Raw genomic sequence first — 70366 nt, forward strand, 5'->3', positions numbered from 1 at the left:
TTTGCCTCTTTCCCATGTGGCCAGGCAACCTGGCTTGGACCAGCAGTGGTGTGGCCAGCAGGACCAGGATGAGGATCATCACCTGGTAGTGGGCACTGGAGAGACCATGCCTTGAGTACTGGTTTCAGTTTTGAGTCACTCCAAGAAAGATGCTGTTGTCTTTCTCTGGATATGCTCTAGCACTTCAAAGCTATGAGCAGGTCTGGTGAGGTGTAGCTGAGGGCACTGGAGTGGTTTAGCCTTGAGAAAAGGAGGCTCAGGACAGACTTGGTTACACTCTGCAGCTTCCTGAAAGGAGGTTGGAGTGAGGTGGAGGTTAGTTTCTTCTCTCTGGTAATGAGCAAATGGCCTCAGGGTTGTGCCAGAGGTTTAGGTTGGACAAGAGGAGCAATTTCTTCCCCAAAAGGGTTGTCAAGCCCTGGAACAGGCTGTCCAGGGTAGTGGGGGAGTACTCACCTCTGGAGGCATTGAAGTGCTGTGTAGATGTGGTACTGAGGAATATGGTTTAGTGGTGACCTGGTGGTTGTGGGTTAACAATTGGACCTAATGGTTTTCTCCAACCAGAGTCATTCCATGATTTTAAGTCTGCCTGACTTTAGACTGTGATTGTTTTCATAAGACTGCAGCCTTGAGTGATACCTTAACCTGGGAATCAAAAAGAGGGCCAGTGGGAGGGGTGGAGATGCTTTGCAGTGGATTAGGACCTTCCCCCTCTGCCCCAGTACTGAAATTTACCAGACAGCTTGGAAGTGAGCTGAAGCTCCATTTACAGCAAAGCAAAATTGACAAGCATACATACACAATGTATTTGCAGAGAGTTAGAATTATATACAAATTAGATCTAATGCAGAAAGCCAAACTCCCTCTTGCACAAAGAAAACTGCCCAGAAGGGCTCAAAGCTACCCTCTCTCCCTCTGCTTTCCCAGACTAAACATCCAGCAAGGCATAGATCGTTATGTGCTAGCCAGGATTAGAGGAGAGATATTAGAGCAGGTCAGAGGGAGCAGCTTTCCAGAGTGGAGTGGCACAAACTGATGTTGGTATTTTGGCTTTTAATCCCTCTCAGCAAACCAAAGAATAATAAAGAATTCATCATTCTTTTCTTTTTATGACCTAACAAAATATTCCACTTAGCCTCAAACCAGCACATGCTTCCACAGCTTGTCTGCTGGTGTGGTTTGGTGGGTCCTTTGCATGCTGCTGACAGGGATAAGCACTGGCTGTTTAGCCTTTCCTTTCTCTGGGAATCCTTTCAGTAATGAAAGGAACATATGGGTGTCTAAAGGCTTTCCACAGTTAAGGAATGAATGAATGAGCTGATTTATTCTCTGATGTTGATAGATATCAACAATCTGTAGGAGCAAAATGCATGTTTAGGTTGTATAAATATATTTTGGTGTATATATGTGTACAAGCTGTAGCTCAAGACTCTTGTGGCTGTATATTGAGCTCTGAAAAGCTTCCATCTCCCATCCCAGAGCATGGTTTTTTTTCTTTCTCAAGGCCCTTTTTATTAATCAGGAGTTTTTGTAGCCTTCTTTACTCCTCACACTGATGTTTCACATAATGGTCTCAGACTGCCTTGAAATGTTGAACAGTCTATCAAAAGAGCTTTTTTTTTCCCTCTGTAAGACTTGATTCAAAGATTTATCCTCTTGCAGCTCTCTTCCATGTATCCAAATATGGTCTCATGAATTTCAATAGATCAACGACAGCTGATGTCTCTTCTTGATCTATTTGAATTGCTTCTGAAGCTTTTTGTCTCCAAGCTGGTGGTGCAGCTGTTGGCTCATTCAAGGCCCACATTTTGAGGTTCTGGGATTAGTCATAGAATTATTTTGGTTGGAAGAAACCTTTAAGACCATTGACTCCAGCTTAAGACCACCATTGCCATTAAATCATAGAATCAACCAGGTTGGAAGAGACCTCCAAGATCATCCAGGCCAACCTAGCACCCAGCCCTAGCCAGTCAACCAGACCATGGCACTAAGTGCCCCATCCAGGCTTTGCTTATGCACCTCCAGGGATGGCAACTCCACCTCCCTGGGCAGCCCATTTCAATGGCAAATCAAAATGCCATGTCCACATGTTTCTTGAACTCTTCAGAGATGGCAACTCCATCACCTTCTTGGGCAGTGTATTCCTGGTTGGAGGCCTGTAACTAATGGGGTCCTACAGTAGTCAGTACTGGGACCAGTTCTGCTCAATAATGACTTGGATGAAGGCACAGACACCAAACTGAGTGGAGTAGCTGCCACACCAGAAGGCTGTGTTGCCATTCAGCCAGACTTGGACAGGCTGGAGGGTTGGGCAGGGAGAAATTGAATGAAATTCAACAAGGGCATGTGTAGAGTCTTGCACTGGGATCAGTATAGGTTGGGGACTGACCTGTTGGAAGGCAGCAAAGGGGAGAAGGATTTGGGGGCCCTGGCTGATGAGAGCCAGCAATGTGCTCTCATGACCAGCAGGGCCAGTGCCATTCTGGGGTGTGTTAGAAGGGCTGTGGCTAGTAGATTGAGAGAGATTCTTCTGCCCCTTTACACTGCCCTGGTGAGGCTGCATCTGGAGTACTGTGCCCAGTTCTGGATCCCCCATTTCAAGAGAGACATAGAACTGCTTGAGAGAGTCCAGTGCAGAGCTACAAAGATGATGAAGGGAATGGAACATCTCCCTTATGAGAAGAGACTGAGGGAGCTGGGACTGTGCTGCTTGGAGGAGGCTGAGAGATGATCTCCTCAATGTTTATAAATATGTAAAGGGTGAGTGCCAGGAGGCTGGAGCCGGACTCTGCTGGGTGATGCCCAGTGCCAGGACATGGAGCAATGGGTGGAAGCTGAGGCTTAGGAAGTTGCACAGAAATATGAGGAGAAATTTTTTCACAGTAAGGGTGACAGAACACTGGAACAGGCTGCCCAGGGGGGTTGTGGAGTCTCCCTCTTTGCAGATACTACAAACCCACCAGAATGTATTCCTGTGTGATCTGGTCTGGGTGATCCTGCTCTGGCAGTGGGGTTGGACTGGATGAGCTTTTGAGGTCCCTTCCAGCCCCTGACACTCTGTGGTTCTATGACTCCAATGCCTCTAAAGTGGCTGTAAGGCTGCTAGTTACAAGTAATCAGTGCTGGCTCATTCTTCCATGGATATAATCTGCACCAGGATTTTGGGAGAAAGATTAATTTACTGTTTGCTTTTGTGTGTGCCTTAAATTCGATTATCATAGTAGCTGTGGAATCTCCTTCTCTGGACAGATTCCAAACCCATGTGGCTATTGTGATCCTGGTCAGCCTCTTGTGGGTGACCCTGGTTTAGCAGGGAGGGTTGAACTGGGTGGTCTCCAGAGGTCACTTCCAACCCCCACCAGTCTAGGGGTTTTGTCAGAAGCCTATGGAATGAAGGAGCTGGGACACTTACCATAACACTGATTGATCTTGTGCCTTACTCAGCAATTAATTAGATGCATAGCTTATGTATCTTCTCTTGTGCCTCCTTCCCACAGAAAGGTGACTTGATGCTTCCTAAAATAATCCAAAATCCATAGTGAAGACAAAACAACTCCTGTAAATAACTCTTTCTATCCTTCATTTGAGCAGTTAATTAAGCATTTAGTGTTGCTTTTTTCTTCTGGTGACAGAATACAACTCAAAGCAACTACTGAAGAAAGCTTGAGCCTATACAACACATGCTGAACCTGTGCTCCAGAAATAGAGAGCAATTGCTTATCTTGTAGCATTGGGTAATATTTTTCCTCTCCTGTGGATGCTTCTGAGTAATAGCCTTGTTAGAACTCCAGAAACAAGCTTGCAGTTTCCAAAGTTCCCATTTCTTAGCTCCCCAGAGGTTCTCATCCAATTGGTTCTGTAACTTCCTTTATGTTTTTTTAGTTCTGCTCCTGTTTCAATTCCTTGGTTGCATATATGCAGCATCACAGGTGAGGTGGGGATGGTTGGCCCATAGAAGAGCCTTCTCTTCTCTGAGTACCTGACCTACTTTCAGGAGAACTTCAGAAAATGAGAGAAGGAGTTGGAATATTTAGAATCACCAAATCTTGCAATGTAATGGGTTAAAGGCACCTTTAAAGGGCATCTGGTCCAAACCTCCTGCAATCAATCATGAACACCAAATGAAGCACCCCCAAGCTGTTTGTCTGGTTAGTTTGTTTGATTGAGAGCATACTAAGTACCTACAATAACTGCTGCACGAGTCATAGTGTGCAAAGTTTGTTTGCATGCTGCTTATCCAGAGCTGTTATTCTTCCCTGAGAGCATCTCCTATCAAAAAGATTTCATTTGTGGAGAATTCTACCTTGCCTTTGTTCTTTGAATGCTCAACCATAATCACAAAACACAGGAGGAAAAGGACCTGGAGGTATTGGTAGATAGTAGCTGAAAATGAGCCAGTATGCCCAGGTGGCCAAGAGAGCCAGTGGCATCCTGGCCTGGCTCAGGAACAGTGTGGCCAGCAGGACAAGGGAGGTTTTTCTGCCCCTGTACTCAGCACTGGTCAGGCCACATCTTGAGTGCTGTGTCCAGTTCTGGGCTCCTCAATTCCAGAGAGATGTTGAGGCACTGTCTGTGCTTTCACTTTGCTCCAACTTATTGCTACTACTTCCGGCTTCAATGCCAGATTGGACAAGGAAAACATTGATTTGCAGGGCCAAGTGCAGAGAAGGGTAGCAAAGCTACTGGAGAGTCTGGGAAACAGGTTTTATGAGAAGCAACTGAGGGAGCTGGAATGGTTTAGCTTGCAGGAGAGGTGGCTGAGGAGAGACATCATTGCTCTCTGCAATTACCTGGAAGGAGGCTGGAGTGAGGGGGTGTGAGTTTGGTGTCTTCCACTCGTGTCAGGTGATAGAATAAGCAGAAATGGTTTGGAACTGTGGCAGGGCAGGTTTAGGTTGGGTGTTAGGAAAAGTCTCTTTTCTGAAGGAGTGGTCAGGCATTGGAACTGGCTGCCCAGGGAAGGTGGTGCAGTCTCCATCCCTGGAGATGTTCAAAAGATGTGTGGCCATGGGACATGGCTTAGTGGCCCTGGCAGGGTTGGGTTGATGGTTGGCCTCTAAGATGAGAGGCCTTTGCCAGCAGAAGTGGAGGATCCTATGAGGAGTTCATCCTTACACAGTGGTTGAGGAGCAATGCATTGTGTAATTTCACTGTGGTGCAGCTTTCTGTCTCTAATACAAGCTGCAGGGTGGTTATGCTGTATGGGGCTGTGTCTATAACAGCATGTGCTGCTTTGGAGGAGGGGGAAACAAGCCCTCTTCTGGTACTGGAGTGTTGGATGGAGCCTTTGTGTCTAAATGTAGTGAGCATATGAATGTGAAATCCGAGAGGAGATTTGCCAACTGCTGCTATCTCCTTATTCCTCTACCTCCATCTGCCTGTCCGCTGGCTGCCTCTTACGTCACAGCTTCCATCCCCCCTGCTCAGATGCTGTTCTGTCATCTGGGGAAGGAGTATCTCTGTTCCAGCTTCCATCCCCCCTGCTCAGATGCTGTTCTGTCATCTGGGGAAGGAGTATCTCTGTTCCTCTCGCATTAGGCATCGCCTTCTGCTAGCTACTTGGTGAAACAGAAGCATATTTTCTTGCACTGTACAGAGACATTGATTGCTTTTATTGAGCTCTCCTTTTGAGTGTGCAGGTAGGGAGGGTGAGGTGTGGGGTGTGGAAGAAGCATCTCTTTGATATCTGAAGAGCTCTGCAGTCCCTCAGCACAGGCTGAGCCGTAACAGGAGCGTGACTCTGCAGAAGCAATGCTTTACATGGCAGAAAAAATCATCCCAGTTGTGACTCAGTGTTTTACATATGCTGCTACCCAAGGTTGTGGTTACTTAAGCATGCCTTAAACCCACCCCAAATGAATGTCCCCGAGGAGGTAAAATACATATTTTTAAATCTCATTGGGAAATGTTTAGGTTTGCAGGTCAATGTGATTGCACTTCTTCCAGATGAGGAATGGAAATACTGTTTCAGCAGCACTGGGGGTAAGGGCCTGGGAGTCTGGTGGGCAACAGGATGACCGTGAGCCAGGACATCTGCCCTTGTGGCTAAAATGGCCAATGGCATCCTAGGGTGCATCAGTGGGAGTGTGGCAAGTATGTTATGGGAAAAGCATCACTCTTGCCTTCTACTTGGCCACATTCCAGATGTGATCATCACTTGGAGTTCTGGTGGACAGCAGGTTCTACATGGGCCAGCAATGTGACCAAGAGAGCCAGTGGCATCCTAGGGTGCATCATGAAAAGGGTGATCAGCAGGGCTAGGGAGGTTCTTCTCCCCCTCTACTCTGGTGAGACCACACCTGCAGTGCTATGTCCAGTTTTGGGCTCCCCAGTTCAAGAGAAACAGGGACCTGCTGGAAAGAGTCTGGTGGAGAGATGCAAAGGTGACTGGGGGACTTGAGCATCTCCTCTACGAAGAGACTGAGAGCCCTGGGGCTGTTTACTCTGGAGAAGAGAAGACAGAGAGGAGATCTCATCAATGTGTACAAATATCTGAGGGGTGGGTGTCAAGTGGCTGGGGCCAATGTCTTTTGGGTGGTCAGCAGCAATAAGACAAGGAGCAACAGCTACAAACTGGAACAGAAGGCTTCAGCTCGACATGAGTAGAAACTTCTTTACAGTGAGGGTGACAGAGCACTGGAGCAGGCTGCCCAGAGAAGTTGTTCAGTCTTTCTCTGGAGACTTTCCAAACCTGCCTGGATGTGTTCCTGTGTGGACTACCCTAGGGGATCCTGCTTTGGCAGGGGATTTGGACTTCATCTCTGGAGGTCCCTTTCAACCTCTAAAGTTCATGGAGGTGTTGGGTAGAACGTTGGACTTGATGATCTTAGGGGTCTTTTCCAATCTTACAGCTTCTAGGACCCTGTTAAGGGACTTGAGGATAAAAAAGAAACCTGTTCTTTATTTAAAGAAGAGTGTTCTTTTTCTCAGGGGTTGTTGTACAGTGGGAGCAGTTCTGTTTCCCTGAAATCATCTCCATCCACCTTGCAATTAAAAAGGAATTAGGTGATTCTTTTTTTCTTACTGTTGCCTTGTGAGATGCTTTCTCTAGTCCCTCATCTATGCTGCTCTGGAGAGCAACATGCTGAGTCTTTCTCTGGAGAGCTTCAAAACCTGCCTGGACATGGTTTAGCAGGGAGCTGGACTACATGATCCCTAGAGGTCCCTCCCAATCCTCCATCCTACTGGGATTTTATGATCTCCAGGAGTGTAGTAGTACCTGCATCTCAGACTGCTGGGGCTGAAATGGGCTGGATGCTATAGGATGGTGAGATGTTCTCCTGCAGCTCTTGTTGCAAAGCTGCCCTCACTGCTCTATGCTCTGTTGAAAATTACTCTCCCAATGAAAATGATTCTTTCAGATCATGAAGTCCAACCATTAATTCATCACTGCCATGTCACTCAGCACCACATCTATATGGGTTTTAAATCTGTTGAGGGATGGGAGTTCCACCATTGCCCTAGACAGCCTGTTCCAGGGCATGGCAACCTTCTGGGGAAAGATATTGCTCCTCATGCAACCTAAACCTCCCCTGGTGCAACCTGAGGCTGCTTTGTTTTCATATTATCCCTTTTACATAAGAGACTCTCCTCCACCTGGCTCCCACCTCATTTCAGGGAGTTGTGAGGAGGTCTCCTTTCAGCCTCCTTTTATCCAGGCTAAACAACTTCTCAGCTGCTCCTCGCAAGACTTGTGTTCTAGAGACTTCATCAGCTTTGTTTCCCTTCTCTGGACATGCTCCAGCAATTTAATGCCCTTCTTGGAATGAGGGATTCACTTCTAGGGGAAATAATGTGTTGTCCTGAGTCCTTTCACACTTCTTGCCTGCATAGTGCAGGGTTTGGAAACATGCATAAAGCCTGTAGTAAAAGCTGAGCTGTTCAGGTATGGTGGTGTTATTTTCTCTCTCCAAGGCTGGGTACTCAGTCACTTCAAATGGAGACTTCCAGATATGCTTGTGTACTGGGAGAATAATTTGTTTCAAAGGAGCAAATAATCTCTATTTGCTTTTCCAAGTGGTTATGAGATGCTTAATAAGAGCCATTAGTTTGCTGAGCAAATCCTTTAGGCTGCAGGCAATCACCATGGCTAGAGATTGCTGGAGTCCATCAAAAGCAGAAGCTGTGAGGTGATAGAATGCACTGTAGTTCTGAGTAAAGATTATCTCCTTAATTGATAGCTGGAAAGCAGACCCTTGAAGTGTTCTGACTTGTGAAATAGTGCTGAGAAAATGGAACATGCAGAAGGGTGACAAGAAACTGCCCATGATGGAGTAAGGAGGCCTCTGGTGAGGCAACGCCTGGAGTTTTGTGTTCAGTTTTGGGCAACTCATCACTAGGAGGATGTGGAGGTGCTGGAGTGAGTGCAGAGGTCAGTAGAGCTGGGAAAGGGCCTGGGGAATCAATCCTATGATGGAGCTGGGGCTGGTTAGTTTGAGGAAGAAGAGGCTGAGGGGAGACCTTACGGCTGTCTACAGCTACCTGAAGGGACATTGTGGAGAGGTTGCTGTTGGTCTCTTCTCTCAGGTGGGTTGAGACAGAACAAGTTGTGACTGGGTGGGTTTAGACTGGACACTAGGAAACATTTTACCCCAGCGAGAGTGGTCAGGCATTGGAATGGGCTGCCCAGGGAGGTGGTTGAGTCACCAACAACCCTGGATGTGTTTAGAAGCCATTTGGATATGGTGCTTGGGGATGTGGTTTAGATTGGTAGAGCAGGGGTATTGGTTGGACTGGATGATTCTGAGGGCCTTTCCCAGCTGTTTGTGTGATTCTGTGGAGGAGGTAGTAGGTGGCCTGTATGCTCTCAAATGTGTGGATGTAGGCTTTGGTGTCAAGCTGACAGCTTTAAAGCTTGCTTTGAAATGAAGAGAAAAGCACTTAAGAGGGATCCATTCTACATACAATTAGCTTGGTTTGTGAGTGCTTCAGTGTCCTGGTGCCAAAGGGTGATAGCTGTGTCACCTCTGGCTGGACTGGTGGTAGCTAGGGGGGTGTCCAGGTGTGGAGAAAACTTTGTACCAGAGCAGGGGTTTCCCAAATCAGCTGAGGTTTTAGCCTTCCCACCCTTTCTTTGGTCAAAGCTTAGGTGCCACCTTTGTGAAGGTGTAGGAAAGGCAGGAAATCCCTACAAGATATGATGGTGAGCAACCTTCTGTTGTGTGCAACCTCATCCTTTTTAACTATTGCTTTAGTCCTAGTTTTTGTATGGAGCCACAGACTGGTTTGGGTTGGAAGGGACCTTTAAAGGTCATCTAGTCCAACCTTCTGCACTGAACACAAACATCTGCAACTAGAACAGGTTGCTCAGAGCCCCAAGCAGCCTAGGCTGGAGTCATTCCAGTGATAAGGCATCTACTATCTCTTTGGGCAACCTGGGCCAAGGTCTCACCATCCTCATTTTAAACAACTTGGGTGTTCTGTCTAAATATCTCTTTTAAACCCATCACACCTTGTCCTGTCACATGTCCTCCTAGAATGATTGCCCTCCTCTTTTTCTCCTAGGACCCCTTTAACTACTGAAGGATTCTAGTGTATCAGAATTGATTGAATCTTACCTTGCCAAGGAATGTTTGCTCACATAAATAATACATAACCAAAGTGATCTCTAGTATGTGCTGATTATCTCCTGCAATTTATCTGAAGTTTATCTTGTTTCATTGGAGACATCATAAAGATGTGCTTTGAAGTGCAGACTGATGTGGTTGAATGGATTGCACCTTAACTGAGATGGAGATAGTCATGGACAGCTTTGTATGGGGCTCTGAGCAACCTGATCTAGTTGCAGATGTCCTTGTTGACTGCAGTGGTGTTGGACTAGATAAACATTTAAAGATCCTTTCTAACCCAAATCACTCTGTGAACTTTGCTTCACTAAGAGCAGGGCTGCAGTGAGTATGGCAACATAAACCAGCTGAGAAAGTTCAGAATATCTGCCTCTGATCCCTAAAAGTTCAGCAAGTCACCAAAGGTAACCACTGCTTAGTGGCTGCTTGGAGATCTTCAATCAGGTCAAGTGTTGGTGACTACAGCTGGGCCACAAGCCCACATGATATAGGCTTGGAGCAGAGCAGCTGGAGAGTTGTTTGGTGGAGAAGGACCTGGGGATGTTGGTTGATGGCTCATGATGAGCTGGCCAACAGGGTGCTCAGGTGGCCAAGAAGGCCAATGACATCCTGGCTTGGATCAGGAATAGTGTGGTCAGCAAGTCTAGGGATGTCATTGTCCCCCTCTACTAGGCACTGATGTGGCCACACCTAGAACACTGTGTTTAGTTTTAGTGGCCCCTCAATGCAAGAAAGATGTTGAGGCATTGGACAAGGTACAGAGGAGAGCAATGAAGCTGGTTAAAGGTTTTGAACAAGTCCTATGTGGAAAGGCTGCAGGAGCTGGGATGGCTTAGCCTTCAGAAGAGGAGGCTGAGGGGACATCTCATTGCCTTCTAAAACTACCTCAAAGGAGATTGGAGCCAGGTGGGGGTTGGTTTCTTATGTGCAACAAGTGACAGGACAAGAGGAAATGGCCTCAAGATCTGCCAAGGGAGGTTTATGTTGGAGGAGGACTTCTCCCAGGCAACCACCAATAGAACAAGGGGACACAGCCTCAAGCTGTGCCAGGGGAAGTCTAGGCTGGCTGTTAGGAGGAAGTTGTTGGCAGAGAGAGTGATTGGCATTGGAATGGGCTGCCCAGGGAGGTGGTGGAGTCCCTGTGCCTGGAGGTGTTGAAGAAAAGCCTGGCTGAGGCACTTAGTGCCATGGTGTAGTTGACTGGCTAGGGCTGGGTGCTAGGTTGGCCTGGATGATGTTGGAGGTCTCTTCCAACCTGTTTGATTCTATGAAAAGGTTGTCATACATTGGCACAGGCTGCCCAGGGCAGTGGGAAAGTCACCATCCCTGGAGGGATTTAAGACTGGTGCTGAGGAGTGTGGCTCAGTGGTAGTGACTCAGCACTAGTGGTAGGTTTGTGAGCTCTAGGTGAGTGGCTGGACTTGATCTGAAAGGTCTCTTCCAACCTCACCAGATCTATGGATCTATGATGATGTGATGACTGGGATGCATCTTATGGGCACACCAGGTTTTAGTGCAAGGTAAATGTGGCAAAATATCTACACTGATGGAACTCCTACAACAAAGAAAGTTCTACAAACCCATCCTGAACACTGATCACTAATGCTCCCAGGGGACAATGCAGGGTTTGAGGGAGGATGGTTTATCCTGCATATCTAATGTTACTTCTCATTACAGAGCTTTAAACCACAGCTAATAAAGCAAGCTTCACAACCCTGTTTAAAAGCTACTAACATCATCCCACTTGCCTTTTCCACCAGGTAGTGGTGGCCTTTGACACCATGGTTCTTGTTCCACCCATTCTGCATGCTAAATGCTGAGGCTCAACCCACATACAGATATGTTAATGGTGGATCATTACACAGCAGTCAAACCTTCCTTAGCTTTCATCTGTGCTGGGGGAACAATCCATTCAGTGTGGTCTGGCCATGTGTTGAATCCTAATGAGCCATGAAGGAAAAAGTACCTTTTGCAGAGGATATTTTGCCTCTGAAGGGTGGGTGTAGCTGTCTTTCCATCAAACATAAATAGTCTTAGAACTGTGGAATCCTAGTGTGGTGGGGGTTGGAAGGGACCTCTGGGGATCATTTAATCCAATCTCCCCTGCAAAAGCAGCATCAGCCACAGCAGGTTGTGCAGCATCACAATATCCATGTGTGTTTGGAGTCTTTCCAGAGAAGGAGACTCTACAAGCTCTCTGGGCAGCCTGCTCCAGAGTTCCAGCACCCTTCAAGTGACATTTTCCCCTCATGGTGAGTGGGAACCTCCTGTTTATATACTTGGTGCCTATTGCTCCTTGTCCTACCCCTGGGCACCACTGAGGAGAATCTGGCCCTGTCCTCTTGATGCTATCTCTTTAGCTATTGGTCAGGATGGATCAGATCACCTCTCAGGCTGCTCTTTAGGCTAAACTGGCCCAAGTCTTTCAATCTTCCCTTCTCAGAGAGATGTTCCAGACACCTCATAGCTTCTTTGTCAATAAAGCAGTGGCTTGATTTGGGATAGCACTGAGGTGCCAGGAAGCCTTTCAGATCTTGGGTAACTTACTCTGGACAGGTGCATCTGTTTGACCAGGACTTGAGTCCATCTCCCTGTTAACTCCAGTGGTCTAAGCATCCTCTCTGAACTTGAGGTGACAACTCTGAGCTGTATCTCTGTTGCTCTCTTGTAACTGACTAGTGGAGGAGATGACTTCAGATAGTGGGTGTTCCATCCCTGAAGACATTGAAGGTCAGGCTTGATGGGGCTCTGACCAGCCTTACCTAGCTGGGGATAGCCCTGCTGGCTGCAGGGGGGTTGGGTCTTTAGAGGTCCCTTCCAACCCAATGCATTCTGTCACCCAGTGACAGAACAAGAGGACAGAGTCTCAAGCTGTGCCAGGGCAGGTTTAGGCTGGATGTTAGGAAGAAGGTTTTTCACAGAAAGAGGCATTGGAATGGACTGCCTGGGGAGGTGGTGGAGTTGCCATCCCTGGAGGTGTTCAAAAGGAGGCTGGATGAGGCACTTGATGCCATGGTTTAGTTCATTAGAAGGTGTTGGGTGATAGGTTGGACTCCACCTTGGAGGTCTTTCCCAACCTGGGGAACCATAACTACACATCTTTTGGGCTTCCCAGACCAGTGCCAGCAAACTTGCATGTCACTCTCATGACACCAAGGAGTTTTCTGACCTATCTGATGGAGCAGAACTGTACAGAAACTGTTGTCACAGCTTATTTTCTGCTCAGAGAGGCTGTAGCAGATTTCAACATAATGATGGTGAGCTACCAAAGTGGTGTTATGCAGTCAGCAGTTTCTCTGAAGTGTCAAAATAGTTTGTGTGTAGAAGCAAGCAGTGCCTGGCTTCCAGGCACTGTTGTGGTGTGATGGTTTGACATAGATGGTTCTGTTACTGCCATCTTCATGGGACCTTTGATTCCTGTAACATGTGAGGTGGGGTGAGAAGCAGCAGAGGGTAGACTGAGGTCTTTGGCTGAATGCTGTCCACAAGGACAGGATCAACTTTTCTGGATGTTTCTGAACCCTTCCAGTCAAGAGTGAAGCACAAGTAGCTGTTTCCAACAGTTGGTATGGGATCAAGGGTGGGGAGATCCTCCCTTTTGGAGCTTGTGTGCTTGCTGTTTGAGAGCTGCTGATGGGATGTATGTAGGCATTGGCACTAGCTCTGGCCACCAAAAGGCTGCAAATGGAACAAAGAACTGATTTGAGGAGTTCTGGAACCATGGGGTCATTTTGGTTGCAGGAGATGTCTAAGATTGAGTCCAAGCATTGACCTAACACTGCCATGGCCATTAATCCATGTCTTGAAGTGCTGTGTCCACACATTTCTTGAACTGCTTCAGGGATGGTGGCTCTACCACCACTGTTCCAGTGCCTGATCACTTTTTCAGTAGAGGATTTTAATGATCTTATAGCTTTTGTGTGTGTGGGGTGGGTGGGTAGTATCCTTAAATGCTACAGAGTCAGGAAGCTTTCTTATTGGTGTAAACTCACTCTTGGCTGCCGGCCTTGCCCTGGAACTTGTTGAGGGTGTATAATTATTTGGTGGTGTTACCTGGGCTCTCCAAGGCTTGGCCAAGTTTAGTCTGGGGGAAGCTTGGAGCAATCTGGGATGCTGGTAGCACTTGGGATTTCCATTTGCCTTTTCTCTTCCACAGGTGCTGAATTGTTTGAAGACTCAGGATGCTACCAGCTCATCAACATCCAAACAGTTCAGGTTGTACTAAGTAGAGGCAGAAAAACCCACAGTACTTAGTTCTTGGTTTGACAGCTGCACAGTGGCTATCAGAACTTGCAAATAGGGCTGCAACTGTACCTAGTCATCACCACACTAAATCATCTTAGGTGCTGGGGTTGTCACCAGAAAATGTTGTGGTAGAAATGTGCATATGAAACGATACAGATCTGTGTCCACCTGTGGACTCATCAGCACATGAGATATGGAACTGTTGGAGTGGGCCAGAGGAGGCCACAGCAATGATGCAAGGGCTGAAACTCCTCTGCTGTGAGGACAGGCTGAGAGAACTGGGATTGTCTTACTTGATGAAGAGAAGGTTCCAGGGAGACCTTCTGGTGACATTCTGAGAGTTAAAGGGTGCCCAGAAGCAAAGTGGGACAATATTTTAGGCAGAGCCTATTGTGACAGGCCAAGGGATGTGGGGCTTAAAATTAGAGATAGAGACTGGAGAGAAGGAAGGAATCTTTTTATGCTGAAGGTGAGACCCTGGCCCAACTTGCCCATGGGAGGTGATGGAAGCCCCCATTCTTGGAACCATTCTGGATCAGGTTGTTGGGGCTCTGAGTGACCTGCTCTAGCTGCAGATATCCCTGCTGAGTGCAGGGGGTAGGAGTAGATGCCAGTTAAAGGTGCCTCCCAAACTAGTCCATGACATTATGGAAAGCACATGTTCTACAGTAATTACATGATGGGAGATGACAATGTTTTCCTTCCTTTCCAGCTTCTCTCTTGGACAGTGAAGATGAGACAGTGATGGCAGAGCTGCCTTTTGTCACAGCTGATGCCAGAGAGATATTTGAAAGTAAGTCTGAGTCAGTTTCAGAATGAGCTACCCTTCTGGCATATCCCAAATTAAACTCTCTTCCAGAAGGACAGAGCCTTCTGTTGGAGCCCAGGTGACAATACCATGGGTAATAGCTGAATGTATAATTAGTTTATGACCAGAGGGCTTCATCTCCAGAGGTAGGATCTATTTCCAAGCATTTTGAGAGAAAATCATTAGTCTTTCTTTGCAGAATCCTAACCTGGCCAGGATTGGAAGGGATCTCTAGAGATCACTTATTCCAGCACACACACACTCTAAAGCAGAGTCATCTACACAAAATTAGAGAGTTAGGGGTTGGAAGTGATGTCAAAAGATCATCTAGTCCAACTCCTCCTGCCAGATCAGGATCACCTAGAGTAGGTCACACAGAAACATATCCAGGTGGGTTTTAAATGTTTCCAGAAAGGAGACTCCAACCTCTCTGGGCAGCCTGCTCCAGTGCTCTGTCGCCCTCAGTGTCAGCTGCCCCTTGTGTTCATGTGGAACCTCCTGTGCTCCAGCTTGCACCCATTGCCACTTGTCCTATCCTTGGGCACCCCTGAAAAGAGCCTGGCTCTGTCCTGACACTCACCCTTCACATCTTCATAAGCATGCATGAGGTCACCTCTCAGTCTCCTCCTCTGCTGCCTCTTGTGTTTTTTAAAGAGAGCTGACACAAATGAAGCTCTCAGATGGGATTAAAACCCCACACATACTTACCTTTGGAGAGGTACAGAAAAGAAATTACAAAGCAGATACAACAGCCATGGTGAGCCCTCTTGAATTTTCCCCCAGCCCAAAAGTAAATCTCTAAGCCCCAGTCTCCAATCCTCCTCTCTCCATCCCTCTGCCATCCACTGGCCTCTGGAGGCCCCAGAATGGGTCTACTCCTGACATGCTTGTCTGATAAGGTGGCTCCTGCTCAACACGGGGCAGGAGAGGGAGGGAAGGAGAGCAAGCTGGCTTGGCTGTGAGGTTATAAAGAGGTAGCAGAATTATGGGGTTGATGAAGAGTCTTCTAGTCCCCAGAGGATTTTTAAGCCTGTAATTCTCATCTGGGACACTTCTACAGCAAATTGCTCAGAACTACAGTGTCCTAATGTCCCATGGGAAAGCATTGGCTGCCTTGGCCCAGGTGGGATGCTCTGCTGGCTCATGATGAACTGACTGTCCACCAGCACTCCTGAGTCCTCCCCTGCAGCTGCAGAACTGCTCTCCAGACAGTCAGCCCCTCACCTCCACTGGAGCAGGGGTTAGCCCTTTCATAGAGGAGAGAGAGCTGCAGTACCCATGGTTACATTGCTTGGTGCCTGAAACATTTAGGTGCACTATGACAAAGCTGGTGGGAGGCCTGGAGCACATGAGGGAGCTGGGGGTGTGCAGCATGGACAAGAGGAGGCTCAGGGCTGACCTCATTGCTGTCTACAACTACCTGAAGGGAGGCTGTAGCCAGGTGGGAGTTGGTTGCTTCTGCCAGGCAACCAGCAACAGAACAAGGGGACACAGTCTCAAATTGTGCCGGGGAGGTCTAGGCTGGATGTTAGGAGGAAGTTGTTGGCAGAGAGAGTGATTGGCGTTGGAATAGGCTGCCTAGGGAGGTGGTGGAGTCTCTGTGCCTGGAGGTGTTGAAGCAAAGCACTTAGTGCTGGTTTGAGCCTAGCTAGAATGCTTTGGTGAGAAGAATTGGATTACAGGCTGTGAAAAAGAAACAATGGTGATGGCTACTTAGAGGCTTGCTGAGATGTAAGAGAACAAGAACACAAAGATAGCTAAGAGACAGTTGCTCTCTTGAGGCTGCATGAACTTCTCTCTAACCTAACCTGCCATCTGTGTGGCTTATCCTTCTGCTTCCTAACCCTCCTGGCCAACCCTCCAAACTACCTTAAGTGTGAGGAAGAGCCTTGGCTAAGGTAGAGGGATGGGAGGAAGGTGTAAGGGTGGTTGGGAGCCCCTCCTGGGGCTTCAAGTTTCTGGGAGGGCTGTTGTGTTTCTGTATTACTTTTTAACCTGTGTATTTCTGTATGTATTGTAAGTAGCTGCTTGTGTATTGTGCTAAGGTGTAAATACAAAGCCTCTTTCAATTCCCAGATCGACAGATTCTAGTCTGGGTGGCTTTTCCAAAGTGTGTGTGTGGGGTGGGTAACACTCAAACCCTCACTGGCACTTAGTGCCATGGTCTAGTTGATTGGACAGGGCTGGGTGCTAGGTTGGACTGGATGATCTTGGAGGTCTCTTCCAACCTGGTTGATTCTATAGTTATTTTCTTCCTATTTCATGTTGATATGTTTTGATGGATGTGGGTTTTATGGGGGTGGGGAGAGCTCTAGTTTTCCTGGAAATCTTCTGCTCAAACATTTTGGTTGTCTTGGAGAGCAGATCTGTGAAAGAAACAGATCTGCCTACATCTTTACAGTCTCAGGAGGAAAACTTTGGTGTTGCCATGACTTGGAAGGACTTGAAGCTAAGGCAGGTCATAACCTGGCATGTGAAGCATTTCTCATCATAGAGATGAGTTCTGCTTGGTCTGTGGAATGTAGTTGTTCAGGGGTTCTTTGAAGTGGCACTTCTGCTCAGTGCAGTTGGATCCACTGCATCTGAAGTGCTGCACTGACAGATGAAGAACTGTTCTTGATTCTCTGGGTTTCTGTGGAGCTTGCCTCTGGAATAAGTAGGAAATTAAAACAACCTATGTGGGCTTCAGTGTTTCTTCACTTCTATTCAGACAGTATGGGTAAGAACAGCATCATTGCTGCAACTTCATTGTAGGGGAGAGGCGAGGAAATGAGAGAAAACTACAGAACAAATTTGGTTGGAAAAGACCTTTAAGATCAGAGTCCAGCTGTTAGCACAGCACTGCCAGGTCACTATGAAGCCATGTCCTTCAGCACCACATATCCATGGCTTTGAAACCCCTCCAGGGATGGGGACTCTACAGGGCAGATTGATCTTTTTTGACATAGCTGCAGCTCCCTGTAGTGAGTCAAACTGCAGTGCTGAACTACAGTAAGCAATTCTTTCTTTTGATAGCTGTTGTTTTTTTTCCCCTTTGCTTTCCAGATCCTTTAAAACATGAATGCAAGCCCCAAAGGAAGAAAAGAAAGAGGATCTTGGAGAATCCCCAGCTTGGGAGAGGAAAGCTTTGTCGCAGGCTGAAGTTGGTGAAATGGCAGTCATGTAGGAGCAGGCATCAAGAGAGGGTCCTGGAGCACGTTCAAGGGGATGAAAATCCTGCTGGAGCTCAGCAGCTCTGCTCGGCAGTACAGCTGGGGCAAGGAGGAGGTTATTTCCCAGCAACACAGCTGCTGCCCCCTGAGCAGCAGCCCTGGGCAGAGGACAATGCCCATGCTCTGTTGCAGAGGCAAACAGTGCAGGGAGGCATGGCCCCAAACAGGGGACCACAGCCAAGGGACCAGGGATGGGAGGCCCTGGAGGTGACAGTGAAGGTGCGGCCACAGGAGGTGAGCCAGAGGTGGGAGTCTCCAGAGGTGACTGTGCAGGTGCAGCCTCAGAAGCCAAGCCCAAGGTGGGTGGCCCCATCAGTGACCACACAGGTGCAGCTACAGCAGCAGGGCCAAGGACCTCAAGTGATTGTACAGGTACAACAGCAGGGACAAAGCATGGCTGGCATCAAGATCACTGTGCAGCTGGGCTGTGAACTACAAGAGGTAACTTGCCTCCAGGACCAAGGTGAGGAAGTGTCAACAAATGGAGAGCAGCTGACACGGGAACAAAATGAGGGAGAGCAAGTGGCAAGGTCTGAAGGTGAGAGAGAATTGGCTGAGGTGAAGCTGGAGCCCCAGGGGGTTCCAAGCCAAAAGCAGGATCAAGGAGAGGTGACAGAAGCCCTGAAGAACCAGAATCAAGAAGAGGAAAGAGCAGAAGTGGTTGCACTGCAGCAGATTGAGGATGGAGATACAGCAGACCTGAATGGGATACTGACAGAGGAGCAGCTACAGGGTCAGAGCCAAGAGCAGAAACAGCCAGAAGCAGACCTGCCCCCACAAAAAGAAGGTCAAAGTCCTACAGAGACAAGGCAGAACCAGAGAGATGCCCAAGAAGGGCCTAAGGACCAGAAGGAAGCCCTACGGCAAGAAACGTCTAAGAAACGTCCACGAGAGGCTGCAAATTATTTTGTGGCTATTCCAATAACAAATGATCAGGTATGCTGAAGCAGCTCTGCCAGCAGAACAAAGCCATCCAACATAGACCTCAGCAGAAGTGTTAAGTTAACTTCAGTTTGAAGCTTATTAAGAAGCCAGGAGTGACCAGATTGTACTCTCTTGCCTGAAGTGGTCTACTGGCTCTGGCTGGGGTGGAGTTAACTCCTTTGTAGAAGCCCTTGTAGATGCTGTGCTTGGTATTTGTAGCTAGGATAGTGTTGAGACCACACCAAGGTTTTTGCTGCTGCTGGAGAAGTAAGACATTTACTTTTTCAATCCCATTCAGGATTCCCATTGCTTTTTCTACAAGGTCTGAGTGGATGTGTCTCCTCAACCACAGAATAATAGGGGTTGGAAGGTACCTCTGGAGATCTAGTCCAACTGCTAAAGCAGAGGCACTCACAGCAGGTTGCCCAAGTACACAGTGTCCAAGTGGGTTTGGTATCTCTTCAGAGGAGGAGGCTCCACCAACCTCTCTGGGCAGCCTGCTCCAGGGCTCCACCATCCTCACAGCAAAGAAATTTTACTTGCTCAGATGAAACCTCCTGTGTTCCAGTTTGTGTCTGTTACCCCTTGTCCTGTTACTGGGCACCCCTGAAGAGAGACTGGTCCCATCCTCTCAAAGGACACTGAAGTGCTGGAGTGTGGCCAAAGAAAGGCAGTGAAGCTGGTGAAGGGTCTGGAGGACAGGTATTGTGAGGGGCAGCTGAGAAAACCTAGGTGTCCTTAGCCTGGAGGAAAGGAGGCCAAGGAGAGACTACCACACTCTCTACAACGACTGAAAGGAGGTTGGAGTGGGGTGGGGGTTGGTCTCATCTCTCGAGGCACAAGCAATATGCCAAGAGGAAATGGCCTTGAGTTGTACCAGAGGAGGCTTAGGTTGGACAAAAGAATTTCTTCTTCAAAAGGCTTGTCAAGCCCTGGAACAGGCTGCCCAGCGCAGTGGTGGAGTCCCCATCCCTAGAGTGGCTCAGAGGCTATGTAGAGGTGGTGCTGAGGGACATGGTTTAGTGTTGACCTGGCAATGCTGGGCTAAAGATTTGACCTGGCCATCTTTAAAATCAATGATGACTAATACAGCAGTTTTCCCCCTAACAGAGGCAGGTAGGGGCAGAGTTTGAGTGAGTAGGTGGCTCTGTCCCAGACAGCATGAGCAGGGTGGAGAAGTAGCAAACAAACTGCCCGAATGATAGTATGATCTGGACTTGATGATCTGTGAGGTCTCTTCTAACCCTGATGATACTTTGAGGTCTCCATTTACAATGCACATGTAGAAGACAACCCCCAAATGTTAACTTGCATGAACACAGCAATAACACAACCCTCAGCTCCCACCTTCTGCTGGTACTTCATGATGCTCTTTTCCCAGTGAACCCAGCTGATTTTGCTTGTTGCAATATATAACTTGACTCCTTGTTGGTTCCCCCCCCCTCCCCAGCTTAGGTTTCCATGAAGCATCTGGCATGACTATTTACACTGCTGAAAGGCAATAATTAAGTAGGATGATTCTAGCTGTTGTACATCTCCTTTTTTCCTCCAGTGTGACAAGCAGCTGCAGCGAAGTGGTGTGCTTTGGCAGGCTGCTGAGTTGTTTTTTTAACCTTCTCCCAGTGCTGAAAGTCTAAGGTATGATGGAGGGCGTCAGAGATGCCTTCCTCTTGGTAGGCCTTTATTTGCTCTGGCTTTGCCTCCAGTGGAGTAATCTCTGAAGGTTATCTGGAGGATGGCCTCATGTACCTTTCAGCAATTCCTGGCTTTTTGGGAGGTGAACAGAAGTGCAGAGCACATCAGCAAGATAAATGCCAGGAAGGGAAAAGGACTGTGTAAGCTGGAAGACAATGTTGGCAGAGGGACAAATGGGTATGAAGTGGGCAAGGAATAAATCTGGGCTGGAAACTAGAAAGTTTCCTGCCATCTGAGGAATGAGATCATGGAACAGCTTGAGAGGGCACATGAATACTTAATTCTGCTGGGAAACCTGGGACTGTTTAGCCTGGAGAAGAGTAGACTGAGATGAGATCATCTTAATGCTCCTCAATATCTGCAGAGTGAGGGTTAAAAGCATCAAGTCAGATTCTTCAGTGATGCCCAAAGGTGGAACAAGGCAACAGGCACAAACAGGAACCGAGGAGGTTCCCTCTGAGCAAGAGAAACTTTGCTGTGAGGATGGTGGAGCTCTGCAGGCTGCCCAGAGAGGTTGTGGAGTCTTCTTCTCTGGAATGACTCCAAACCTGCCTGGACATTGTGATCCTGGGAAACCTGTTAGGTGTGCCCCTGATCCAGCAGTGGCATTTGGAAGGGACCTCTGGAGATCTAGTCCAACTCCAATCAATCTGTGATTGAGGAGAGAAATCCATTCAGATTTTGTAGAAAAAGCATTGGAACTTTCTTGAGAGTGTGCAAAAGCCCTGGAGCAGGTTGCCCATAGTGGTTGTGGCGAGATTCCAAGCCCCCCTGGACATTGTGATGCTGGACAGTCTGCTCTGGGTACCCCTGCTTGAGCAAAGAGCTTTGGCAAGATTGTCTCCAGAGGTCCCTTCCAATGCCTCCATGGTGGGGTTTTTAGTCAGAGTGACTTGTGACCATATCTTCCACATATCTCTGAAGATGAGCCAGCAGTGTGCCCAGGTGGGCAGGAGAGCCAATGGCATCCTGGCCTGGATCAGGAACAGTGTGGCCAGTAGGACAAGGGAGGTTATTCTGCCCCTGTACTCAGCACTGGTCAGGCCACACCTTGAGTCCTGTGTCTGGTTTTTGGCTTCTCAATTCAAGAGAGATGTTGAGGTGCTGGAATGTGTCCAGAGAAGGATAACAAAGCTGGTGAGAGGCCTGGAACACAAACTCTATTGAGGAGAGACTGAGGGAGCTGGGGGTGTGCAGCCTGCAGAAGAGGAGGCTCAGGGGTGACTTCATTGCTGTCTACAACTACCTGAAGGGACATTGTAGCCAGGTGGGGGTTGGTCTCTTCTGCCAGGCAAGCAGCAACAGAACAAGGGGACACAGTCTCAAGGTGTGCCAGGGGAGGTCTAGGCTGGATGTTAGGAGGAAGTTCTTCACAGAGAGAGTGATTGGCATTGGAATGGGCTGCCCAGGGAGGTGGTGGAGTCGCTGTCCCTGGAGGTGTTCAAGAAAGGCCTGGCTGAGGCACTTAGTGCCATGGTCTAGTTAATTGGCTAGGGCTGGGTGCTAGGTTGGCCTGGATGATCTTGGAGGTCTCTTCCAACCTGCTTGATTCTATGTCCTTCCCCTCTATTTTTTTCAGTCTCTGCTCTCACCAACTTTGTTAATCTGGCAGCTCTGAGATCCCAATGCTCCATCAGCTTGACAGGGCAAGCTTTTCCTCGTGCTTAGGTGAAACACCAACTCAGAAAACAGCTTGTTTACCCAGTAGATCTGTTTGCTGTAACAGCTTCCTTTTGAGAAGAGACATCAGCTTAATCTGTGATCAAACTTGTAATCAGAAAATGGCATGAGATTAATTATGGAAATGCTATTCAATTTCCACAGTCTATTAACAACTGACAACTCTATGAAGACCTCATTAATATTTACAAAGCACTGTGAGCTTTATTTTAATGTGCCTGGGGTCAGATTTTTCAGACCTACTTGCAGATCTATGGGTGCTGGCTCACATGAGAGGTATGAGTTTGAGGCTTTAAAAAGAAACACAGATCAATCAATGCCTGAAACATGAACTTTGCAACTGAAATAAGGTCTGGTATGTTTTGGCCAAGCAGACAATCAACCAGGTTGGAAGAGACCTCCAAGATCATCCACTCCAACCTAGCACTCAGCCCTAGCCAGTCAACTAGACCATGGCACTAAGTGCCTCATCCAGTCTTTTCTTGAACATCTCCATTCATAAAAGCAATACAACAAGAGGATGTGGCCTCAAGTTGCACTAGGAGAGGTTTAAGTTGAACACCAGGAATGATATCTTTCCTGAGAGGGTTGTCAAGACCTGGAACAGGCTTGCTCAGGGAGATGGTGGAGTTCTCATCCTTGGAGGGATTGAAAACCCATGTAGGTGTGGTGCTGAGGGGCATGATTTTGTGGTGACCTGGCAGTACTGGCTTCATGGTTGGGCTTGATAGTGTCCAATATTTTTCCAGTCTGGGCAATTTTGTGGTCTTGATGGGGTTGTATTTTGTGGATTCCTGACTTAAACCTGGGTTGCATCTCCTGGGCAGATTTGGTTTCAGCTTTCTGAACTCCTCCAGTGCTTCCTGGTTGCTCTCAAATGAACATTTCCCTGTTTCTTTTTTGCTGCATTGCAGATTTTGGACAGAATTGAAGACGTCCAAGAGCTGATATTCACTAAGGAACCTCTCCTGTTGAAAGCTCTTCTTCCCATTCAAACCATGCACATTACTCTAATAATAGCTCACCTGGGAACAGAGGACATCAAAAAGTAAGGATCCTGCAGAATTCAAGTGCAGCTTATTTTCTTTTTCTCCTGTGCATATTAACCTTACTGCTGTTGTGAGTAATTATGTTGTAGTAGAGCCTACACTTCTTCTCGTGGGCTTTCATGGGTTTGTGCCTTACTCTCAATACCTGTAAGGGAAGATCTTAAAGCTAGATGTGATGCCTCAGATGTTGACACTTTGGTATCTGCTATGGGGTGACAAAAGCAGCTTGGCTGCAAATGGCCTCAAGTTGCAAAAAGAGAGGTTTAGGTTGGGTATTAGGAACAATTTTGTTCCTGAAAGGGTGGTCAGGCATTGGAACAGGGTGCCCAGAGAGGTGGTGGAGTCACTGTCCCTGGAGATGTTCAATAAATGCATGGACATGGTCTAGTGGGTATGGTGGTCTTGGGTTGATGATCAGACTTGATAGTCTTGGAGGTCTCTTCCAAACTCCATGATTCCAAATAGTATTACTGCTGTGTTACTAACATCAAATGAACTCAAGGGATGTAACACTCTGAGTTGCTGCCTTCTGAGAAGTTTCAGAATCCCAGCATGGTGGGGGTTATTTAGTCCAGCCCCATGCTACAGCAGGTTGCACAGGATCACAATGTCCATGTGAGTTTGGAATCTCTGCAGAGAAGCAGACTCCACAACCTCTCTGGGCAGCCTCCTCCAGGGCTTCAGCACTCTCACAGCAAAGAAGTTTCTCTTATTTACCAGCTGGAAAATCTTATATTAAGAAGAAAAGCAAAACATCTGCCTAGCTGCTTTCCAAGCTGTTCTCATGTCTAATTCTAGCTGTGGGCTGTCACTTGGACTCTATGAATTAAGATGAGGATGTTGAAAGATGACTATGGAAGCCTATGCTGTAGTCAGGAAGGCCAGAGCTGCTGGAAAGGTCTAGCAAATAAACCCATCATGCTGCAGGGGGCTTCTCCAAGCTTTATCTTACTGTTCCACACTAGGAAACTTGAGACTTCTTGGCATGAGAAAACAGGGAGGGAAGATCCTTAGGTGCCTGGGAAGGTATTGCATGGTAGAACCTGGTGAGAACAGTCCTTTCCCCCAGGTGCTTGGGTAGATATCAAAGGAATGAAAACCAGCAAGATCTCAGCCATACCAGTGACAGAGGATCTGTGAGGGCATGAAGCAGAACACCTATCTGGAAAGGTCTACATACAATCAGCATGAGTAGGAAAACCCTTCTGACCATACAGAAGTTCAACAGGATTAAGTGCACATTGAAAGATTTCCATGTAGCTTAATTAAAAACTAACCTGGTTTGTTCTACATCTCAGAAGGTTTTTTGGAGGGCCTGAAGGGGAGAAAAAGGGTAGGAGGAGCATTATGTGTTAGAATGGGTGAAATGGACCTTAAGCTGTCATATAATTCACCCTTCTGCACTAAGCAGGAGCATAATCAACTAGATGAAGTTGCTCAGAGCCCTGTCCAACCTGACCTGGAATGTTTCCCAGGATGGGGCATCTACCATGTCTGGGCAACAAGGACTATGGAGCCTGCATGCAGAAGACACCATGTACAGTAATTCAGTAATAAAACCCTGTGCCAGAGCTGCTGACTGGGCAGGCTCTCATCCAAGAGGATGGGAAGCTAGTGGAGAGCAGCAATCAAAATGGAAATGAAGTGGTTAGGGAGGTGAGTGGAGCTAAGTGGTGTTAATGAACTTAAGAGTGGGTGTATGGCTATAATATAGAAATGATGGGAGTACCTAATGAGAGGCAAATCTTCCTTGCCAAATGCTCCTCATCCCTTATCTCCTGCATTCCTGCAGAGATAATCCATCCCTGGAACCACTCCTGGTCAGGTTGTCTGGGGCTCTGAGCAACCTGCTCTAGTAGAAAATGTCCCTGCTGACATAGAATCATAGAATGGTTTAGGTTGGAAGTGAGCTCAAAGAGCATCCAGTTCCATCCCCCTGCCATAGGCAAGGACACCTCCCACTAGGACAGGTTGCTCAAGGTCTCATCCAACCTGGCCTTGAACACCCCCATGGAGGGAGTATCCACAGCCTCCTTGGGCAACCTGTGCCAGTGTCTCACCACCCTCACTGGAAAGAGCTTCTTCCTAACATCCAGTTTAAACCCATTACCCCTCATCCTGGCACTACAAGACCTAGTAAACAGTCCTTTTCCAGCCCTCCTGTAGGCCCCTTCAGATAAGGTCTCCTGGAAGCCTCCTTTTCTCCAGGCTGCAGAGCCTCAACTCTCATAGCCTGTCTTCATAGCTACTACAAGGTCTCCTTGAAGCCACCTCTTCTCCTGGCTGAAGAGCTCCAACTCACAGTATCACCAAGTTTGGAAGAGACCTCATAGATCATCAAGTCCAACCCTTTACCACAGAGCTCAAGGCTAGACCATGGCACCAAGTGCCATGTCCAATCCTGCCTTGAACACCTCCAGGGATGGCGACTCCACCACCTCCCTGGGCAGCCCATGCTCTTGTAGTACATCCTCATAGGAGAGGTGGTAGAGTCCCCAGGAGTCTCCTAGAGAAGCAGCTCCTATGTTGTTATAGCTGAAGTAACTCCAATGTGTGTGAGGATTGCTCTTTATGTTGTGAGTAGTGTTGAAGTGGCCTTTGTGTGAGATGTTTTCTTCTCTAGACCACACTTGTGCTGAGAAAGGTCAGACTAAGTGGTCCTCGGGCTGCCATCCAACCTGATATTCTGTGTAGCTCCTGAGAGGATTACTTTGTGCTAGGTGGGCCATAATGCCTGGATTCTATTTGGAGTATGTTACAGAGTAGGAAGGATTTTTGAACAATGAAATGGCTGTAGTCCAAATTAGGTGTGATGAAGTAAATGTGGCTACAAGAGCTCCAGAAACTCACAGGCTGGGGTCTTTAGGCCTTAGCTTTGCAGCATTTTGTTCCAAGTATGAATATTTAGCACTAGGTTTCTGCTCAAACTTGGTTTGAAGGCTCAAGATCTCTTTCCCTGAGACACCAAAGAAGGACAGCTAGAAAACTTGAGCAGGCATTCAGATGCTGAAGCACTTGGTGTCTACACTTCAACCTATTGTACTTCTAATATGTCTTTAAGAACAATGCTTGGACTTGACCTTTTGGGTGCTTCATAGTTTTGGGAGATGCTTCCATGTGGGCAAGGTGCATGTCTAAACTTTGCTGACTTGGCACAGAGATCCCCCATATCTAACAATACCAGAGTGATGTTGAGGTCTTGGGAGAGAAGATAATGCAGGCAAGTGCTCAGTGTACTTCAGATCAGGGAAATGAACTTAGTTTGGCTTAAAGAAATCACTGAACCATCTGAAAAGGGCAAGGATGGAGTTTTTAGGCTGCATGGGACAAATATGAGCTGAATTATTATAATCTTTTTTAACTCTTTAGCAGTGGACTCATGAAAGTATCTCTGGCATATTAGTGGCTTGAGTGTTCACCTTGCCAGCAAAACTGACTTACACTTCAAACTTAGCTTATAGGTTTGTTACATCATTAGCAAATGTTTCCATGTGCAATAATCAGCCTCCAGAGAATAGAATATTTGTAGTAATTGTGATTGTTTTTTTAAATGATTTTTAAGGGCTGTTCTAGCTCTGAAGCAAAGCAAGACCAAAGTGGAAGCCATCTTGCAGAGTGAAGGCCTTCATATGACCTTCCAAGGCATTGGGAGGTTTAATGACCAAGTGCTCTATGTGGACATGCTGGAGGAAGGCAAGAAAATGCTGACAAGAATTACAGGTAAGTACCTGGCTTAACTGCTTGGCACTTGTGAACCGTGTTGAGGAGCACTTGTGAGCACTGGACAGAGCTGCTGTGTGTGGCCAAATGGGCACCTTGTTTCCTCTAACTTTCAAGTATGAAGCTGATTATCTGGGGTCCTGTGAAGCACAAGAGCTAAAGTAACTTCTCTATGCTGATCTGGGAGAAGAGAAACATGTGATGTGCCAAGATGCCACAGAAAGGCTGCCCCAGCTTGCCCTGCAGATGGGATCTTGCAGGGTTGGGTATTGTGATGGGTTAGGATCACAAACAAGCCATGTTTTAGGTGGACAGTTGATATCAACCACTTGTAAAATAGATGCAACAGTGCTGGCTAAATGAAGTGCCACACCACCCATAAAAGCTTCCTGGTAGCTTCTGGGGTTAATTAGCAATAAATTGAGCTGGCATGCCAAATAGAGGAGTGTGGTGAGTTAGGAGCTCCCCTTCCCACTATTGGAATTTACCAGACTAGCTCAGCCAGTTTGGAAGTAAGCTGAAGCTATACTTACAGCAGAGCAAAATTTACAAGCACATATACACAAAATACTTACAAGTAGTTGCAATTACACACAGAGTAGAAATAATACATAAATCCAAACTCTCACAGACAAACCTGCCCAGAAGGGGCTCAGTGCTACCCTCTGTTTCTTCCTCTTCTTCCCCAGTCAAACAAAACAACCAGCAAAGCTTACGTTGTTGGGTATTAGCCAATATTAGTGGAGAGAGATTAGAGCAGAGTGAAGAGGAAGAGAACAGATCCAGCACTGCAGAACAGAGTGGAACAAATTGTTGGAGTTTAGGCTTTTTATCCCTCTCAGCAAACCAATGAATGATACAGACTTCATTGTTTTCACAACCAATGAGCTACTTTCTCTCATTAAAATAGTCTAGCCTCAAACCAGCACAGGTGTATGTAAGGTCTTTTGAGGTGAGAATACCCTCAAAACTGGGGCTCTATTCAGTCTAATGAACTGAGAAATTTTCAAGTCTTGGCCCCAGCTGAGTTTACCACAGACTTTTTTTAAACTGGAGCATGCATGAAACCATGAGTACCTCTGGGCCAGAAGGTGACAAACTATAGACCTGTAGAAATGTGACCTGTAAGATCATTAGCTCTGACCATTGACCCAGCATTGCCAGGCCACTGCTAAGCCACATCTCTCAGCACCACATTTATGTGGCTTTTCAAATCCCTCCAGGGATGGGGATGCTGCCACCACCCTGGGCAGCCTGTTCCAGGGCTTGACCACCCTTTCATGGGGGGGCAAAACTGTTGGTCCAGTCCAACCTGAACTTCACCTGGTGCAACTTGAGGCCCTTCTTTTTGTTTTGTCCTATCTATTCTTCCCTGGGAGGAGACCAACCCCCATCTGGCTCCAACCTCCTTTCAGGGAGTTGCAGAGAGTGAGGAGGCTTCCCCTCAGCCTCCTTTTCTCCAGGCTAAACAACCCTAGTTCCCTCAGATGCTCCTCTCAAGACTTGTGCTCTAGACCCTTCACCAGCTTGGTTGCCCTACTCTGGATCTGCTCCAGCATCTCAATGACCTTCTTGCAATGAGTGGCTCAAAACTGAACCCACTGTTCATGGTGTAGCCTGACTAGTGCTGAGTATGGGGGACTGCCCTGGTACTGCTGGTCACACTATACTGATCCAAGCCAGAATGCTGTTGACCTTCTTGTCCATCTGGGCACACACTGGCATTATCTTCACTGGCTGCTGACCAATGCCCCCAGGTCATTTTGTCAGGTAGTTCTCCTGCCACTCCACTGCAAGCCTGTAGTGGTGCACATGGTGATTGTGACCCAAGTGCAGAACATGGCACTTTGCCTTGTTGGACCCCATCCCATTGGCCTCAGCCTCTCACTACTATGATGGCTTCTAGAGTTAATGCAGCTCCAACATAATTAAAAGAGAAAAGAGGGAAGAGTAACACAGCACACACTCTGCAGAGCCAAAATTAAACATCTCCACTGGTGCTAAAATAGCATGGTAAATGTTGATCTCCTCTCCTGTGATTCATTGGGAAGAAAATTCTCAGTTAAAGAAAACAATGAGTGGAGAGAGAACCCAGCAGCAGCCAGGCAAAAGAAAGGAGGTATTTAATACTGCAGCTTCAAGAAGCAAAACAGGAGGGAGCTAAGGTGGAGCAGTATCAAAACAGATGTGTACTTCAGTGCCATGGGAAGAAGAGAATGCTTAAACTATGGACAGGCAGGTATTAAATAAGATTTTAAGAGGAAGTGGCATAGTGTGCCTTCCACTTAATCATCTTCCAGCCAAGATTTTGTTAGACTTTAGTAGAAGTGATCTGGGCATAGGGAAGTTCTTGGAAGCTCCCACCCTAGTGAGTGGGAACAGGAGTCCTTTCACCAAAGGTACCACTCCAGTCAAAATTCTCTGCCATTAATAGAACCATAAGAGAAATCTGATCACAGAATGATCTGATGTCAAAAATGAGTGGAGGGCTAGAACAACTCTCCTACAAGGACAAGCTGAGAGAGCTGCACTTCTTCAACCTGCAGAAGAGGAGGTTCCAGGGACACCTTTTAGTGGCCTTCTGCTACCTGATGGGGGCCTACAAGAAAGCTGGGGAGGGACTGTTTAGAGGCACCTGTAGCAACAGGAGAAAAGAGAATGGTTTTAAATTACAGAAGGGTAGACTTAAAATCACAGAATCATATCATACTAAGATTCTAAATCTACCCTTCTGTAGTTTAGATTGGACATTAGGAGGAACTTCTTTACTATGAAGTTGGTGGAACACTGAAATGTGTTGCCCAGGTAGGTGCTGGAGGGCCCCATCCCTGGATACATTTGAGGTGAGGCTTGATGGAATTCTGAATTATCTGCTCTAGGTAAAAAAATCCCTGCTGACCACAGGGAGGTTGGATTAGGAGATGCTGAATAGCCCCTGCTGACCACAGGGAGGTTGGATTAGGAGATGCTGAATAGCCCCTGCTGACCACAGGGAGGTTGGATTAGGAGATGCTGAATAGCCCCTGCTGACCACAGGGAGGTTGGATTAGGAGATGCTGAATAGCCCCTGCTGACCACAGGGAAGTTGGATTAGGAGATGCTGAATAGCCCCTGCTGACCACAGGGAGGTTGGATTAGGAGATGCTGAATAGCCCCTGCTGACCACAGGGAGGTTGGATTAGGAGATGCTGAATAGCCCCTGCTGACCACAGGGAGGTTGGATTAGGAGATGCTGAATAGCCCCTGCTGACCACAGGGAGGTTGGATTAGGAGATGCTGAATAGCCCCTGCTGACCACAGGGAGGTTGGATTAGGAGATGCTGAATAGCCCCTGCTGACCACAGGGAGGTTGGATTAGGAGATGCTGAATAGCCCCTGCTGACCACAGGGAGGTTGGATTAGGAGATGCTGAATAGCCCCTGCTGACCACAGGGAGGTTGGATTAGGAGATGCTGAATAGCCCCTGCAACCCAAACTGTTCCATAATTCGATGAGATGAAGGCCAGAGTCAAGCAAGACATACCAAATAATGAAGCTGCTCCTTATTATTTTAGCAGAGACAAAATAAAACATTTCAAGTTGAGAGGCATCTTCTGCCTGGTTGCAACACCGACTACTTGAAAAGAAGAACAAACAGGAGGGAAAGAGAGCAGGACTACTCCAGCTCTTGGCTTTGATCAAGGAGGTAGGAAGGAGCTTCAAGAAGAAAAGAGGACTACTGTGAGACATCATGTCCTTTGAAGATTGCACAGTGCCTTTGTGCTACATGCCTTCCTGAGAAGCAGTGAGTTGAACTGTGCTTCCTCATTGCTTAGTAGGAAATTACAGAGAAGGGGGAAAAAGTGCATTGACTTTTTTTTTTCTGCTCTGTTGGAAGTGGGAGCTGAGGACACAGATTGCATTCTGCATTGCAGGGTGTGAGGGGGAAGGGAAAGCATCAAGCCCTTCTGAAACTGCTCAGATGCAGGTAAGCAGGTCAGTGATCTGCAGCATCTCCATGAACCTGTCAGTGTTATGGGAAGTTGGAGCAGAAACAAGCTACTTGAGTCTGTTCCATCCTCTACAGTAGAAGCAGAACACTGATGCACCTGTCCACCTCCTGTCCCAGAGGTACTCATCCCTGTACTCAGAATCACAGAATTAACCAGGTTGGAAAAGACCTCTAAGGTCATAGAGTCCAACCGATCACCCAACACCTTCTAATTAACTAAACCATGGCACCACATGTCTCATGAAGCCTCTTTTTAAACATCTCCAGGGATGGTGACTCCACCTCCCCAGGCAGCCCATTCCAATGCCAATCACTCTTTCCATGAAGAACTTCTTCCTAACAGCCAGCCTAAACCTGCCCTGGTGCATCTTGAGGCTGTGTCCTTGTGTTCTGTCATTGGGTGCCTGGGAGAAGAGACCAATCCCTACCTGGCTACAACCTCCTTTCAGGTAGTTGTAGAGAGCAATAAGATCTCCCCTGAGCCTCCTCTAGTGAGGCTGCATCCCAAATACTGGGGTTTTGGGCCCCTTGCTGCAAGGACATGAAGGTGCTGAGGCAGGTCCAAAGAAGGTTAACAAAAGCAGGTGAAGGGTCTGGAGAACAGGTTTTGTGGGATGCAGTTGAGGGAACTTTTTTTTTCATCTTGGCCAAAAGGAGGGTGAGAGTAGACCACCTGACCCTGAAAGGAGGTTGGGACCAAGTAAGCATCAGTCTCTCCTCCCAGGTGGGATTGGTCTCTTCTCCCAGGCAACCAGCAATAGAACAAGGGGACACAGTCTCAAGTTGTGCCAGGGGAAGTCTAGGCTGGATGTTAGGAGGAAGTTGTTGCCAGAGAGAGTGATTGGCATTGGAATGGGCTGCCCAGGGAGGTGGTGGAGTCTTCATCCCTGGGGGTGTTCAAGAAAAGCCTGGCTGAGGCACTTAGTGCCATGGTCTAGTTGACTGGCTAGGGCTGGGTGCTAGGTTGGCCTGGATGATCTTGGAGGTCTCTTCCAACCTGGTTGATTCTATCAACAGGCAATAGCCTCAAGTTGCATCAGGGCAGGCTTAGGTGGAATATACTGAACCATTTATTCCCAAAAGGGTTGTCAAGTCCTGGAACAGGCTGCCTAGGGCAGCAGTGGAGTCCCAATTCCTGGAGATTTAAAAGCTGTGCAGGTGTGGTGCTGAGTGACATGGTTTAGCAGTTGGACTTTATGATGTCACAGGTGCATTCCATCCTCAACAATTCTGTGAGTCTATCTTTTGTGTTCTGTGCCTGCAGAACTTCTGTTGTAAGGATTCTGGAAATCTGGTGTCCCTCTTGCAGTCTAAACCTCTTCCTTAATGGGATGGAAGAGGTGTGTGTGTGGGGAAAGGATTGCAAGCCCCAGGAATATCCTGCTAGCACTTGTGTGGTTTTTGGTGTCAGCTGATTGTTCCCTGCTTGCCTGCAGTAATTCTCCAGCTGAGATAAGCTGTCACTTTTCAAGCTTGCTGGCTGTCGCCGATGGCTTTGCTGTGCAGAGGGACACTTCCCAGGGCCATTCTCCTTTCTGTACAGCTTCTGACCCTTTCCAGAGCTTTAATGAGGCTGGGGGTTATGCAGATCTGTGTCGCAGTCTCTCCTTTTAATGACACCTGTGCAATGCTTTGCTGTCTTCTCTCTTCTCCCTTAATTAGCGACTGAATTGTTTTGCAGTGCAGAAGGATATTTTCCCTGCATTTCAGTCAATATCTCTGGTTGCTCATGGGGTAGGTGTGGATGTTCAAATGCTGCTTTTTCAAGCACTGTGGTGGGCAAACCATTTAACTGGCAGAGATCAAACAACTCCTGCCAGATGCCTCTGTCTTGTCACGCCCTTGTTGACCATTCCTCACCAGCAGTTGAATAGTTCAACCTGCTCTAATGAAGGCTTTGAACCTCTGAAGAATTCCTGGTGTTAGAAAATGTGAAAAAGTTAGCTCTCAGTTTGCCTTCATTGCTGTATCATGGATATGTGAAGTGGAGAGCTACCAGTCTCTTCATCAACTACCTCTAGGTAACTGGTAAATACTGAGCAGTACTGGACTTGTCTTGCTGCTGGTGACTTGATCTGCTTAGAAGAAGAGTTCCTGCTAAAGACATCTTAGAGATTTCTTAGGCTATTTGTCAAGTGACTCAGGGACAATAGTGCCTGGAAAATGGGTTGTCATTCTGTCCCTCTGATATCTACCACATAGCTCAGCTTGTGAGTGGCTGGAGTTCTGTGATGCCACTATCTGTCTGGAGGAGATGCTACACCCAGTACTTTGTTGCATTAAGCTCTGGACTGCTGCTTTTGGTGTGTCCAGGTGATGAGTTGGGAAGGACTTTTTCTTGGAAGGAGCTGAAACACTTTGCTGTGTGTGTTCTTTAGGGTTTGTGCTTTGACCTACTATATCTGTGAGGCACTTAGTGCCATGGTCTAGTTGACTGAATAGGGCTGGGTGCTAGGTTGGACTGGATGATCTTGGAGGCCTCTTCCAACCTGGTTGATTCTATGATTCTAATATGCACAACCTTTTCATGTTAATGTGTTTGGTTTGACAAAGAACTAGAGCCCCTTCAGCAGCTGTTTGATCTCTATCCATAATCACCTGGTTCCACTTCCAGATGTCCTAAAGTATCTGTACTGTCCACACTGCATCTACAGCCAAACTGTACCCTTCCACAGCAGCAGCTGGTGGCCAGGTGGACATCCTGTAGAGCATCTAAAAGGGCAATGCTCACTCAGGCAACTGGATCCTATCCTTCATATAGTTTTCCAGCTGGAAAACAAAGCAGTTGACTTGGCAAAGTGGCCAGACAGCCCCAGCTGCTGTTCCCTCAGATGACCTGAGATGAAACATGTTAGTGTATTAATTAGCTGAACTCCAAGCCAAAGTCTCTGGCCTCAAGATGAGCACATATGATGAGGGAATAAACACACATTGAATTAAACTTCTTGCTAGATGGAAACAGAAAATGGGCAGTGGGATGGTTGCAAGCAGTGCACTCATGCAAGAGACACAAATGTCAGCAATGAGCCTGTGTCTTCCAGTGCCTAAGCAACTAAAGAGTAGTATATAACAAAGTCAGACAGTGCTCTAGTAATAAGAATTGTGGGAGAGGGGTCCTGAGTGGTCCTCCAGCCCTAGCCAAGGCTGCCAGTGTTACTTTGGGATCATTCTTTGCTGTTGAAGTGTAACTACTGAACAATACTTCATCTTCTACATCTGCCAGGCTTCACTTTGTTTTCTGTGAGCCCCTGTGTTCCCCAATTGAAGGTTTGTGAAATACAAGAGTGGATCAACTTGGCTTGACTTGTCATGCCAATCCTTGGCTGAAAGAAGTTGAACACAAACTTCATAGGTGCCCAAACATTTGTTTTGGTGCAGAATAAACCCACATAATGGTTTGGAAGGGACCTTTAAAGGCCACCTAGTCCAATATTCCCACAGTAAGCAGGGGACATCTTCAGCTAGAGCAGAGCCTGTTCCAACCTGGCCTGGGATGTTTTCAGGGATGGGACTTCTTTCACATCTCTGTGTAATCTTACTGCTGTAGAATTGTGGCTGAAGTTTTGCAGACAACACCACTGTCACATCAACAAAATCTGGCCAGGAGAACTATGTTGATGTGACTTTTCCTCCTGAATTGCTACATGTGCTGGCTTGGAATCTTGCTACTTTACTGGAAGTGCTTTGTTTTTTTTGCTGCTTTTTGTACTAATTGAGGTAGAATCTGTCATAGAATTTAATCATAGAATCAACCAGGTTGGAAGAGACCTCCAAGATCATCCAGTCCAACCTATCACCCAGCCCTAGCCAGTCAACTAGACCATGGCACTGAGTGCCTCATCCAGTCTTTTCTTGAAGACCCCCATGGGCACTGGTGCTGCATCTTGTGTCCTAGCAGGGCTGCCATGGGCATGTGTTTTCAGAACTTGCCATTGCAACAAGTGGTCTATGAAGTCAGAAGGAAATCTGAACCTTCCCTGGAACAGCTTGAGGCTCATCTCTCTCATTCTGTCACTTGAGAGAGTCATTGGACACTGGAATGGGCTGCCTGGGGAGGTGGTGGAGTCGTCATCCCTGGGGCAGTTCAAGGCAAGGTTGGATGTGGCACTTGGTGCCATGGTCTAGCCTTGGACACTGTGGTAAAGGGTTGGACTTGATGATCTGTGAGGTCTCTTCCAACCTTGGTGCTACTGTGATACTGTGATACTTGCTGCTTTAGAGACCCTCCACCTCACTACAACCTCCTTTTACATAGTTGTAGAGAGCAACTTCCCAAGCCTGCTTTTATCCAGAGTTTAGCATTATTTCAATGCATGGATGGGCTGCAGAACACCTCAGGGAAAACATAGGATGAAAACCAATTAGATATTCACATAAAGCTCTGTAGACAATTCCTACCTGCAAGGTCCAGTCTGAAGCCCCTGATGGTATTTCCTGATGGACCCCCATGCCCCACTGACATGGCAGTTCCTGAGAGCAGAGTATGTTCTCATCTGCCCATACTGTAATGATCTAGGGGAGCACAACCTTGTGTAGGAGATGGACTTGATGATTGGAGGGCTGCATCAGGAGAAGTGTGACCAGCAGGTCGAGGGAGGTGATTTTTCCCCCTCTACTCCACTCAGGTGAGACCACCTGGAGTACTGCATCCAGTTCTGGAGCCCCCATTACAAAAAGGATGTGGATATGCTGGAGTATGTCCAGAGAAGGGCCATGAGGATGCTCAGAGGGCTGGAGCAGCTCTGCTATGAGGACAGACTGAAAAAGTTGGGGCTGTGCAGTCTGGAGAAGAGAAGGCTCTGAGGTGACCTTCTTGTGGCCTTCCGGTATCTAAAGGGGGTCTAAGCAAAAGCTGGGGAGGGACTTTTTAGGCTATCAGGAAGTGACAGGACTAGGGGGAACAGAGCAGAGCTGGAGGTGGGGAGATTCAGCCTGGATGTGAGGAGGAAGTTCCTCAGCATGAGAGTGGTGAGAGCCTGGACTGGGCTGCCCAGAGAGGTGGTTGTGGCCCCCTCCCTGGAGGTGTGTAAGGCCAGGCTGGATGAGGCTCTGGACAGTCTGCTCTAGGGTAGGGGGGTTGGAACTAGATGATCCTTGGGGTCCCTTCCAACCCTGGCTGATTCTCTGATCTTTTCCAGCTGAAGCAGTTCTGTGATGCTCCTGCCTACTGCAGGGAGGTTGGACTAGGTGACCTTTAAAAGCTCTCTTCCAACCCAAGCCATTCTGTGGTTCTCTCTACTACCTCTTTATAACTGTGTGTCTTGCTTAAGAAAGATGTGGTGGCTTTTTGTCCAACTGTTCTTTTAAAGACTCTTTTTTTTTCTACCTCTCCACTGCTACATTTCTTATTTTCATATTTTATCTTTCCCCCAGAAGCTGTGGAAGAGTGCTTTGTTGAAATGAACCTTGACATTTCGGGAAGCAAGGATTTCATACCTCATCTCACCTTCCTCAAGCTCTCCAAAGTACCAAGCTTGAAGAGAAGGGTAAGAAACCAGGTTTAAATTATCTTACTGAGATTTGTTCTGGTGATTATTTTTCTTCTAGTCAAGGACTAGAATTGGAGAAAAAGATGCCTTCTGTTACTTGAGAAACCTTGAACCATGAACATCTCTTATGAAGAAAGGCTTGAAGGACTTGGGGCTTTTTAGCTTGGAGAAGAGATGACTAAGGGGAGCTCTTCTCAAAGTTCAATGGTAACTAGAGGATGGAGGGGCAAGAGGATGGGGCCAGACTTCCCGGTGGTGCTCATTGGCAGGACAAGAGTTAACAGGCTCAAATGTGAATATGAGAAGCTGCATCTAAACATGTTGGCCACAACAACCCCAAGCAGCGCTATAGGCTGGGGACTGAGTGGCTGGAGAGCAGCCAGGAGGAAAGGGACCTGGGGGTACTGATAGACAGTAAGCTGAAGATGAGCCAGCAGTGTGCCCAGGTGGCCAAGAGAGCCAATGGCATCCTGGCCTGCATCAGGAACAGTGTGGCCAGCAGGACAAGGGAGGTTATTCTGCCCCTGTACTCAGCACTGGTCAGGCCACACCTTGAGTGCTGTGTCCAGTTCTGGGCCCCTCAATTCAAGAAGGATGTTGAGGTGGTGGAACATGTCCAGAGAAGGGCAACAAAGCTGGTGAGGGGCCTGGAGCACAAATTCTATGAGGAGAGGTTGAGGGAGCTGGGGGTGTTTAGCCTGGAGAAGAGGAGGCTCAGGGGTGATCTTATTGCTGTCTACAACTACCTGAAGGGGCATTTTAGCCAGGTTGGGGGTGGCCTCTTCTCCCAGGCAACCAGCAATAGAACAAGGGGACACAGTCTCAAGTTGTGCCAGGGTAGGTATAGGCTGGATGTTAGGAAGAAGTTCTTCACAGAGAGAGTGATTGGCATTGGAATGGGCTGCCCAGGGAGGTGGTGGAGGCACTGTCCCTGGAGGTCTTCAAGAAAAGCCTGGATGAGGCACTTAGTGCCATGGTCTAGTTGATTGGATAGGGCTGGGTGCTAGGTTGGACTGGATGATCTTGGAGGTCTCTTCCAACCTGGTTGATTCTATGAGGAGAAACTTTTGAGGATGATGGAGCACTGGGACAGGCTAGCCAGAGAGGTTGTGGAGTGTCCATCTCTGGAGTGATTCTAAACCCACTCGGCCACTGAGAACCCTGAGCCATCTGCTCTCTGTGAACTTGTTGGGGTGTATGCGTGTGTGGGGCTGACCTAGATGGTCTCAGAGGTTCCCTTCCAACCCTATAAAGAAGAAAAATTGGGCAAATGCAAGTGGTGTTGTGGATGCCCCCTTCCTGGATGTGTTGATTGTCAGGTTGGATGGGGCCTTGAGCATCCTGGTCTAGTGAAAGGTGTCCTTGCCCATGGCAGGGGGGTTGGAGTTAGATGATCTTTAAGGTCCCTTTCAACACAAACTACATTTCAGATTCTACATCTGATTGGAAGAGATGGTTTGTTGCTGACTCTATGGTGGAACACAACAAAGTGCTTTCTGTCTGCTGTTGGTAGTCAATTCCTGCCTGCAAACACAACATCAGGCAGCTTCCACAGGGCAGCACGTGGCTTTCAAGCAGTATTTTATCCCAGAACGTGATGAATGTTGTGCTGGAAGTTGGGTTGGTGCCTTGATTTATGTTGGAACTGTGTGATGTGCTTTGCTTAACCTTTTGCTGCAGTATTGTATGGGATTTTATCACACACAATTAAAGTCTGAAAAAATCCCAGCACAACAGAAACCAACCAACTGAAAAAACCCCCAATCCTGATTAGATTGCAGGCCTCCCCGTGGAATATTTTCCTGCTTGTTTCCAGGAATAGTGCTTCAGTTTGAGGTCAATAGCTTGTAAACCTGAGACACTAAAGGAGCATGCAAAAAGGAAACAGAAAATGTCATAGAGGCTGGGGCAGATGACCTTGCCTTTGTGCATGTCAAGTGCATTGTGTTGACTTGATTGCCTTCTGTAATCAAAGTTGGGTGGTGCTGGAGGCTTTTCTTCTCTGCCTAAGGGCAATTTATGGCAACAGAGTTGTCTGATGCTCCCAGACTGTACTGGTGCCTGCGTTTGTTCCTCTGCAATGGCAGGACTTTGCATTTCCCCTGGCTGAACTTCAAGGTTCCTACCAGTCCACTTGTCCAGCCTGCTGAGGTCCCTCTGGTTAGCAAGCTTTCTGCCAGTCCAGTTGTCCAGCCTGTTGAGGTCTCTCTGGTTAGCAAGCTTCCTGCCAGCCCACTTGTCCAGCCTGTTGAGGTCCCTCTGGTTAGCAAGGTTCCTGCCAGCCCATTTCTGCAGCCTGTTGAGGTCCCTCTGGTTAGCAAGCTTCCTGCCAGCCCACTTGTCCAGCCTGTTGAGGTCCCTCTGGTTAGCAAGGTTCCTGCCAGCCCATTTCTGCAGCCTGTTGAGGTGGATGGCAGCAGCAACTCTGAAGCAGCCACTCCTCCCAGTCCTGAGTAAAGATGCTGAGGATGCACTCTGACTACCCAAACCTCTAACAAAGATGCTGAATGGTACTGGACCCCGTACTGGACTACATCTTTAGCTGCTATCCTCCAGCTAGACTTAATGCTATTGCCCTCTACCTTCAGGACATGGCTGTTCACCTGGTTTTCAATCCACTCCACTAGGCTCATCCAACCCACAGGTTATCAGCTTCTCTGAGGATTCTCTAGGGAAACAGTGCCAGAAGCCTTCCTGAAGTCCAAGCAGACAACAGTCACTACTCTTTTCTTGCCTGTCAAGAGCTGCTCGTTCCTGTCCAAACACTTGCACGTTCAAGCTGTTTCTCCTAAAATACTGCTTTGCATGTCAGGGATGTGGGAGTGAAGCAGAGCAGGGCTGTGTTGAAATAGTTACTAGGAGGTATAATGGACACTCTACCCATGTAGACATCTCTCTCAGGTTAGGAAGGCTCAGCCCTAGACACAGGATGTGACCTCAAAGATCAGACTGGAAGATCAATGTGTATGGATTTTTGAGGTCTGAGATATCAGCTGATGCCTGACATCAGAATATAATGAGGAGGGGAAAATAAAGGAAGAAAACTAACTCCTTCCATACTATCCCATTCCCTGAAGACTGCAGGGGAGAAACTCTCCCTCTAAACAGGAGAAGATGCCCAAGTATGAGTAACAGAAAATATTATTTTAGTTATTATGATGCCATCTACTGGCAGTAATAACTTTTTTATGCTATAAATAACTCTTGGAGTAAATTGCAGGGTTTATGTACTTTGCTGTGAAACTCTTACTAATGTTTACTGTTTGTTTTGCATCTCAGTGTCATGATGCTGATGGGGAGAAGCTGCAGACCTTATTTGTGGGGAAGGAGGAGATGGTTCTCTTTCCACTCCAACCACAAACCTTGATCTTGGGAAGTGATGTGTCTCTGCCTTGAGTTGCAGGCCTAAAGATTCCCACAAAGCTGGGGAGAACTTGGTTGGTGTAGGCTTGGTTTGTGTGTGGCTTGGGTGAGCAAGCAGTGAGGTGGATTGAGGGTCAGTTAAACGACAGAGATCAGAGGGGTGTGATCAGTGGTGCAAAGGCTGAAGGCCTGTAGTTGGTGTTCCCTAGTGGTCAGGACTGGGTTCAGTTTTGGCCAATGTGTTTAACAATGACCTGGATGAAGGGACAGAGTAGGCCTTCAGCCAATTTGAATGCCAAACTGGGAGGAGTGACTGACACCACACCAGGCTGTGCTGCTGTTTAGTGTGATATGGGCAGGCTGGAGAGCTGTGCAGAGGGGAGCCTTGTGAAGTTTGAGGGCAAGTGTAGGGTCCTGCACCTCTACAGGTGAGGGGTTGACCTGCTGGGAAGTAGCTTCAAGGAGGAGGCCTGGGGAGTGGTGGTAGACAAGTTGACCATGAATCTCCAATGTTCTGCTCTGGCCAGGAATCACAGAATGTCAGGGGCTGGAAGAGACTTTGAGAGCCCATCCAGTCCAACCCCCTGTGCCAAAGCAGATCATGCAGGAATGTGTCTAGAACTTGAATATCTCCAGTGAGGGAGAGACTCCCCAACCCCCTAGGGCAGCCTGTTCCAGTGTTCTGTCACCCCCACAGTGGAAAAAATTTCTCCTACTGTTTACATTGAATTTCCTATACTTCAAAGAACACAAGTGGACACCATGAAGAAGACAAGTAAGGTGATTCTTCTGCTCTACTCTGCCTTGGTAAGGCCACATCTGGAGTCCTGGGTTCAGTTCTGGGTTTCCCACTTAAAGAGAGACAGGGAGCTACTGGAGAGAGTCCAGCTGAGGCTACAAAGATGCTGAGCAGGCTGGAACATTGCTATAAGAAGGAAGGGACTGAGAGAGCAGGGGCTGTTTAGCCTGGGCAGAGGCTAGAACACAAGAGGTTCTGTGCAACCTGCTCTGGGTGACACTGCCTTTAGCAGAGGGACTGGATAAGATGACCCCTAGAGGTCTCTTTCAATGACCACCATAATGAGATGTAGTTTGAATTGCTACTGAAGAAGCTCTGTGTGGTGTCTGTTGATCAGGTTCATAGTGTGCAGTGTGCCTCTGGCATCAACACTAAAGACAGGCTCCTCAGGTTTTGGGCTTGTTCCAATGAGGTAAAAAGAGGGAGAACTCAACTTGTAAGATCACCCTCAGTGCCTCTCTGTAGTAAGAGCTTTTGTTGAGGTGGTTTGTTGACCTACAACGCTGGGCACTGCCTGTGCTCACCTACCCTGGAGCACAGTGGAGATCAAATGCCTCCACGCTGAGGTGGAAAATGCTTGCTCTTGGAGTGTCCTTTATGCTGCTTTAAGTAGTATCAGCTGGTGCCAATCTGCTGTGGTCTACCCTGGATGGTGAGACAGCAGCAATCTTGCAGCCATGGACTTGTATTCAAATAGTTGAAGGTTTTTAATGAGGAGGCAGCCCCAATCCTGCCCCTCTTGTGCTTTGAGAAGTTATCTTCAATGGTGCAACCTCACTCAAGTTTCCATCCTCCTGCTGAACTACCTAAAGAAGACCCCATGCTCTGTTTCATCACAATTTGAACCTGGTGACATTCAGGTAATCAAACCTGCCTGCTTCTGACTGACACATTGTGGTGGGTTAGGAACTCCCCTCCTTCCCCAGCTACTGAGATTTACCAGGCTAGCTCAGACAGCTTGGAAGTAAGCTGAAGCTACACTTAGAGCAAGGCAAAATTGACAAGCATATATACAAAACATACTTACAAATAGTTACAAGGTAGGAATAATACAGAAATCCAAACTGCCCAGAAAAGCTCCAAGCTACCCCCTCTTCCTCCCTCTACTTTCTCAGACAAAACAACCAGCAAAGCTTAGGTTGTGTTAGCCAACATTGAGTATTGCAGTTAGCCTCAAAGCAGCACACACGTGGGTATCTCTGGAACACAGGAGAACTTGTGGCTTGTTTCAGCTTTGCAATGCTTTGGTCATCAGGTGCAGCACTACCTGATGGCTTCATGTGTTTGGTTGTGCAGCTGTTGCTGTCTAGTTTTCCTCAAGTGATTCTGGATGTCTTGGCCATCATAGAATAGGATCATAGCTGTTCTGGTTGAAAGAGACCTTGAAGATCAAATCCAACTAAGCACTGCCATAAACTGTGTCCCTCATACACTGCTTGGAAAGCTCTGCAGGGATAGGGGTTCTACCCCTGCCCTGGGCAGCCTGATTTAGGCCTTGACAAACCCTTCTGGGGAGGGAATCCTCTTTCAATCCCCACCTCATGCATGCCCTCTTCCTTGCAAAGTCTGTCATTACAAGGAAGGAAGCTTTAAAGAGACTTCTTTTGGGGGGTGGTGGTGGTGTTGTTTCTAATTGTGCATCTTGAGCAGGGCTGAACAAACCACCTGAGACCTCTCTGAGGCAATGTGTGCTGTAAGGGTCTCCTTGGAGCCTTGTTAACTCACTTGCTCATTAGGTTAAGAGAAGGTGGTGATGATTCCCTGTTGCATAGTGATTCATCTGTCTTCTCTCCATGTATGCTTCTGGCAGATGTGATTTGCTATAGGCTAAGTGCTTTGTGGGAGCCCCTTGTTTAAGTTGGCAGCTGAACTAAAGCCCTGTGGACTGTCACCCATCGCTGGTGAAACCCATACAGGGAAGCCAGGGTTCCTGTGCCAAACTCATTGATGGGGGAGGGCTGTGAAGAGATTACTTAGAGTCTATTTTGAAGTCTTGATAGTCCAAAATTATCATTCTGGGCCAGGGCAAGCATAGTATCCTGTATTTGGGGAAAACTAACCCTCTGCACCAGTACAGGTAAGGTGCTGACCTGCTGGAAAGCTGCTCTGTAGAGAAAGACCTGGGCCTGCTGGTGGATGAGAAGGTCACCTTGAGCTAGCAGTGTGCCCTCGGGGACAAAAAGGGCTATGGTGTTCTGGGATGCATCAAAAAGATTGCCTAGCAGGTTGGGGGAGCTTATTCTTCTGCTCTGTCCTGGTGAGGCCAGACCTAGAGTAATGGGTCCTTTTCTGGGCTCACTAGTTCAAGAGTAACAGGGAACTACTGGAAAGAGTCCAGCAGAGGTTACAAAGATGCAGAGGGGACTGCAGCATGTCTGTGAGGAAGAAAGGCTGAGAGACCTGGGGCTGTTGAGCCTGGAGAAGGGCAGCCTGAAAGGAGATCTCCTCAATGCTCAGCAAGAGCTAAAGCACGAGGGACAAGAGAATGGGTCTAGATTGTTGTCAGCGGTGCTCAGTGACAGCACAAGGGCCAACCAGAACAAAACAGATCCTGGGAGGTTCCATGCGAGCAGGATGAAAATCTTCTCTCCTGAGAGGGTGCTGGAGCCCTGGAGCAGGCTGCCCAGAGATGATGGCTACTTTCTCTGCCATAATCAATGCATGGGGATTGGAAGAGATCTTTGCAGATCATAGAATCAATCAGGTTGGAAGAGACCTCCAAGATCATCCAGGCCAACCTAGCACCCAGCCCTAGCCAGTCAACTAGACCATGGCACTAAGTGCCTCATACAAGCTTTTCTTCAATATCTCCAGGGACATCGACTCCACCACCTCCCTGGACAGCCCATTCTAATGCAAATCACTCTGTCAAGAACTTCCTTCTAACATCCAGCCTATACCTCCCCCAGCACAATTTTTTCCTCTATCAGCTGAAATACTATCAAAGAGTTGGTAGCCATAGAATCATGGCATCCTTGGGAGAGGAAACTATTTTCTTTGCCATGTTTTAAGGGAACACATGATGCATCTTTGTATTTCCAAAAATGCATGACTTTTGTGTGTGTTTTATGTCATGTTGTTCTTCCAATATCTAGGGCTTCACAAAAATTCCTCCTGAGCTGTATAAAGAATTCAAAGACAGCTACTTTGGCACAGAGGTCTTCAGCCGAATTGATCTTTGTGCCATGAAGAAGAAGAAGCAGGAATCTGGTTACTATTATTGTGAGGGTTCAATCCATGTGGGCTCCACTACTATGGAGAAGAACAAAGAGCAAGAAATGCAGACAGATGTGGGAGGAGCACTCAGGGAAGACCTTCCACACAGTTCTGCAAAGGCTGAAGTGGGAGAAGCACTCAGGGAAGACCTTCCACACAGTTCTGCAAAGGCTGAAGTGGGAGAAGCACTCAGGGAAGACCTTCCACACAGTTCTGCAAAGGCTGAAGTGGGAGGAGCACTCAGGGAAGACATTCCACACACTTCTGCCAAGGCTGAAGTGGGAGAAGCACTCAGGGAAGACCTTCCACAGAGTTCTGCAAAGGCTGAAGTGGGAGAAGCACTCAGGGAAGACCTTCCATACAGTTCTGCAAAGGCTGAAGTGGGAGAAGCCCTCAGAGAGGACCTTCCACACAGTTCTGCAAAGGCTGAAATGGGAGAAACTGCTGCAAGCCCTAAGCTCACCTCACATTTGGTAGTAGCTGATGATAAAACATCTGAAAACATTGCTGAGGCTTCAACTCCAAGTGAAGAAGAAATCAATGAGGTGAAGGGACAGCCTGAAGCTACAGATGAGATTTCAGATGCAGCTGGGGAGATCTGCTCCAAGGCAGTACTTGGTCTGCTGCCAGCAAGTTCAGATGTGTTGGAATGTGTGGAGAAGGAGGAAGAAGAAGAAATGAGAACAGATGGTAGCTTACAGAAAACTGAAGCCACAGGGCACGCATCTGATCAGCCACCAAGCTCAGGATAAAGCTCTGGCAGTCCTTGGTGACCTGCACCCATACTTGGTGATGGTGTAGAAGGCAGCCACAGTGGTGTTGAGGTGTGGATGGTAATTTCTGGGGTGGAAAACTCTCTTTAGGAGAGTGGCAAAGCAAAGTAGGACAAAAATCTGAGGGAAACCTGACTGACTACTGTAATGGTGAAATAGCTGAGTCAAAACAAGAACCTGCTGTGTGAGCAGATGTACTCTACAGCTAAATGAGCTCTGGTTTGCAGGATCAGGCCTTTCAGAAGTCATGTGTTGAAACCAGAGTTGTTGTCAGACATCTCTGGTGCCCCAAAGCACAGTTCTATCTTTGCTGCCTTTCTCAGCTCTGATTTTGCTCCTTCCTTTGCCTGCTTGCCTTGTCTAAGTTCTGCCTGAGGAGGCTGCTTACTGCCTTATTTCCACAGCTGCTCCAAGGGAAGACTCCAAACTATGACTTCAGCACCATTACTTCCTGCATGGCCAGAAATGGTAGAGGATTTTAGTTATCAGACTCCTGTGAATTGTGGCTTTTCTTTGACTATGTAACCAGAACTGCTTGTGCTTGAGTTATAGAAATGGTATTTGTGGGATAAACCCCAGGTGTAACATAAGATTTTGTCTAGAGGGGGAGGAATGGATTGTGTTGTAAAGCAGCTGGAGAAAATGAGGCACAGCATCCTCTTCTGAAGCTGAACTTGTGTTGTAGCCTCACTTATGTGCATGAATTAGTGGGAAAAAAAAGCCAAATAAAATAGAGAAATATTCATTTCTGGGGAGACTCAGAGTTTTCAGTCACTGTTTGGGCTGAAGTTTCATTGCTGAGCTGTTGTAGCCTCCCTCTCCAACCTTGAGAGGCTGGGAAAAGGCTTTTCTCTGCAGAGCTTCTGAAACCAGAAGATGGCACTACTGGAAAAACAGCTGCGGCTGGGAAGGGATCCAGCTGCCTCCAGGTCTTCAACACTCGCAGCAGGCTTGGGAAGCATCTATATTGAGGGCAGTAAATTAGGAGGAAGGCGATTGGGGCACTTGCAACATGTCTTATTTCTCTTTCCTGCCCTAATTGTTCCTTGAAAAGCAGCATTTAGTTCTCTTTAAAGGTGTTTTTTTTACCTCAAAGATCAGGTTGTCTCCCCTTTTCTTTTCTTCCTCCTCTCTTGTTTTCTTCTCTCCCTCAAAATTTGGGAACATTAATTATATGGGGAACTAATTTCTTGATATGATGTGTGGGTAAGATGCACTTGGTTAAATGAACATCAAGGTCCTGGAAACCTGTTCAGCTTCTTAGGATGCATAAACCCTCAAATCTTGTGTTTAGGTCCTTTCTTAAGGAGGGGGAAAACCAACTCCTGTGCAGGAGGAAAGGGAAGGTCCTGCATTTAATGAACTTACTTTGTCCTCAGCACCGGGGTTGGATCCCTTGTGCGGTAGCACTTGGCAGAGCATTTATTTGTGTCGCTCTGCTGATGGCTGTGGACTTTCAAAGGGTTGTCCCCAAATGGTCTCTCGAATGCAAATTCGAGTCATTCCACTTTCTTGGGGAGGCTTTAAAATGCAGCTGAATCCTTGCAGGATAGAGCAAGATGATCAGGGTGACTTAAATGTCTGGAGAGCATCCCTGTATCAGCAAGTTCTGGGTGAACTTCTCTTCCAGAAAAGGAAAGGTTTTGCTCTAAGCAAACTTTATTTCCTTAGCGAATCCTAATGATTTTTTCATTCAGGGGAAAAAAAAGTACCAGCAGAATCATTCATCTTGGGAACCCAAGTGGATTCAATGGCCTAAGACCAAGCACAAGTTACAAGCTGTGTTTTCTCCTCCATGGGAATGTTAATTATCTTTTTATAGACAGATGGCACTGGAGTGTAGCAAATGTGTGGTGGTGATCCCATGCTCGTGAACAACTTGGTGTAGTGGGTTGGGGTTTTTTTCCCCCCTTCATGTGTACAGGTTCTAAATGAAGTTTCATTCTGGCTCAGGATTATTGTGATGATTGGAAGGTAATTAATTTGGTTTATCTTGGGAGGCTTGTGTGCTTGGTTTGGGGCATTAAGTTAAAATTCTTGAGTTGTGTCACTGTGATTTAATCTTGACAAGTTAGATTAGTGACTTTAAACTCCCAAAATCTACTAAATGCAACCTTCAATTCTTTAGTCTCTAATGACATCCAAGTCAAAGCAAGCTTCTAGAGTGCTGATCAGATCAGAACTGCTTTGTGATGGAGAGGAGATAAGAAGTTTTGGAGCTTGTTGGTGCTCTGTTTTGGCCATGGAGATCCATGGGTTTTGTCCCCTGGTGGCTTTTCACTCTAATTGAAATATATTTGATTAGGTACTTCTGATGTGAGCTGAGCAGGTGGGAGTCAGCTTCTGAAATGAAAATAACTTCAGGCTGCTGAAGCAGATTAATTGTCCTTCTTTATGAGTACTGTAGGGAAATTACACTCCAAGGTTTAGGCACAGAAGTGAGTTTGAATCATTCTTTATGATCCCTGCATTTACTCTTCTTTTCCCCTTTATGGCCTCTAATTTACCTATTTATTCTTTTTTCCCCCCTCTATGAGTAATTTCTTTTTGTATGCAACTTCTACTTCATGTAGGAGATAGATGCTGTTTGCTAATTTCTTCTAATTAGATTTGGCTTAATGTAACTTGAGTTAGTGAAACTGGTGCAAGGCTGGGGTGGGGGAGAACTTGTATTAAATTCCCACTAGTTCTGCTTTTATTTTTCTTCTCCTTTTGGAAAGAGCTAAACACTGAGTTGTTCTGCTAAGATGATTCTTTTCCAAGTTACTTGAGAGGAGATCTTGACAACAGCATCTCCCTTCTTCTTGGCTGGTTTTAATCAGAAGTTTCTTAAACTAGATATTCTAACAAACAGGATCCAAAATTCAAAGGAAGGAGAGTTCTGTAAGTGCCTTGTCCTGAACACCCTGTTCCTTGTTGCTGTTGGGTGCTAAACATCAGATGGGCCTCTGGCACCTGAACACCTGGAGCAGTTCATGCTTCCCAATGTCATGTTCTGGAGGCTATTTTGGCAAGAGCCCTGGAAGTAAAGATCATAGAGGTTAGCCCAGCTGGCTTTCCCTGCCCATAGTCCTGTTCTTTCAACACACACAGAAGAGAGCAGATAAGCCTCCTCATTTATGTGTATTTCATGGCGGGAAGATGCCACCATCTTCCATTGAGCTATCAGGAAAGGTTCTAGCTTCAGGTTTGAATTCTACAGTCATGTGGCCACAGGAATCTTAACTGCCCCATCTTAAATGCCCTTCTCAACCAGGAGCAGGGAGTTTTAGGGGTAGCTAGCACCAAGTGAATCCTCCTTGAGCTATTTAATTTCTATGTGTGTATTCTACTGTCACTAGCTTCTGCCCTGATCATATCCCACGCAGTCAAAGCCCTGTGATGTTCCTCTGTGTGCAGGCAAAAGGGAATAATCCTTGAATCCCAAGCATTTCATGGAATTACAAGATATTTGGGGTTGGAAGAGACTGTTCAGAGTCACCCACTCCAACCTCCCTGCAGTCAGATGAGATGCCTGCAACTGCAGCAGGTTGCGGAGAACCCCAAATAACCTGACCTGGAATGGTTCCAGCACTGGAGCATCTCCCAAGAACCTGTGGAACCTGTGCCAGGACTTCCTTGCCCTTTCATCCCTGAAACCTGCTCTGATTTTTTTTTAAACAGAAATAGTAGTAATAATCCCTTTAAACCCATCCCTGGTCCTGCACTGTGCCCCATCCTTGCATTGTCATCTTGACTCCCGGCTGGAGGGCTGCAGTTGCTTAGCCAAGAAGAGGATTTGCTTATGGAACTATGAGTATGATTCACTCTATGGATTTTTTTCTCACAGGAGAGGAATCAAGCACTTGGCTAATTCTTTTTCTTTTACTATTAAATGTCATCTTTTTTCCTTTCTTAAGAGTGGTTTTTTTAAACTTATTTTTTAAAATCCCTGCTTTTGAGAGCAGCTGAAAAAGTTCTGACAGCTGCTTTCAGAAAGGGGAAAGACAGGGAGATTAGTGTGCCCTCTTCATGGAATCATAGACTCAACCAGGCTGGAAGAGACCTCCATGATCATCCACTTCAACCTATCACTCAGTCCTGCCCAGTCAACTAGACCATGGCCCTAAGTGCTTCATCCAGTCCTTCTTGAACACCTGCAGGGATGGCAACTCCACTGCCTCCCTGGGCAGCCCCTTCCAATGCACTCACTTTCTCTGAAGAACATCCTCCTGGCATCCAGCCTATACTTCCCCTAGCACAACCTGAGACTGTGTCCCCTTGTTCTGTTGCTGGTTGCCTGGCAGAAGAGACCAACCCCCACCTGGCTACAACCTCCCTTCAGGTAGTTGTAGACAGCATTACTTTGGAGGTTGGATAAAATGACCTTTCAAGGTCACAGTATCACCAAGGTTGGAAGAGACCTCACAGATCATAAAGTCCAACCCTTTACCGCAGAGCTCAAGGCTAGACCATGGCATCAAGTGCCATGTCCAGTCCTGCCTTGAACAGCTCCTCCACAGTCCATTCTATGGTGCACTGAAGCCCAGCATTCACTCTCTGCTGCTAGATGCCTGGTTCAACTGCTCTTATTGTTCCTCAGTGTAAATTAGTGTTGATTAAGCACACATTTACTAAATGGCCATGGTGGTCTTGGGTTGAAGGTGGGACTCGAGGATCTTGGAAGCCTTTTCCAAACAAAGCCATTCTGTGATTCTGAATGCATCAAGCAGATTGATCACGCTAAGTTTGTAATGCATACATGAAGTTTATGGCAATACCAGCATTGACCTTTGGAGATCACCTAGTCCAACTCTGCTGTGAAAGCCCAGGATTGCATCAAAGTGGGTTTGGAATCTCTCCAGAGAAGGAAACTCCACAAACTCAAAAGTGAATTTGTATTTTTCTGAGGGAAAGAAGCTGCTCAGCTGGTAATGAACTGGAGTCAGAGACCCATGGAGGATTTTCAGTAGTAAATTCTCATTAGGTGGAGCCCTGTCTGAGCTGACCATGACTCTTTGCAGGGATGGGCCATGTACCACCTTTCTGGGCAACCTGGGCCAGTGTTTCATCATCCTCACATTAAAAATTGTCTTGTACCTGATCTCTTTCCTCTTTTAGCTCAAAACCATCCTCTCTGCTTCTGAGGTGTTGCTGGTTTAATGGGCTGCAGGTAGATTCCTTCCTGTCAGCTTCACTACTGCTTGGATTCTCTCCTTTTTTCTTTTGGTAACTTGGAGTGGCTTCAGCCTAACCTCCCATTTCAAACAGCTCTGATTACCCGAATTATGCCTTTAACTCACTGCTGTGATGAGCCAAACAGTCTCATTATATTCTCCACCTGGGACACCTGTTTTAGCTTTAGTGCATATGTTCCTTCATGTGTTGCACCAGAATTTGAAGGTTCTTTGGGCTCTTTTGAAGGGTTATAGCTGAGTTAGGCATCAACATGATGATTTCTAGATGCTAGGGGCTGCATTATGAACACTTGAGCAAGGGCAGTGTTGCTTACACCTTACACTCTGCTGTGACAGAATTATTCAAGTAAACAAAAGCTTATTAATTTCTGGCCCGAGAGAGAGGAGAAACAGAGCAATTCTTCTTGATAAAACAAGACCTGTGAATGCTTCTGTATTTCAAAGTGGTAAAAGCAGTCTATTAATTGCTATTCTTGAGCCATAAAGACCAAAGTCTCCCTCTATTCATCAAACACAGACCTTTGAAGAGGAGGCTGCACACTGGATCTTGCTCCTGTTTGCTGTGTGTCACAACAAATGACCATTTGGCAAGCAGAGAAGGAAAGAAAGGAGCAAAAGAGAAAGAAACACTTTGCTGCAAGGCTGCTGGAGTCCTAGAGCAGGCTGCCTAGAGAGGTTATGGAGTCTCCTCCTCTGGAGAGATTCCAACCTATATGGACATTGTGATCCTGGGCTACCTGCTGTGGTGGCCCTGCTTTAGCAGGGGCATTGGACTGGATAATCTCCAGCGGTCCCTTCCAGCTCCCACCATGCTGGGATGCCAGGACTAGACAATCCATCATTGGCATAAGGATCACTTAGCAGGTGCTTGCAATGGATGTATCACTCATGAGGCCAATTGAAGCTCCTGCTGACAGCCTTTTCCATCCTCCCCACATTGCTCTGTCTTCCTGTGAAAGAAGAAATGGTTTACAACACCTAAAGCTATTTAGGACTAATCTTGATTTTGTTTTTTGCTACAATTAAAAACCCTTCCACCTTCTCAGAAGGGTCCACAGTTTGCCATTTTGACATCTCAAAGCTATCAAGCTGTCAGAATGTCTGAACACCAGGAGGGAGAAAAGTCCATGTTTGGCAAAAGATGGAATTTTAAGAGTGGCAGTTGTGAAAGGAGGAACTGTAGTTGATCCAGATTTAATTCTAGTCTCCCACCAAACCATTTCTCCAGAGGGGGATTAAACAAAATACTTTTGTGTTATCACTCCTGCTGAAAAACATGAGAGTCAAAGAATCCCTTTGTTTCAAAAACACCTTCTAAGACCATTAAGTGCAACCCTTCCCTAACTCTGCTGAGTCTGGTGCTAAGCCATGTCCCTCAGCAACACATCTCTGTATCTTTTGAACACATCCAGCAATGAGGATTCCACCATCTCCCTAGGAAACCTGTTCCAGTGTTTGAGAACCCATTCAGACAAAACGTTTCTTCTGATGTCCAACCTACCCCTCCCCTGGTGTAATTGAAGGCTGCTTCCTCTTGTCCTATCACTTGTTACATCGTTCTATCTTCCTATCCCTTGTCACATCATTCTATCTTCCTATCCCTTGTTTATCATTCTATCTTCTTCTGTGGCAGCAGTTACCTAAAAGATATTTGCTTAAATTGGCAAGCAGATTTATCCACAGCTATAAATTAAACCAAGATATTCATAGAATCATAAAATTGTCAGGGATGGAAGGGACTTCAAGGATCATTTACCTCTGACCCACCTGCCATGGGGAGGGACACCTCACACTAGGTTAGGTTGCTCAGATTCACATTCATCCTGGCCTTAGAAACTGGCAGGGGTGAGGCTTCCACCACCCCCCTGTGCAACTTGTTCCAGCATCTCACCAGCCTCATGGTGAAGAACTTCTTCCTAACATCCAATCTGAATCTACAGATAGTTTTGTATCCATACCTAACACAACATCCTGGAAAACTTTGAAGTGTTGCCTCTGTGAGGATTAATTCAACCAGCTGCTGATTGATCAGACAACATAAAACATTTGAGGAGGGAGCTGCCCAAATTTGAGTGAAATGACAGATAGACTAAAAAATATCTTCATTTTGCTTTACAGGTTTCATTACTTTGCATGTGTGAACTTCCTTCAATTCCAGGCCCCATGGCTATCCTGGATTTGAAGTAGATAGAATCATAGTCATAGATTGCTTTAGGTCAAAAGGGACCTTTAAAGGTCATCTAGACCAACCCCCTACACTCAGCAGGGATGTCTGCAACTAGAGCAGGTTATTCAGAGCCCCAGACAATCTGACCTGGAATGGTTCCAAAGGTGGAGCATCTACCACCTCTCTGGGCAAGCTGGGACAGTCTCTCACTAACCTTAATATAAGGAAGAGCAGACTGAGAGGACATCTTCTCAATGCTGAATCATATGTTGTAGTAATAGGATGAGGGGGAGCAGCTTTAAGCTGGAAGAGGGTAGATTTAGACTGGATATTATGAAGAATTTCTTTACAGTGAGGGTGGTGAGATGCTGGAACAGGTTTCCCAGGGAAGTTGTAGATGCCTCCTCCACGGAAGTGTTCACAGCCAGGATGGATGAAGCCTTCAGCAACTAGATCTAGTAGGATGTGCCCCTGCCCAGGGGGGTTGGAACTAGCTGAAGCAACATAAACAAGGTGGGGGGGGGGAGCAAGAGGATGAGGACAGACTCTTTTCAGTGGTGTCCAGGGACAGGAGAAAGGTCAACAGGCACAAACTGGAATCCAGGAGGTTCCATCTGAAGATGAGGAACTTCTTTGCTGTGAGGGTGCTGGAGCCCTGAAGCAGGCTGCAGAGAGAGGCTGTGAAGCCTCCTCCTCTGGAGAGATTCCAAACTTGCATGGCTATTATGGTCCTGGGCAATCTGCTGTGGGTGAGTCTGCTTTAGGTTAGACAGGATGATCTCCAGAGGTCACTTCCAACCCCTACCACGCTGGGATTCTGTGGTTTTAAAACACAAAATGCTAAGGAAAAAATGTTAATTGCAACAGAAAGCCTCTTGCCTGCCTACACATTGTGGTTGTTTAATGTCGACTCGTCTTCCCCTAGCAGTGAAATGCCACATCCATATTTAAAAAGCTGAAGTATTGACAGAATCTTCCCAGCACATAAAGCTGTTTGAGCAAAAATAAGAGAGCGTCTGGCATGCTGCAGCTACCAAAAATGAACCAGCTCATCGATCTACCAAAAAAACCCTGCCTACAGACAGGGCACTCTGCAGCCAGCGGCAAACCTGCTGCTGCGCTCAGGCGGGGAGGCGTCCGCACCGCGCAAGCTCTGCTGACTTCAGCAGGGCCCTCTGCTAGGAGACTGACAGGGTGATCATTATGCTTTTAAATTCAGGGGATGCACATGAATTCACAAATAGGAACAGTGGCAGCAGAAAGGCTTAACGAAAGGCTTATAAGGCAAGTAAAAAATCCAGAGGGACCAGGCTGCAGGTTGGAGATTAATGTGTTCCTCGTAATAAAAAACCACTCCAGGTTTAAAAGAAGGTCAGACCTTCAAACTGTTATTTTTCCCTTAGCGTGTCCAAAATCTCTTCAGCTGTCACAGAGTACTGTTAGACATAGTGAACTTGCTGATTCAATCACAGGACTGTTTCAGCTGGAAAAGAACTCTGAGATCATTGCATCAGGAATGGTGTGGCCAGCAGGAGCAGGGAGGTCATTCTGCCCCTGTACTCTGCACTGGTTAGACCACACTTTGAGTACTGTGTTCAGTTCTGGGCCCCCCAGTTTAGGAAGGACATTGAGATGCTTGAGCGTGTCCAGAGAAGGGCAACGAGGCTGGTGAGAGGCCTTGAGCACAGCCCTACGAGGAGAGGCTGAGGGAGCTGGGATTGGTTAGCCTGGAGAAGAGGAGGCCCAGGGGTGACCTTATTGCTGTCTACAACTACCTTGAAGGGAGGTTGTGGCCAGGGGGAGGTTGCTCTCTTCTCTCAGGTGGCCAGCACCAGAACGAGAGGACACAGCCTCAGGCTGCGCCAGGGGAAATTTAGGCTGGAGGTGAGGAGAAAGTTCTTCACTGAGAGAGTCATTGGACACTGGAATGGGCTGCCCGGGGAGGTGGTGGAGTCGCCGTCCCTGGGGCAGTTCAAGGCAGGACTGGACGTGGCACTTGGTGCCATGGTCTAGCCTTGAGCTCTGTGGTAAAGGGTTGGACTTGATGATCTGTGAGGTCTCTTCCAACCTTGGTGATACTGTGATCATTGAGCCCAAACTTCAACCTAAGACCACCACGGCCATTAAACGGTGTCCCAGAGAACCGTGTCCACACGGCTCTTGAACACCTCCTGTGACAGTGACTCCAGCACCTTCCTAGGCAACCTTTCCCAATGCCTGCCCAAAGTGTGGTTTCTCAGAGGCTTGAGCCAGTATTTCTGGTGGAACCACTCCTAAATGATTAATTATCCACTAAAAAGCAAACATTTAGCTTCACAGCATCTCTAGAATCTTCCAGACATTAAAAACCAAACCCAAAGTTTCTGCTGTCTGCAATTACTTACCAAAAATAAGGGTTGGGGTTATTTTGTGTGTGGCAGTTTCGTTTGCAAATGTTTTATTAGAAAAGAAAAGGAAATAAACTAAAATAACTTTTTAATGTTATCATCAGTGGATACACCTGTAACAATACTTAATAAAGTACCACGTTGTAGTAGGGAGTTGGGGTTCGGGAGCGTGGTGGTTGTAACTAAGTAGTCAGAGCTCTCTTCTGCTCCAGTCTCTTCTCAATGGGCGTTTTTGTTTTGTTTTGAGTTTGGTTTTCCCCTCCCCAGAATTTAGGCAAACTCATTCTTTGTCAAGGTATGTCATCCTTAAGGCCTTGCAAACGTTGTAGTGATTGAACCAAAACAAAGAGCGAGCTCGGCTTTCTTGACCTCAAGACCACTTTGCTCCTCAAGCTTCCAAAGGTGCCTGGTGGGTTGGTTTGGTTTGTACTTCAAGCAATCGGTGGCAAATCGGCAAGAAAGAAATCAGAGGAGAAGAAAGGGGCACTTGGAAAATCAAAGCAGTAAAGTGCACAGTTAAAGAGTGTCCAAAATCATATTAATCTGATCCCAAGAACTTGCTGGATTGTTGTGGGTAGCTAATAGGATTTTGGCTTGCATGGGACGTAACTGTCACGCTTGGACAGGAAAGGGTTTTCTTTTTGTCTTCCTGAAGTCATCTGCAGGGCTGATGGAATTCACTTCTCAGGGGTTACATACTGCAGCTCTTTGGACATCGATTGGCTTCCCAGGTTCACCAGGAGATGGGAGAAGGTGTGTGGGAGGTGTGGAGGGCTGCAAGGTGTCCCTGTGCCTTTCGTTTAGATGCCAGTACTCTCCAGCTCCCCGTCCTCCAGCCCTAACGCAGCATGTGACCTAGAAATCATAAAGAGTTTCTCTTTGTTTGTGTACTGTCTTTGCTGGGGTTGCTCCCCTCTTTGTTCTCTCTTGGTAGCCTTGAGGGAGTCTGTCTTCTCAACTTGTTCCTCCTCACAGTCTTGGGTTTTACTGGCTGGGGTGTTGGCAACTGACTCCAAGGAGGTGCCTGCCTCCTCCAGGTGGCTGTAGCCCTTATTGCTGCTGGAAGGCTCAGACTGAGAGCTCTGGGAGTCCGTCCTGGTGATGGCAGGAGGGGTTGAGGGAGGTGACCCCTCCAGATCCAGGGATTTGGAGTAGCTAGAAGATTCCTTTACCAAGAAGCCAGAGTCCAGGCCCCTGTCAACAGCTGGGGACCGATGTGGCTCAGGGAAAAGGGGACGCTTGGCATCGGGCAAGCAGCTGGTGCTCTGCCGCCTGAGAATTAGCCTGTGCCTTCTTAACCCACAGCCTCCCTCCACATGCCCGCTGCTGAGGTTGGTCAAGCTCAGTTCAAACTTGCCCCGTGGGATCTCCTGGGCTACTCGCTCCCCAGGAGGCCTCCACCAGCCTCCTCCACTGCTCGGTGTCAAGGGCAGGAGGGCAAAGGAGCTCAGCGAAGAGCCAACAATGGAGCTGGTTGTGCTGCGCTGGTCCCAGTTCTCTGGTGGGCTACAAGGTGGGCTGGTGACAGCACAGGCAGCACGCTCCTGGTAGATGCTGTACACAGCCTCGGCCAGGCTGGGTGGCTGAGGTGGGATGCAGAAGGAGGAACGTCGTGGTGGGGATGCCAGGTCTGGTGGAGAAAGGGAGACACCCAGTCCCGGTGGCCAGGAGCTCTTGGCCAACATGGCTGCAGCACCCAGGCCTTCCCCACCAGGTTTTAGCTCCAGGCCCCGGGACTGGATGTAGTTGACAAAGCCATTGAGAGGGGCTGAGGCTGGAGCACCTCTGTCCTTGGCCCGCAGGCTGTGGGCGTCGATGACGGTGGAGTAGAGGTCACGCAGGTTGATGATCTTGGTCTTCTTGTCACGGTTCTCGTGCAGCACTGCATTGGCACAGATGAAAAGGAAGATGCCGATGCCCATGATGAGGGGCCCCAGCACCTTCAGCTTGTCTGAGTGCAGGTAGCTCGAGAAAAGACGGAAAAGGAAACCCACTGAGGCCTGGGGAGACGAGGAAGAAGAGGGGGACTGTGGGGATCCCCACGCAGTAGCAGTGGTAGAGCTGTTGGCTCTGGGAGGTGACTCCGGATGAATTCTTGCTTCTGCCCCCTCCTGGCTCCAGGAGCGGTTCTTGGGGGTGCCACCCGGTGGTGCCAGGTGCCGGCCTCTGCTGAAGCTGCCTTCTCTGTACACCTGGCTGGGCTTGGGCCAGTAGCCCACCACAGCCAAGGCAATGCCCACCAGCAGTACCAGGATGCCACAGAGGGCAATGAGTCCGGAGACGGAGCACAGCTTAAGCTTGCCTTTCACCACCACCACATCATTCTTGCGCTTCTTCTTGGCCTTGCGTTTGCGTTTGGGGACTTGGCTTTGGGGTCGCAAGGGGTCTTGTTTCCTAGCTGAGATCCTCAGGAGGCCTCCAGTGGCGATCATGGCTGGCTACCCAGAGGGCTGCTCCCGACGGCCACTCCAGCTCCTGCAGTGAAAATAAAAGAGGATGAGGACCAGGGAGAGACCTGCAGAACAAAAGGTGTCTCTGCGGCTCCTCATTCAAAGCCCTGCTAGTTAAAATCCCTCAACAGGTGGGCTGAGGGTTGACACCGCCAAGGCTGTCTTACTTGCCCACACAGCTCTTGCAGACTGACAGCAGCAAAGCAGCAGCATGCCCTGCTCTGCTCCTGCCAAACAGCCAATTAATTTCTTTCTGCTACAGCTACATGATAGAAGAAGTGTTATGCAACCAGAGATTCATTCTGGTTGGAAGAGACCTTAGAGGTCACCAAGTCAAATCATTTGGTGAGACACTGGAACAGGTTGCCCAGGGAGGTGGTGGAAGCTCCATCCCTGTATGTCTTTAAGGCCAGGCTGGATGTGGCTCTGAGCAGCCTGATCTAGTGTGAGGTGTCCCTACCCATGGCAGGGGGGTTGGAACTAGATGATCCTTGTGGTCCCTTCCAGCCCTGACAATTCTATGATTAACCTAGCACTGCCATGTCAGCACTAATCCATGGCCCTCAGCACCACATCTATACAGCTTTGAAACCCCTCCAGGGATAGGGTCTTCACCACTGCCCTGAGCAGCCTGGTCCAGAGCCTGACAACCCTTTTAGGGAATATTTTTTTCCTTGTGTCCAAAGTAAACCTCCCATGGTGCAACTTGTCCTGCCAAGACTATCATGCTGGTGTAAAGGAAGCAAATTATCTTACTGGTCTCAGAAGAAGCTTGCAAAGCACCAGAGCTCAGAGGATATTGAGCCTCACCCCCTGACAGGGTTTGGGTTTACCCTGCACTCTGATTGGCATTAGTGGTATCACAAAGGACTTGAGGGAATGGGGGAAATAAAAGCAGGAATATTTAATCTACAGACACCATTTGGTTCATTACATCACTTGCAGATGACTGAGGGGGGAGTACATTTGGCTTTTAGAACAAGAGGAAATGGCCTGAGATTGTGTCAGGGGAGGTGTAGATCCATGGAAAAATTTCTTTCCTGAAAGAGTGGCCAGTCATTGGAACAGGCTGCCCAGGGAGGTGGTGGCATCACTACTCCTGGAGGTGTTCAAGAAGAAGCCTTTGGGACACGGTTTAACGGTCATGATGGTGTTAGGCTGATGGTTGGACTCGATGAGCTTAGAGGTCTTTTGTGATCAAAACAATCGTATGATTCAAAGGAGTGGGAAAGGAATGACTGTGGAATGCACAAGGGTAATATTTTCACACTGGCAAGTGGAACCCTGCTAAAGTTTCATCCTCGATCTGCAATATTACAGACATCCATCTCCTGCCTGCTGTCCAGAGGCACCCCTGGGTTGGGAACATACGCTATGCTCCAGGTAACCGTTATGTAACGGCAGCCACGTCCTCCCCCCCCCAGCCCAGAAAGGGGAGATGGTGGCTGGCAGGTAGAAGACGCCAAGTCAAGTCAAATCTGATTACAGGAGGCGCCAAGCCTCGTGAGAGTCACCTGGGGAAGTGGCTGCTTGCAGGGGACCGGCAGGGGACTAACACCGAGCATTCACGGCTTTGTTTCGCTGGCCCATCAGAGTCAGCTCCTGCCCCGGTGGTCTGAGCTACAAAAACGCAGCGTGAAGGAGATCTTGCAAATGGGTTTCTATCTGGGAGATATCCCTTCATGCTCCCGAGGAGCTTCATCTTCTTCTCCCCTCTTTCCGAGTGTCCAATCATTTCTGCATGGCATAAAGGCCACAGGAGGGTTTGGAAGGGATCCTAAAGATCATCTCGTTCCAATCCCCCTGTCACGGGGAGGTGACAAACACTGAACAGAAAATGATGCATAACAAAGTTCAATTCATTTCAGTGAAAGGGGATTAAATAAGCACCTACCTCCACCCCCACCCCCCCCAAAATATATTTTGCTCCTCTTTTTCTTTTTATCTTTTAAATCTGAGCTCATTTCTATCCCCAGATTTGGCATGGATGTGGCGATTTCGCTTCCCATTTCTGTTTTCCCCAGGAAGGGAAGGGTGTTGTCAGCGAGGATGTCGTTAAATTACGCTCCCAGGAGCTGCACGCTCAAAACAAAGAGCTGGGACTTGTCTTTTCCTTCCGATCGCTGAACTATTTGGTTTAAGTTTAAAAAAAAACAACAACAAACCCAAAGCCAAAAACCAAAAGCAGCATTTTTTTTCCCCCGGTGATGCTAAAGCGGAATTAACCCAGTTTTAATTGTCAGTGGTTAATCTTCTTTCTGCTGCCCCCCACCAGGTGCCTCGGAGATGATTTCTATCGGGTTTTGGAGAGGAGGACGAACTGAAAACTGCCCTCAGAAAATCAGCTCCGAGGCAGCTTCCGAGTTGGGCAGCGCCCGGCACCGAGTTTTGGAGATGGGAGAACGGGGATAGGCAGGTGATGGAGCGCAAGGAGGGGGACCGCAGCGCCATGAGACAGCCTGGGACATGCAGGAGCCACATCCAGCACGGTCCGATCAAGATCTCCGTCAGCACCCCAACAAGCCCACCCGGCCGTCCTCGGTAACGCCTGAACGAACAGGGTTTCACGAGTGCTAAACGGACACGGTTTAACCCCTTACCACCCATGGACACGGCTCACCGGGCCAGGGGCCACCGTACCCCGTGTTCAGGAGCTCTCCGGGCCACCTGGTTACGGCTGCTTCTAGCCGGTACCCCACGGCCAGGGTCAGTCCAGCATCTCCCCACCGTTGGTGCAGAGCTCCGAGCTCCAGGACTCCCTCACCCCTCCCCGGGGAGTCATTGGGACGGAGCCGCAGCTCAAAGATGGCAGCGGCGCGACTTCAAGTCTCCGTGAAGGCAGGGGGACACACGGGAGAGCACGGCGGTCACTTACCGAGGAGAACCGGGCAGAAATCCGCGTTGGAAGCGGCCGAGCCGCCGCGGGGAAGAAACTTTCCGGCCCGACCTGGCATCCCCGCCCCGCCACCGGCCACCCTCACCGCGTCTCACGGCTTCGGCCGGGCTGGCGGCGGGGCTGGGGCGAGCACCGGGCGCCCTCTCGGCCCCACCAGCGTCCGCCGCCGCCTCACGGAATGGCGCATCCTTCCCAGCCCAGCTCGGCCCGGCCCGGCCCGGCAGAGCCGCTGCCGGTAGCGCCGGTGCCGCCGCGGGCGGTGCGCGGCTGCGGGCGGTGCGCGGCTGGCGGCCGGACCCTGCGCGGTTGCCTAGGTGACGGGCGGCCGCGACACCGGCAAATGGCGGCGGCAGGGACTGCCCCTGCGCCACCTGCGCACCTGCGCCAAGCCGCGCCCCCAAACAGCGACCACGCCCGAAGGGCATGCCCACCCCAGCCACACCCACGCGTGACCCCGCCCAGCTGGCGACCACGCCCTCGTAGTCCCCGCCCACAGCGCCCTCGCTCTTCGCCTTCTGTGCGTGCAGCTCTTTGCGCCCTGGCCTGTGCTCTGCCCTGTCCAGCGGCTTGTCCGGGCCTGACGCACCGGGGACAGTGCTGGGCAGGCCGGAGGAGAGGGCTCGTTCCAGCCCTGCCACACCGAGGGACAGTGCTGGGCCGGCCGGAGGAGAGGGCTCGTTCCAGCCCTGCCACACCGAGGGACAGTGCTGGGCAGGCCCGGAGGAGAGGGCTCGTTCCAGAGCTGACACCCTGAGGGACAGTGCTGGGCAGGCCGGAGGAGAGGGCTCGTTCCAGAGCTGACACCCTGAGGGACAGTGCTGGGCAGGCCGGAGGAGAGGGCTCGTTCCAGAGCTGACACCCTGAGGGACAGTGCTGGGCAGGCCGGAGGAGAGGGCTCGTTCCAGAGCTGACACCCTGAGGGACAGTGCTGGGCAGGCCGGAGGAGAGGGCTCGTTCCAGAGCCGACACCCTGAGGGACAGTGCTGGGCAGGCCGGAGGAGAGGGCTCGTTCCAGAGCTGACCCCCTGAGGGACAGTGCTGGGCAGGCCGGAGGAGAGGGCTCGTTCCAGAGCTGACACCCTGAGGGACAGTGCTGGGCAGGCCGGAGGAGAGGGCTCGTTCCAGAGCTGACACCCTGAGGGACAGTGCTGGGCAGGCCCGGAGGAGAGGGCTCGTTCCAGAGCCGACACCCTGAGGGACAGTGCTGGGCAGGCCGGAGGAGAGGGCTCGTTCCAGAGCCGACACCCTGAGGGACAGTGCTGGGCAGGCCGGAGGAGAGGGCTCGTTCCAGAGCCGACACCCTGAGGGACAGTGCTGGGCAGGCCCGGAGGAGAGGGCTCGTTCCAGAGCCGACACCCTGAGGGACAGTGCTGGGCAGGCCGGAGGAGAGGGCTCGTTCCAGAGCTGACACCCTGAGGGACAGTGCTGGGCAGGCCGGAGGAGAGGGCTCGTTCCAGAGCCGACACCCTGAGGGACAGTGCTGGGCAGGCCGGAGGAGAGGGCTCGTTCCAGCCCTGCCACACCGAGGGACAGTGCTGGGCAGGCCGGAGGAGAGGGCTCGTTCCAGCCCTGCCACACCGAGGGACAGTGCTGGGCAGGCCGGAGGAGAGGGCTCGTTCCAGCCCTGCCACACCGAGGGACAGTGCTGGGCAGGCCGGAGGAGAGGGCTCGTTCCAGCCCTGCCACACCGAGGGACAGTGCTGGGCAGGCCGGAGGAGAGGGCTCCTGTGAACCTCATGAGGGTCAACACAGCCAAAGGCAAGGTACAGCACTTAGGCCCAGGCAGTCCCTGGCGTCGATGTGGGTGGGGGATGAAGGAGCGGAGAGCAGCCGCGTTGGGAAGTACTTGCGGGCGTGGTGGGTGAGAAGCTGGACAGGGCTGGACACCCTGGAGGTGTTTCAAAGAGAGGCAATGCGGTGCTGAAGGGCAGCATGCCTTGGCGTTGGACTCGGTAGGATTAGAGAACAGTTGGGCTAGATGATCTTAAAGCTCACAGTGCAGAAGCCAACGTTCTCCTGGGCTGCGTCCCCACCAGGTGGAAGGAGGACATTGTGCCACTCTGCTCTGCTCTGCTGAGACCCCACCTGCAGTGTTGGGTCCATCTCGGAAGGCCTCAGCACAGGGAAGCTGTGGACATGTTGGAGAGAGGCCAGAGGAAGCCATGGCAATGATCAGGAGGCTGGAAGCCCTTTCCTTCCCAGCATTGGAGTTGTTCAGCCTGGAGAAGAGAAGGCTCCAAGGAGACCTTCCTTTCAGTGCTCAAAGAGGCCAGCCAAAAAGCTGAGGACAGACTTTTGAGCAGGGCCTTTGGTGACAGAACAAGGGATGATAGATTTAAACTAAAAGAGGGAGATTTGGACAAGATAGAAAGAGGAAATGTTTCATGCTAAGGGTGGTGAAATCCTGGCCCAAGTTGCCCAGAGAATTGGTAGATGCTTCATCCCTGGAAATGTTCTGTGTGAGGTTGGATGGAGCTCTGAGGAACCTGCTCTAGTTGCAGATGTCCCTCTTGACTGCAGGGGTGTTAGACTAGATGAACTTTGTAAGTCCTTTCCAAACCAAGCAATTCTATGATTGTGTAGTTTTCCTTTCTTCCTCCCTGATGTCAATACCACTGGGGCTGTATGAGGTCCCCTGCCTTAGTCATAGAATCATAGAATCAACGAGGTTGGAAGAGACCTCCAAGATCATCCAGTCCAACCTAGCACCCAGCCCTAGCCAGTCAACTAGACCATGGCACTAAGTGCCTCATCCAGTCTTTTCTTGAACACCTCTAGGGATGGCAACTCCACCACCTCCCTGGGCAGCCCATTCCAATGGAAAATCACTCTCTCTGTCAGGAACTTCCTCCTAACATCCAGCCTATACTTTCCCCAGCACAGCCTGAGACTGTGTCCTCTTCTCCCACTTACGAGTTCAGTAATCAGAAGTGGGAAGCCTCTCGGTCTTCATTTCACCAGTGGTTCCTTGGCAGTATCAGGCTCAGCCACCTCAGCTTTGCTTTTTCCCCCCAAGTTTGCTGGGATGCCTTGAAAGCAATCCAGGGAGCAGGTGTAAAGATGAAGAAAGAGGACAAAAGAAGGCAGCAGCAGCTGAGATGTCAGTAGTATCACCTGAGATCTCTTATTTTCAGCAGAGACCAGGAAACAATGTTCTCTTCTGGTCTGCTTCATGAGCACTGATTAAATTGGAGCTATCACTTGAGACATAATCCACCGTGTTCTATCACACTGCTGCGCTCATTCTCAAGAGGAGATTACTGCTGATTGCATTAGCTGAGTCCTGTTAGCAGTCCACCATGAGCTTGAAAGGCAAATCTTAGGCAGGTATTGCAGTAAGTACAGAAAAATTCATCCTGTGGCTTGGGTTCACTCCTGATGTACATTCTGTGGGTTTGTGGGGTGGATAGACCCAACCTGGCTTTTGTAGGGCTGATAGACCAAACTTGCTTTTTCTAGGGTGGGTAGACCCAATCTGCCTTTTCTATGATGGATACACCCACTTGCCTTTTCTAGGGTGGATAAACCAAACTTGCCTTTTCTGGGATGGATAGACCCATCTTGCCTTTTCTAGGGTAGATAGACCCAACTTGCCTTTCTAGGGTTGATAGATCCAACCCACCTTTTCTATGGCTGATGGACCCAACTTGCCTTTTCTGGGATGGATAGACCCAACTTGCCTTTTCAGAGTGGATGGATCCAATTTGCTTTTCTAGGGAGGATAGACCCATCTTGCCTTTTCTAGAGTAGATAGACCAAATTTACCTTTTCTAGGGTGCATAGACCCAACCTACCTTTTCTAGGGCTGATAGACCCAATTTGCCTTTTCTGGGGTGGATAGACCCAACTTGCCTTTTCTAGAGTGGATGGATCCAGTTTGCTTTTCTAGGGTGGATAGACCTATCTTGCCTTTTCTAGGGTTGGTGGACCCAACCTACCTTTTCTAGGGCTGATAGATGAAACTTGCCTTTTCTAGGGTGCATAGACAATAGACCTCACCTGCCTTTTTGTGCAATGCCTTTGAATTCCTCTTGAAGCCGATGTGTGACCGACTTGGGCTGAAGCATCTTTCTTCTATCTCTGCTTGACCCCTTGTGTGGGAAGAACATGCTGTGTATGAAAGAGCCTGACAGAAAGCAAGGGGCAAGAAAAAGACCATTACTGGTGTGAACTGTGTTTCTAAATAGAAAAGATCCAAGATGGGTTGGGAAAATTGTTGTTGAGACTCTGCACTTTGAGTTAAACTGTGTCTCTTCGTCCAGCCTCAACAGTTCTGCGTTCACCCAACCTGGGCTGTGACGTGGTTTTTCACCCCAGCTAGCAGCGCCTGCTTTGAGAACAAACACATCCTAAAGCTGCACATATGCATTTTAATGTCATTTGCAGTTTGCCTTGGCAGAGCCACTCGGGACACATTTCTTTTAGCACATGTAGAACTTCTGCTTATGCAACAGGCTTGAAATGTGCGATTCATTATTTAAGACCCCCTTTCAAAAGCATGCTTTGAACAGACTCCGTGAACCCCAGGCTTCTGCCGTTCAGTAATTTGCTCTGTGCTCAGCCCAGACTATCAGAGAAAACCAAACAGATCACATCTGTTTCCACTGGAGACCTGCCTCACATCAATAATGCAGCATCACCAGGCTCTCCCCGAAAAGGCTTCTGTGTTGGAGGAAGAGTGAGAGAGATTTTTTGAAAGGGCAAAGAGCTCTTTTCCCTATCTGAGTCATATTTTCTATTTCTGTCAAGCTAAGCCATTCTATTTAGCCATCTTTTTACACAACAAGCCTTTCCATAGCCTCGTCACTTGAAGGTTTGAGTGATTAGGCTATCATCATGTTCACAGTTTGCAGAGGGAAAGGTGTAGTAGGTGAGGCCAAACCCTGGCAAACAAGAAATACGCTGTTGGAAGAAATGCTGCTGACGGTGTCCTTACACAGGAGCTAATTTGCTCTCCGTGGTAAGGACCAGTTGTACAAGGACAGGCTGAATCCCTCAGAGCAAATTACCTTTCCAAGTGGCAAATTCCCTCCTTTTCCACAGGTTCTCCATCTTGTTTAACAAATGCAGTGGGAGCGACAGGGAAACATTTATTCCCTTTTCAGTTGATGTGGATGTTTGTGTTCCCAGGAGCACAGTGGTTGCAGAATGCAGCGTCCTGCTGCTCTGCTTTGCTGGTTGCCCGAGTTAATTTGTAATCATCTGTGTTTGCCTTGACTCCAGCGCTGCTGGCAGGCTCAGATCCTGTTCTCTTCCTTCCTACACGATGCTGGGCATCTAGCATCAAACTGTGGTGAAACCAAGGCATTAGTAGCAACTGCAAAAAGGTTATTTGGCTACTCTTTTTCCCTTTCCCTCCCTCCCTCCCTCCCTCCCTCCCTCCCTCCCTCCCTCCCTCCCTCCCTCCCTCCCTCCCTCCCTCCCTCCCTCCCTCCCTCCCTCCCTCTCTCCCTTCCTCTCTCCCTTCCTCTCTCCCTTCCTCTCTCTCTTCCTCTCTCTCTCTCTCTCTCTTTCTCTCTCTCTATCTCTCTTTCTATCTCTCTTTCTTTTTCTCTCTCTCTCTCTTTCCTTTCCCCTTCCCTTTCACCTCTCATCTCCTCTCCTCTTCTCTCTTCTTCTCTTCCTTCCCCTCTTTATTTTTACAAACCCACTATTTTTTAAGCATGTACTTGCTTTCTGTTAGGTTGTTTGACCATAAAATGAACCTTGACAAAGTTCTTCTCGGGGCATGCTTCAAAACGACAATATCATCAGTATTAGTGTATCCACTTGAACAGGTTCCACTAGGGGCTGGCTCAGGAGGTCAGCTCTGATCCAGGAGATGTGTAGCCAAGTTAATACATGCCAGCCCTCAGCAAGCCCAAGGTCCAAAAGGAATTCAAGTGACAACTTGATATGATTTGGTGTACTGCAACATTTGTTAGGTTCCAGCCAAGAAACTACAGCTCCTGAGGTGGACACTGTACAAAACAGAACCAGGATCATAGGATCACAGGCTCACAGGATGTCAGAGCTTGGAAGGGACCCAAAGAGATCATTGAGTCCACTCCCCCTGCCAGAGCAGGACCACGCAATCTAGCTCAGGTCACAGAGGAATGCATCCAGACAGGCTTTGAAAGTCTCCAGAGAAGGAGACTCCACAGCCTCTCTGGGAAGCCTGTTCCAATGCTCTGGGATCCTTGCAGTAAGGAAGTTCCCACTTGTGTTGAGGTGGAACCTCCTGTGCTGCAGCTTACATCTGTTGCTCCTTGTCCTATCACAGGGAGCAAGTGAGCAGAACCTGTCCCCCCCCATCCTGACCCCCAGCCCTCAGATAGTTATAGACATTTATTAAATCCCTTCTCAGCCTTCTCTTCTCCAGACTAAACAGCTCCAGGTCCCTCAGCCTTTCCTCATCAGGAAGTGCTCCAGTCCCCTAGTCATCCTTGTGGCCCTCCCCTGGACCCTCTCCATCAGATCCCTGTCCCTCTTAAACTAGGGAGCCCAAAACTGTATCCAATACTCAAGATGAGGTCTCACCAGGGCAAAGTAGAGGGGAAGTAGAAGCTCCCTTGATCTGCTGGATATGCTCTTAATACACCACAGGATCCTATTGGCCTTCTTGGCCACAAGGGCACATTGCTGTCCTGTGGATAACTTGTTATCCACCAGCACTCTGAAGTCTCTCTCCACAGGACTGCTCTCCAGCAGATCACCTCCCAGCCTGTACAGGTGCAGTTTATTATTCCTCCCCAGATGCAGGACTCTTCACTTGTCCTTGTTGAACCTCACTTGGTTCCTCTGTGCCCAGCTCTCCAGTCTGTCCAAATCTTCACCTGTATCAGCCAAGCCTCCCATTGGTATCATCAGCAAACTTGCTGAGCAGACTCTATCCCAGTCATCAGTGTCATTCATGAAGATGCTGAACAGCAGCAGACCCAGCACTAATGCCTGGGGGACACCACTGGTTACAGCTCTGCAGCTGGACATAGCACCATTGATCATCACTCTTTGAACTCTGTCTTGTAACCAATTCCTAATCCACTTCTGCTTTTCCATCCCACACTCCCTGAGCTTGCTCGCTAGGATGTCATGGGAGATGGTGTCAAAGGCCTTGCTAAGGTCAAGGTAGACTACATCCACTGATCTCCCTGGATCAACTCATTCAGTTATGGCATTGTAGAATGCTATCAGGTTAGTCAAGTATGACTTCCCCTTGGTAAACCCATGCTGACTATACCTGATAACCTTCTTCTCTTCCAAGTGCCTTGAGATGCCCTCCAGAAGGAGCAGCTCCATCATTTTTCCAGGGATGGAGGTGAGGCTGACTGGTTGATAGTTCCTTGGAATCTCTTTCTCACCCTTTTTGAAGACTGGAGTGCCTTTGGCTCTCCTCCAGTCCTCAGGCACCTCTCCTGTCTGCCACGATTTGGCACAAATGATGGAGAGTAGCAGAGCAATAACACCAGCCAGTTCTCTCAGCACCCTTGAGTGCATCTCATCAGAGCCCACCAAGAGCAAACAGCATGTCTGCTCCTCTCTCAGAATTAATTATAGCAGAGCTACACTTTGCTGGAAACATTTGCCAGGGTGAAGGAAAGGCACAGCCAGGAAATGTGGTGGTTGAAAGGTAAAAGGAATTAACATTTGGAGATGAACAAGGTTTTTCATCAAGAGGATAAAAGAAGTAACTACTAGTTTATTTCTCTTTGGCTCTTACTGACCTTCTTTGTGGATAGACTTAAAGGTTTTGAAGGCATTAATGACACCAACCACTTTATAAATACAAATATTTACTAATTGGTACCTTGAGAGCAGCTTGAAACCAGAGGGGGCTGAATGTGAAATGCTCCTGGGTCAGTTGTGGCATATTGTGATGGTCACACTCTCAGGTTATGAGCTGTGCTCAGGGGCAGATGTCACTTGGTTGCCTTTAAATGTTCTGTGCATGACTTCCTTGCTGGCTTGCTGACAGGCAAGGATCCATTCAGCCATGTTATTTGCCTTCACATTGGATTTGTTGATACAAGGGAACTGCCAATAGCTGCAAAAAACCCTGTGCCTGTTACTTGTTGACTCAAAACCACATAAAGGCTCATTAAGAAGCTTCCCAAGCTGTTTATTTGGAATGTCAGACCAGTGCAGCATTTCCCCAGAGCATTGTAACTAATGTTTCTTTAATGATGCTCCCCATCTGCTGACCTCAGTGCTCTATGAGGTTGCTCCTTGAGAGGGAGGCCATGCCAAAGCAACTTGACCTTAGCTTCAGTGAGGTATCTGTGTGCAGCTCTTTCATGATCAGGGTGTTCCTAACGTTTCAATTGGTTTTGTTGCCGATTTGACTCATAGATCCATAGAATCATCAAATCATAGAAAAATTTAGTTGAAAAAGACCTCTAAGGTCATCAAATCTAACTATCAACCCAGCAGTGCCAGGTCACCACTAAACCATGCCCCTCAGCACCATGTCTACATGGCTATTCAATCCCTGCAGGGATGGTGACTTCACCACTGATCCAAGCAGCCTATTCCAGGCCTTGACAGTCCACTCAGGAGGAAATTGCTCCTCATGTCCAATCTAAACCTCCCCTAGTTCAACTTGAGGCTGTTTCCTCTTGTTCTGTCACTGGTTTCATGGGAGAAGAGACCAATTGCCACCAGGCTCCAGCATCCTTTCAAAGAGTCATAAAGAGCAAGACGGTCTCCCGTGAGCCTACATTTCTCCAGGCTAAACAACCTCAGTTCCCTCAGACACTCCTCACAAGATTTGTGCTCCAAACCTATCACCAGCTTTGTTGCCTCTCTCTGTACCATCTTCCTGAACCTCAGTGTCCTTCATGGTGTGATGGGCCCAAAACTGAACACAGTATTCAGGCCACAGCCTCACCAATGCTGGGCACAGGAGGGCAACCACTCCCCTGGTCCTGCTGGCCACACTATTTTTGACCCAGACCCGAATGCTCTTGGCCTTCTTAGTCACTCTCTCTGGCAAGAATTTTCTCCTAACATCCAGCCTGAACCTGCCCTGGCACAACTTGAAACTCTGTCCCCTTGATCTATTGCTGCTTGCCTGGCAGAAGAGACCAACCCCCACCTGACTACAGCCTCCCTTCAGGTAGTTGTAGACAGCAATGAGGTCACCCCTGAGCCTCCTCTCCTCCAGGCTAAACACCCCCAGCTCCCTCAGCCTCTCCTCACAGGGCTGTGCTCCAGGCCCCTCACCAGCTTTGTCACCCTTCTCTGGACACCTTCCAGTATCTCAACATCTCTCTTGAATTGAGGAGCCCAGAACTGGACACAACACTCAAGGTGTGGCCTGACCAGTGCTGAGTGCAAGGGAAGAATATCCTTCCTTGTCCTGCTGGCCACACTGTTCCTGATGCAGGCCAGGATGCCATTGGCTCTCTTGGCCACCTGGGCACACTGCTGGCTCACGTTCAGCTACTATCTACCAGCACCCCCAGGTCCCTTTCTTCCTGGCTGCTTTCCAGCCACTCTGTCCCCAGCCTGTAGTGCTGCCTGGGGTTGTTGCGGCCTTGTTAAATCTCATCCCATTGGCCTCTGCCCATCCATCCAACCTGTCAAGGTCCCTCTGCAGGGTTCTCCTACCCTCCAACAGATCAAGAGCCACTCTGCCCCAAGCCTGACACATTCATGGGGTTGTTGTGGTGACCCAAATGCAGGACCCAGCAAGATCTACAGCAAATGATGGCAATGTGTGTTTTGTAAGACAAGTTCACAAACCAACTTCTTTTACCCACAAGCCTTCAAAATAGCATTTTGAGTCAGTGGGACAGCACTTGTCTACCAGAAATAATGGCAAAGTATGTTGGACAGAGGGTTGGAAATTGTTTTTATTGTAAGGCATATTAAAAGTACAATCCTTGCATGGCAAAGCACTTGTTGTAGGAGGAGAACATGAGAAGGCACCAATAACATATGGCTCCTGCTTGTCTTTTTCTATTTTTTTCTTCTTCTAGGGCACTGAGTGTTGGAGAGATTTTTAGCCTTGGGAGTTTAGAAGTTGTAGATGTTCAAAAATAGACCTGATAGCAACATTTTTGCAGCTCTCTGCAAAGGCATTTTGGCAAGGAGAGAGCTGCTCATGCCTTTTATCTTCACTGCTCAATGCAAGTTGTGACATCAGAGGGTTCTGACCATGTGAAAATGGCTTAGTCAAGAAGTGTTCAAGGAGGAATGGCAGGCAGCTGCCTCCAGCATGTGAGGAGAGGGCATCCAGTCCATGAGTCAACCAGAAGGAGCCATGCAGAGTCTGACTAGTTTTAATGATGTCGCTGTTGCTGCTTGTTCCTTGGGGATGCTCCAGCTGCTTCCCAGCAAACTCTCTGGCTGCTGAGGAGCAGAGCTGCTCTTCACTCTACTGCATCAGGAACAGTGTGGCCAGCAGGACAAGAGAGGTTATTCTGCCCCTGTACTCAACACTGGTCAGGCCACACCTTGAGTCCTGTGTCCAGTTCTGGGCCCCTCAGTTCAAGAGAGATGTTGAGGTGCTGGAAGGTGTCCAGAGAAGGGCAACAAAGCTGGTGAGGGGCCTGGAGCACAACCCTGTGAGGAGAGGCTGAGGGAGCTGGGGGTGTGCAGCCTGCAGAAGAGGAGGTTCAGGAGTGACCTCATTGCTGTCTACAACTACCTGAAGGGAGGCTGTAGCCAGGTGGGGTTGGTCTCTTCTGCCAGGCAATCAGCAACAGAACAAGGGGACACAGTCTCAAGTTGTGCCAGGGGAGGTCTAGGCTGGATGTTAGGAGGAAGTTGTTGGCAG

The 70366-nt window shown here is 48.4% G+C and overlaps 2 protein-coding genes across 3 annotated transcripts; one reads left to right on the top strand and one right to left on the bottom strand.

Moving 5' to 3' along the window:
- Positions 1-13719: 13719 nt before the first annotated feature.
- On the top strand, positions 13720-45275 carry LOC135178850 (uncharacterized). 2 transcript variants are annotated; one of them, XM_064150172.1, is made up of 7 exons: positions 13720-13781; positions 14524-14604; positions 17665-18767; positions 23045-23178; positions 26742-26899; positions 36264-36376; positions 43637-45275. In XM_064150172.1, the coding sequence occupies exons 1-7, from the start codon at positions 13748-13750 to the stop codon at positions 44507-44509; spliced, it is 2496 nt and encodes an 831-aa protein (XP_064006242.1). In that variant the 5' UTR covers positions 13720-13747; the 3' UTR covers positions 44510-45275. The 2 variants fall into 2 exon arrangements, with proteins under 2 accessions (XP_064006242.1, XP_064006243.1); XM_064150173.1 differs by having other exon boundaries at positions 36267-36376.
- A 9057-nt stretch (positions 45276-54332) lies between these two features.
- TMEM200C (transmembrane protein 200C) lies at positions 54333-59882 on the bottom strand. The gene is made up of 2 exons (XM_064150174.1): positions 59587-59882; positions 54333-56736 (listed from the first exon to the last, which is right to left on the bottom strand). The coding sequence occupies exon 2, from the start codon at positions 56691-56693 to the stop codon at positions 55062-55064; it is 1632 nt and encodes a 543-aa protein (XP_064006244.1). The 5' UTR covers positions 56694-56736; positions 59587-59882; the 3' UTR covers positions 54333-55061.
- Between the last annotated feature and the right edge of the window lie 10484 nt (positions 59883-70366).

This window comes from Pogoniulus pusillus, chromosome 10, assembly GCF_015220805.1.
Source record: "Pogoniulus pusillus isolate bPogPus1 chromosome 10, bPogPus1.pri, whole genome shotgun sequence".
Lineage (NCBI taxonomy): Eukaryota > Metazoa > Chordata > Aves > Piciformes > Lybiidae > Pogoniulus > Pogoniulus pusillus.

Excerpts from the sequence above, each read along its gene's own strand:
- LOC135178850 (XM_064150172.1), top strand. The coding sequence starts at position 13,748 with ATGCTACCAGCTCATCAACATCCAAACAGTTCAG. Across the intron at positions 13,782-14,523 it reads TCAACATCCAAACAGTTCAG|CTTCTCTCTTGGACAGTGAA; the intron begins GTTGTACTAAGT and ends CTTCCTTTCCAG. Across the intron at positions 26,900-36,263 it reads AATGCTGACAAGAATTACAG|AAGCTGTGGAAGAGTGCTTT; the intron begins GTAAGTACCTGG and ends TCTTTCCCCCAG.
- TMEM200C (XM_064150174.1), bottom strand. The coding sequence starts at position 56,693 with ATGATCGCCACTGGAGGCCTCCTGAGGATCTCAGCTAGGAAACAAGAC.